The 72,089-nt window shown below is 44.6% G+C and overlaps 1 non-coding gene across 1 annotated transcript; it reads right to left on the bottom strand.

Annotated features, from left to right (window-relative positions):
* Window positions 1–49,120: 49,120 nt before the first annotated feature.
* LOC128058111 (U6 spliceosomal RNA) lies at window positions 49,121–49,227 on the bottom strand. The gene has a single exon (XR_008200402.1). It is a non-coding gene; the product is annotated as a U6 spliceosomal RNA (small nuclear RNA).
* Window positions 49,228–72,089: the final 22,862 nt, after the last annotated feature.

Genomic DNA, 72,089 nt, shown 5'->3' with positions numbered 1-72,089 from the left:
TTGCTGTGTTTCACTGAAGAGCAGTATTCCATTGTACGAATACACCACTACCTGTTTATCCCATCTCTTGTTGATGGACGCTTGGGTTGTTTCTAGTTTAGGGCTGTTTTGAATAAAAGAAGCCATGAGCATCCCTGTGCAAGTCTTTCTGGGGACATGAGCGCTCATTTTCAAGTGAATAAAACATAGGACGATAAAGAGAGTCAACAGATTTTCAGTTATTTAATGTGCTGAAACCCTTTATAACAGAAAGAGACATCCAAGGCTGATTGAATTTCAAGACAGGCTAAATATGTCATCTCAGAGATACACGTACTTACTTGATTGTGTTCCTTCAGCTTGTGTGAGGAAATGGCCTAATCAGGGTACCTTCATCTTAGTGACAGAGTTCCCTCTAACAATGGGGGCCTCCAGTGGACCCCACCTTCAACTTATTGGGGAATCAGAGACCCTTGGGAGTAAGGCTAAGAAATCTCATATTGTGTTCTGAAGAGGGGACCACCTCCCCTCTCACTGGGTCCTGAATCTTCCTGTTGGTTCAGATTCCTGTTTCCCAGTAATCGTTAGCTTTGAGGAGGAGATGGTGGGTCCTTCTCACGGCTATTGTGGCTCCAAGTCAGCAGATCCACCAGGGGTCAGGGGCTGGCATCTCCCCGGCTGTTTGTCTGCAGCAACACGGGAAGGCCGGCAGCCCGTGACAGACAGTTTAATCTCACCTGCCTGCTGTGAGATATACTCACCATCCCAGAGAACTGCAAAGTATAAATTGTCTCTTAACACTGATAAACAGTCAGGAGGAGGACAAGCCTTGACAAAATATTACAACTTAATTGTATTTCTCAGCTGGGCTCAGGAAATCTGCTTCTTCCTTAGGCTAATGCTATTTACCAAGCCTCCTGGCCCTGCAATGATTTTTTTTTTTTAACCATTGGTGGGAAGCACCGTAGTGTGGGAAGGGTCCACACTGCTGAGGCTTTCTGCCCGGGTGCTCAGGTGTGTGTGGGGTGCTGCCTTCATTAAGTGTGTGAATCACTGAGCCTTCCGGCTTCTGGCTGGCCTCCAAGGTGGGTGCAGGAGGACAGGTCGCCCCTGAGAATAGAGGCTGCTGGGGCCGGGGGGGGCACCGAAGAGGCTAGGCTTTCTGCTGGCCTGGTTTTCTAGTGCACAGGTGTTTGCAATTCTAAATAAATGTGCAATGTCAGGGCTCAGCAGTTTCTCAGCTGAGACTTGTAATGAGGGCTGAGCAGGGAAATAAGATGGGCCCTCTCTGGGCACCTGTCATTGTGTTGGATGAACCCCAATTCAGGCCTAATTAAGAAAAATGATAATCTGGGAGAACTGAGTTTGGGGGTGTGTGACAGACCAGGAGGGTGGGCCACCTGTCAGAAACGTTGTGGCTCCTGAGATCCCCCTCCACGGAGCCTGGAGGCTCCTTACTGAGAGCACCGTTGCCTTTTCATTTTGAGAGGCATGTTCATGCTTTCTGGAAAGTTTTGATAAACACTGTATTTTGAACGTTCATCCCCAAAGAGAGGCCAGGGGCTCAAGGTATTGACAGCAAAGCCTTTCCCCTTCATAGAGCGGTGCCCACAGGGACTTGTAAAGGCCGCTCTGGTGGTTTTGGCACACGGTGGTGGCTGGTTTCACCTGGCTGACCATCCACTCTCACATTTGCCTGCTTGTTTGCTCATTTCTTCGTTAGCTGCCGCCTCGTGCTTAGCGCTCATTGTACTGTCGGGTTGAACAGTGTCTTCCCCAAAGTGATGTCCTTTCCTGAAGGGGACCTGGTAATGGACTGTTAGGATGTGAGGAGGCGGAGGTGATGTTAAGGCAGGATCTGACATGCACAAACGAATGGATCGTGGTACCATTGACAGAACCAAGGAACCCTGGGGGCGTGTATGTGTGTGTGGTGGTTTAGTCGCTAAGTCATGCCTAACTCTGTGACCCCATGGACTGTAGCCCGTCAGGCTTCTCTGTCCATGGGATTTCTCAGGCAAGAATACTGGAGTGGGTTACCATTTCCTTCTCCAGGGGAATCTTCCTGACCCAGGGATTGAACCGGCGTCTCCTGTCCTGCACCGCAGGTGGGTGCTTTACCACTGAGCCACAGGAGAAGCCACGCGTGTGTGAGCAAACCTCAAACCCAGGGCAGTTCCTGCAACCCTGCTGCGCTACCTGCATTCCAGCAGCCTCAGTGGAACAGAGGTGAAGTCTCAGAAAGGGCTTGGATTCCGAGGTGGCCTGTGCCCTTGTGGGAGACTGGTATTCTCCAGTGAACCGTGGGTCTTGGAACGCAGACTCTTGGGTGGCCCCTCCCACAATAACACAGGACTTGGTCATGTGAGTTACTCTGGCCAATGGGGCAGCAGAAAGCAGACAGAGGCTAGATGAGCGCTAGTTTTCCCAGGGCTGGTTCTCTTGGGAGCCTCTCTTGGCTGTCGGCCACCAGGCTCCAGTTGATTACCCAACAATGCGATGCCACATGTACCGACAGCCTTTGTGCTCAGAGACCATCTTGCGGGGACTTCCCTGGTGGTCCAGTGGCTAAGACTCTGTGCTCCCAATGCAGGGGGCCTGAGTTCAATCCCTGGTTAGAGAGAACTAGATCCCACAGGCTGAAACTAAACATCTTCCATGCTGCAGCTAAAGACCCCGCAAGCCTCAATGAAGATCAACGATCCTGAGTGCTGTGATTAAGGCCCAGCACAGCCAAATAAAAAAATAAAGATTTTAAAAAGAGAGAGACCATCTTGGAAGTCCCAACCCAGCCGAGCACCTGCACAAACGCAGCCAGAGGAGTGACCACAGCTACATCCCCTGGAGCTAAACTCAAAACATCCAGAGAACCATGAAGAATAGATGGTTGGGGTGGTTTGTGATACAGCCATGGGTAATGGAAGAGAGCTCTTCAGCCAGATGATGTGTGGAGCTGGGCTGGGCTCTTCCAGGTGGAGAGCCTTGGAAACAGCCGTCTCTGGGCCTCTTCCTTGACTTTGACTTCAGTCGTAACCATGGAGGGCAGTCTGTCTCGAGGATGCTGGTGGCCTTGGGGGGCAATGATGGGCGGGATGACCTCTCTCTCCCTGTCTCTCTACTCTTCGGTTTTCTCCTTTCCCTTCCCTTCCCTGGTCCCTGTCTGTGCCTAGTTTTCCTCACTTCCTTCCAGCCTCCTCCTTTCCTACAGCTGTGGAGAGCCCCCAAGCTCCAGAACATTCTGAACCTGGTCAGGGTATGCCTCAGTGCCCACCTCTCTGTTCTTTTTGTCCCCTGTCCCAGCACTGGAGCAAAATTAGATCTCGTTTGTCTTTTTTTTTTTTTTTAATGGACAGGTTTAACCACTGTAAGCTGGCTATTATATTGGACTGAAGATACTGTTTGTAAGCCATAGTCAACCGAGACCCGGGACCAACTCTGACACCTCCTTAATTTCATGCCATTAACGAGGAACACGCCGCAGTGAGGGGACCACTGCGGAGTCGCTCCTGCTTCAGTTCTGTGCCGTGTTATGTGAAACGCTAATGAGCCCAGAATTCTCAAAGGTCATAATCTGAATACATTTCCTTTTCTTCTTTTGAGGGGAATGGGAATAGGATTCTAAACAATTAAAATGAGATTTACTTCATCATTTAGCTAACAACGTCCTCGACTGTACTAATTACGCTGAGATCGGTATTCATTTGCTGGTCACTTGGATGGATCTGAGTATGTCTGATTTCTTGGAAGGCCCCATGTCTGAATTCTACACAGCATGGTTTTTTTTCGGTTTTGTTTTGTTTTTTAAGCTGCCCACCCTATTGATTATGAGACATAACTGGGAAAAAAAAATCCACCAAAACCCTTACAATACGGAAAGTGCAAATTTAGCAGAACCAGCATTGAATTTTCCAGGGAGTCATTTATCATCCTTACAAAGTTTTGGTTCTTTGCAAATAAAAAAGAGAAAGGAATGGTAATTGCTCTGCTCAGCTAATTGACAGAATTGTGTCAGAAAAGGGAGGTATTTCAACAGCACCTCGGATGATGACATTTGAAGGTTGTTCCCATTCTCTCTTTGCTGCTAAATTAGGGAATCATTATTTCCCTGTGAATCTTATTAATCTAATGCTGGCTTCTCACCACCCGCCCCTCCTCCCTGCCCCCCAGAGTTGCGATTCAGACAGAAATGTGAACACGGAATGCCTAAGGTCACGTGATAGTGTGGCCAGGTCAGGTTGTATTCCCCAGTTTTGGAGTTCAGGGCCTGAGTGGGAGAGGGCAGGGGGGATCCATCTGTTAGAAAAGACCCTCTTGTTCTGTGTGTGGGACCCAGGTCGAAGTCCCCACTGGTAGATTAGGAGAGCAGGTTAGTCCGCTGAGCAACGTGCTAGGATAGAGGCAGTTGGGACAGCGCTTCTGCAGCTTTTTAATCTGATTAGGGGGTGGCATCAGTGGGGGCAGAGGCTCCTCTATGTTCTTAGGGACAGTGGCAATCTCCAATTTTTCACTGAAAAAAGGGTGCTCATGAGATACAGGGCGAACAATATGGCTTTTGAGGAGACAGAGATAATATTAATAACTGGTTTGGAACATCAGTGCTTGGCTTTCACTAACTGTTATAACCAAAATGCCAGTGTCTGATGGAAACAGACAGAGGAGACATTCTGGTAGCAAAACCAGCAATTCCTCAGGAGGACAGATCGACAGCTGCCCTGGATGATGGTTGAAAATCCTCTGTGATGATAAAGGCAAAACATGAAGGTTATCTCAGTGATGGTGACATGTTGGTCGAAAATCCTACCCTCCGTAGAAGAGGGAAGAACAGAGTTCCTTTCTTTTTCTTTTCAAATTGGAGTATGATTACTGTACAATGTTGTATTAGTTTCTGCTGTGCAATGAAGTGAGTCAGCTCTGTACACATATTTCCCCTCCCTCTTGGACCTCCCTGCTCCATCCCACTCTTCTAGGCCATCACAGGGCACCAAGCAGAGCTCTCTGAGCTGTACAGCACTTCCCACTAGCTGTCTCTTTTATACATAACCATGTATATATGTCAGTACCGCTTTCCTGGTTTGTCCTACCATTCCCTGCCCCCTGTGTCATCTGTACCGTTTTTCTAGGTTTCATATATATGTATACGTTAATATATGATGCTTGTTTTTCTCCTTTCAATTTACTTCACTCTGTAATGATGGGCTCCTTCTGTAGTTTCTGACTAGTTTGGGGTTATACCTCCTCATCCTGCTTGGCTGATCTTCCTGTTCCTGGGAATATTCTTTTGCCATCCCCACCTCATGACCTGTTCTCCTTCCCTCCCTCTATAGTTGGGGCTCCTCAGGGCAGCCACTAGAAAGAGCAACACCCCACCTCCCTGGATGATAGAGCTGAATATATGTGACTCGTGGGACACGTTCTCACCTCCTCCTTCTAGCTTCCCAAAGAAGAACAGAGTTGATGGCCACTGGATCCCTGTAGAATCAAAACAAATCTGGAAGACTAATAAATTGACCTTTCCAATGTTTGAACCAACAGTTCTGAAAACTCTAAATCTTTATTTTAATAATCTTCTTAATTTGGTTGTTAATATTTACTATTTTATTTGTTTTCTGTTTTTTGGTTTTAAAATTAAAAATAAAATCATTTTATTGTCTTTGGCTGTGATGGGTCTTATTTGTGGTTAGAAGGATCTTTAGCTGTAGTATGTGAGATCTAGTTCCCTGAGCAGGGATTGAACCTGGGCCTCCTGCCTTGGGAGGGTGGGGTCTTAGCCACTGGATCACTAGGGAAGTCTCAATACTTAATGTTTTATACAAAAGTCTTTATGAAAAGAGACCTAGTATTTTTCTTGTAGACCCAAGAGAGATAAAAATGTCATGTTTTCCTCTGGTAAGTCAGACAGCATCCGATCTTGCAACAGTGAGCAGATTTCAAAGCCTCTGATTCCCACTTCTAGAGGAAGTGGTTTCTGACCGTGTTCTTAGTCAGAAACAAGGTAAAAAAGCCTGTTTTTATGAAATGATGTAGTAAGTGTTAGGGATGCTTCTTTTGTTCGAGTTTATGATGGGAATAAGTCATTTTCTCCTCTTTGTAAGACATTTTCCTTTGTGACTTCAGTCTTCATAGTGAAGTTCAATAAGCGACATCAGAAATGATAGGAAAAAAAATCTTCATTTGAAAATGTTCACTAGTCAATCTGTTGTTCCAAGAAGGCACATGGAACTGTATTTTTTTTTTTCCTCTTCGTTTTCCCTACCCACCCTCCTTGCCTTTGTGTTTCTTGGTGTAGTTTCCAAATTTGGTGAAAGCCCATCAACCCTCTAAAGTTGTCAAGGATTAAAAAAAAACAAAACAAAAAAGAGTGATGTGCAAGGTTGAACAGTTAAATGGTGGCCTCCAATGCACTTTTCTTGGCCAAGCGTTATGCCATCTTTTACCATCCCTGTGTCCAGGGAAACCTCACTTGGGATGTTCATGGCTTAGCAGCGGGAAGGTAGAGAAAAAGTTCTCGATTTCTATTTTTATTCCCACAGGCTTTGTTTCAGTATAACTATCACATTTATGGACTTGCCCACCAGGGACCTTATGTACATTAATCACAGGGCAGGTCTCTCAGCGGATGCATCTGTACGTGTGGCTGCTGTAGAAGGAGTGAATCAAACTTCATGCCTGGTTTTGGTAGCATATGACTCATTTTCATGGCCCTAGAACTAAAACGTGGTAGTTAAAACAGCAAAGTGATATTTATAGGGTAATTTTGATCAAGCCTGTCATAATTTTCTTTCCTGGGTAAGTCTATATGTCCTTTGTTATAGCTCTAATTACACTGACAGCTTTCCAGGGGGAATCTTAGGGTAGAGGTTATTCAAATATGAAACCAAAGATTTGACATCAGTTAAGAGTGAATGGTTTTTATTTCCTAACATATGTTTTAAGGTAACGTAAGCTTATGGGCTGATTTTCCTCTCTGAATACTATTATTTTTATTTTATTTCATATTTCATTTTTAAAGGTTAAGCTTATGGAGCAGGCTGTCATTTCTGTTGTTGGTTATTTGCCTGCACCATGCAGCATGTGGGGTCTTGGTTCCTGACCAGGCATGGAACTTCAACCCTGGCAGTGCAATTGCTGAATCCTAACCATTGGACTGCCAGGGAACTCCCTTATTTTATTTTTAAAAAACTTATACATATGTATACGTCCCTTTTTATATTCTTTTCCATTATGGTTCATCACAGGATATTGAATTTAGTTCCTTGTGCTGTAGAGTAGACCTTGTTTATCCATTCCATTTATATATACTAGTTTGGGCTTCCCAAGTGGCGCTAGTGGTAAAGAATCTGCCTGTCAGCGTAGAAGATGTTAAGAGACGGGTTTGATTCCTCGTTTGGGAAGAGCCCTCAGAGAAGGAAATGGCAACCCACCCCAGTATTCTTGCTTGGAGAATTGCATGGACGGAGGAACCTGGCGGGCTATAGTCCTTGGGGTTGTAAACAGCTGACATGACTGAAGCAACTTATATAGCACACACACTAGTTTGCATCTGCTAATCCCAAACTCCCAATCTACCCCTTCCCACAACATTTATTTTATTTACTTTATCCCTGAGGTGGAAGGAGGATTGTGCTGGTCTCTCCTCCCCCTGCCCCTCCTGGGGGGCAGCCTGAAACAGAATCCCTTGGTTAAGACCTACACTGATCAATGGTGGGCTGTTCACCTCGTCCCTGTATCATCTCCCTCCTGAAACTCCAGCTGAGAGCTCTGTTGGGTTACAAATTTAGCAGCACTTCTCCAATGCCTTTCCCCTTTCCACATCACCCCAGGGATCTCTATTAACTTCACACTAAAAATAGCACTGCAGAACTGCTGAATGGATGAGGGCAGCCAGCAGGGCCCTGGGAAGGCTAAATATTGCTCACATTGATCAGGAGCCTGGGCCCTGCTCCCATGATGCCTGTGGTTTGACACCAAGCTCATTAAAAACGTTTGTGCATCTGTGGGCTTGAGAGCCAAGCGCACAGAGTGCATCAGGCCCAGGGGGCTAAGAAAGTGAAGATGCTCAGGCTGAGGTCTTTTCTTCCCAACCTGGGGTTCCCTTTCCTTCTGAATTAGTGCAGCACTTATGTGAGCCTGTACAGGACCTGTCTTTCCTCTTGGCAAGGGTTCTTGATTAAGAATGAAGCCAACTCTTACCTTGACTTTGATCCCGGCAAGGTGTAAAGTTTTTCTACTGCAGAGTGTAAAGGTCCCATCAAACAGTAGATGGCCATGTGTTGCGCTTGCTTCAGGCTGAGAAGCTGGTGAGAAAAACTTAGGAGTTCTCTGTTTGTGTCTTAGTTCTACAGCATCTTAACTGTGCTCTCTTGGACTAGTTATTGAACCTCTCCAGCCTCAGTTTCCTTATTTATAAAATGAGAATGTTAATTAAAATGAACACTTCTCTCACAGGTGGTTGCAAATTCAGATGGGATAGAATTGAGTGTTTGGAGAACTATAAATAGCCAAGTACTTCCTATTAATTAAATACCTGTAGTATTAGTGTGATGGTTAATTTTACATGTCAACTAGACTGAGCTACAGTGGAAGTGAGAAATAGATTTGAGGGACTAGATCTGATAGACAGAGTGCCTGATGAACTATGGATGGAGGTTTGTGACATTGTACAGGAAACAGAAATCAAGACCATCCCCAAGAAAAAGAAATGCAAAAAAGCAAAATGGCTGTCTGAGGAGGCCTTACAAATAGCTGTGAAAAGAAGAGAAGCAAAAAGCAAAGGAGAAAAGTAAAGGTACATCCATTTGAATTTCAGAATTCCACAGAATAGCAAGGAGAGATAAGAAAAGTTTCCTCAGAGATCAATGCAAAGAAATGGAGGAAAACAATAGAATGGGAAAGACTAGAGATCTCTTCAAGAAAATTAGATACCAAGGGGACATTTCATGCAAAGATGGCCTCAGTAAAGGACAGAAATGGTATGAACCTAACAGAAGCAGAAGATATTAAGAAGAGGTGGCAGGAATACACAGAAGAACTGTACAAAAAAGATCTTCACGACCCAGATAATCACGATGGTGTGATCACTCACCTGGAGCCAGACATCCTGGAATGTGAAGTCAAGTGGGCCTTAGAAAGCATCACTACGAACAAAGCTAGTGGAGGTGATGGAATTCCAGTTGAACTATTGCAAATCCTGAAAGATGATGCTGTGAAAGTGCTGCACTCCATATGCTAGCAAATGTGGAAAACTCAGCAGTGGCCACAGGACTGGAAAAGGTCAGTTTTCATTCCAGTCCCAAAGAAAGACAATGCCAAAGAATGCTGAAACTACCGCACAATTGCACTCATCTCACATGCTAGTAAAGTGATGCTCAAAATTCTCCAAGCCAGGCTTCAGCAATACGTGAACCGTGAACTTCCAGATGTTCAAGCTGGTTTTAGAAAAGGCAGAAGAACCAGAGATCAAATTGCCAACATCTGCTGGATCATGGAAAAAGCAAGAGAGTTCCAGAAAAGCATCTACTTCTACTTTATTGACTATGCCAAAGCCTTTGACTGTGTGGATCACAATAAGCTGTGGAAAATTCTGAAAGAGATGGGAATACCAGACCACCTGACCTGACTCTTGAGAAACCTGTATGCAGGTCAGGAGGCAACAGTTAGAACTGGACATGGAACAACAGACTGGTTCCAAATAGGAAAAGGAGTACTTCAAGGCTGTATATTGTCATCCTGCTTATTTAACTTATATGCAGAGTACATCATGAGAAACGCTGGGCTGGAAGAAGCACAAGCTGGAATCAAGATTGCTGGGGGAAATATCAAAAACCTCAGATATGCAGATGACACCACCCTTATGGCAGAAAGTGAAGAAGAACTAAAGAGCCCCTTGATGAAAGTGAAAGAGGAGAGTGAAAAAGTTGGCTTAAAGCTCAACATTCAGAAAACTAAGATCATGGCATCAGGTCCCATCACTTCATGGGAAATAAATGGGAAAACAGTGTCAGACTTTATTTTGGGGGGGGCTCCAAAATCACTGCAGATGGTGATTGCAGCCATGAAATTAAGACACTTACTCCTTGGAAGAAAAGTTATGACCAACCTAGACAGCATATTGAAAAGCAGAGACATTACTTTGCCAACAAAGGTCCATCTAGTCAAGGCTATGGTTTTTCCAGTGGTCATGTATGGATGTGAGAGTTGGACTATAAAGAAAGCTGAGCACTGAAGAATTGATGCTTTTGAACTGTGGTGTTGGAGAAGACTCTTGAGAGTCCCTTGGACTGCAAGGAGATCCAACCAGTCCATCCTAAAGGAGATCAGTCCTGGGTGTTCATTGAAAGGACTGATGTTGAAGCTGGAACTCCAATACTTTGGCCTCCTGATGCAAAGAGCTGACATACTGGAAAAGATCCTGTTGCTGGGAAAGATTGAGGGCAGGAGGAGAAGGGGACGACAGAGGATGAGATGGTTGGATGGCATCACCGACTCAATGGACATGGTTTTGGGTGAACTCCAGGAGTTGGTGACGGAGAGGGAGGCCTGGAGTGCTGTGGTTCATGGGGTCGCAAAGAGTCGGATACGACTGAGCGACTGAACTGAACTGAAGAGTGAGCTAAGGTATGACCAGATAGCTGGTAAAACATCATTTCTGGGTGTGTCTGTGAGGGGCATCTCTAGAACAGATTAGTATGTGAATTAGTGAGCAGAGTAGAGAAGATCACCTTCTCCAGTGTGAGTGGGCATCAGTCAACCTTTTAGAGGCTCGAGGAGAGCAGAATAGTGGAGGAAGGACAGATTCTCTCTTTCTGCTGGAACTTGGACATTCATCTTCTCCTGCCCTTCAACACTAATGCTCCAGGTCGTTGCGTCTCCAGACCAGGACTGGGACTTACACCATTGGCTTCTCTGGTTCTCAGGGCTTTGGACGTGGACTGGAACTACACACCCAGCTCTCTTGGGCCTTTAACTTTCAGATGGCAGATTGTGGAACTTCTTGGCTTCCATAACTGCACAAGCCAGTTCCTCATAATAAATCTCTTTCTCTGTATCTTGATGCATCCTATTGGATCAGTTTCTCCTGAGAACCCTCATTAACCTAATGAAGTTGGACCAAAAGTAAATGCTAATAGTCAACCAGTTTTGTGCTATGAAGATGGCCATTTCATACGGTTCAGCCTTCTACATTAATAAGTGGTTTTGGAAAGTCTTTCCTCACTTCTCTGAATAGTCCCCATGAGACAGAAAGATTATAAGCAGCCTTATTTTAGTGCCTGGGGAAATCTAGGTTTCAAAGCTTACTTGTACCAAGTTGAATAAAAGTCCATGCATGGAACCTGTCCTCCCAAGACTCAGTCTGTGGCTTCTTGACCTCCTCCTGCTCTTTAAGGTCTTGAGCTGAGAAGAGAAACTGGAGAAAGAATGTGATAAAAAGCCATTTTCCCCAGGAGTTGAGCAGAGTGTAATATGAAAGGTCATGACCTTTATAACAAATACTGTCATAAGGAGTGATCCTCATGTAAGGGCCTCGTTCTTAAGCTGATGCCAGCTCTCCAAAAATGATGACTCTTTTCCAACCTCTGCTGGGCTCCTGCATACTGTTACTTGTGTTTCTTCTTTCTCAGAATCACCAAGATGCGTGGCTCATGGCTGACCTGGGGATCTGAGGATCCGGCTCCTCAGTGAAAGGGCTTTGCTGGTCTGGGTCAGAGGATGGTCCTTTTTGAGTTTGCCTTTGGCTCAGCATTGGAGCTGCTGACGTTTTGCATCAGAGAACCTGACCCAAATGAGGTGCGAGCTGTCCTATGCGTTATAGGAACATTCAGCAGCATTCTTGGTCTCTACCAACTGGATACTAGCAGCAACCTCCCCAGTAGTAACAACCCAAACTATCTCTGGGTGCTGTCAGGTGTCCCCCAGTGGGATAGGATGAGCCCCAGCTGAGAAGCACTGCGCCCAGGGGGCTTGAAAGTGTGAGTGAGGAGCTCAGTCCACGGTTCCCTTTTGGTACTTCACTTTGTCTGATGAGCTTCAGCACCTTTGAAAGAATGGCCTTTTTTTCCCCTCCACCTCCCCATGAAAGGTAGTTATGATTAGATAAGAGATGAGTCACGCTGAGGATACTCACTTGCGTAAGAATAGGAAGAGAGGGGTACAGAGCCAGGATCCTCAGGTGGGAAGAAAACCAATCTGATAGAAGACCAGACTCTCAATTTCCTGGCAGAAACATCTGTCTTCTTGTTTTTCTAGTTAATTATGGATTTTCATGCGCTCACTCAGCTAATCAAGTTTAATGGCACTAGACCTAAATCACATTATTGTTATTTTTCGAGGCACTGTTGGCACCTCGCCACATTAACCTGCCAGCAGCCTGGAGACAAGCACAGTCACTCAAACCCCGAGCGACGAGGCTTTTATTAGCCGCGCACCCAGCCCTTTCATAACATGTCACCACTGAGATTATGAAGACAAAAGAAAAGCAACGGAAAAAGGACAGTTTCCATAAAGAACACTTTAGGAACTTTATTACAAAGCAGAAATTTTATTGCAAGATGGGCCATGAGACGTGGGTCCTACATTTGTGATATTTATGACTGTTTTCAATATAACTTTGGGTTTGGAGAGATACAGAAAAGGAGAGGTCGGAAGTGGATATTCCCCTTTATTTCCAGGTCCCCGATGACAGCTGGATGCAAGGATTTCCTGGCTGGTGGATAGTGGCCTACCTTTGATCTGGATGCTGTTTGTGCCTCTGTCAATCTCCTTTCCTTGTCCTCAGGAATTCCTGGTGGAGAATGGATCCGACTGCTAGTCTTGCATTGCCTCCTGACCCCACACTAGCCTGACCTCAGATGGATAAAAAGTATTGTGTATTCAGCAAAAAAGTAGGGTTCTTTCGCTTTCGGACTTAACATTGTCTGGAGAAAAATTCATAATACTTGTCATTTAGCATATCATTTGGTCTGGGTTACAAACCAACTGGTTTTTTTTTTTTTTTGAGATGGGGAGGGAGAAGGGGTATTTAAAATGAAATGAAAAGAATTTTCTGGATTCTTCAGCCAGAATATCCTCTGTCAGGTCTTTGCATTACTTTTTGTTTTATTATAGTTTTGGGCAGAAAGATACTTTTATTTTCACTAATCTCTAAAATTTAGCATTTCCTTATATTTCAGATGTTGGAAACAAACCATAGTAGTGTTCATAGAACCTGTGTGACATCACCAATAGAAATCATTGATATGTTCCTGTTTGATTACAGGCAGATCTTTGCATTACTTTAAGAAAATGTATTTCATCGAAGTCAATTTATAATGTTATGTTAAGTTCTGCCATACAACAAAGTGATTCATTTACATACATACACACACGTATTCTTTTCCATTATGGTTCATCACAGGATGTTGAATGTCGCTCACTGTGCTATACAGTAGGACTTTGTTGTTCATCCATTTGAACATACTAGTTTGCATCCACTAATCCCAAATTCCCAGTTCATCCCTCGTCTCCTTGGCAACCACAAGTCTGTTCTGTGTCTGTGAGTCTGTTTCTGTTTTGAAGATAGGTTCATTTCTGTCATATTTTAGATTCCATATCTAAGTGATGTCATATGGTGTTTGTCTTTCTCTTTCTGACTTACTTCACCCAGTATGATAATCTGTGGGTCCGTCCTATGGACAGAGGAACCTGGCAGGCTACAGTCCATGGGGTCACAAAGAGTCAGACATGACTTAGAGACTAAACAGAACCATCCGTGTTGCTACTAGTAGCATAACTTCATTCTTTGTATGGCTGAATAGTATTCCACTGTACATATATGGTTCGTGACATTGTACAGGAGACCAGGAGCAAGACCATCCCCATGGAAAAGTAATGCAAAAAAACAAAACGGCTGTCTGAGGAGGCCTTACAAATAGCTGTGAAAAGAAGAGAAGTGAAAAGCAAAGGAGAAAAGGAAAGATATAAGCATCTGAATGCAGAGTTCCAAAGAATAGCAAGGAGAGATAAGAAAGTCTCCCTCAGCGGTCAGTACAAAGAAATAGAGGAAAACAACAGAATGGGAAAGACTAGAGATCTCTTCAAGAAAATTAGATACCAAGGGAACATTTCATGCAAAGATGGCCTCAGTAAAGGACAGAAATGTTCTGGACCTAACAGAAGCAGAAGATATTAAGAAGAGGTGGCAGGAATACACAGAAGAACTGTACAAAAAAGATCTTCACGACCCAGATAATCACAATGGTGTGATCACTCACCTGGAGCCAGACATCCTGGAATGTGAAGTCAAGTGGGCCTTATGAAGCATCACTACGAACAAAGCTAGTGGAGGTGATGGAATTCCAGTTGAGCTATTGCAAATCCTGAAAGATGATGCTGTGAAAGTGTTGCGCTCAATATGCCAGCAAATGTGGAAAACTCAGCAGTGGCCACAGGACTGGAAAAGGTCAGTTTTCATTCCAATCCCAAAGAAAGACAATGCCAAAGAATACTCAAACTACCACACAATTGCACTCATCTCACACACTAGTAAAGTGATGCTCAAAATTCTCCAAGCCAGGCTTCAGCAATACGTGAACCGTGAACTTCCAGATGTTCAAGCTGGTTTTAGAAAAGGCAGAAGAACCAGAGATCAAATTGCCAACATCTGCTGGATCATGGAAAAAGCAAGAGAGTTCCAGAAAAGCATCTACTTCTACTTTATTGACTATGCCAAAGCCTTTGACTGTGTGGATCACAATAAACTGTGGAAAATTCTGAAAGAGATGGGAATACCAGACCACCTGACCTGCCTCTTGAGACACTTGTTTGCAGGTCAGGAAGCAACAGTTAGAACTGGACATGGAACAACAGACTTTCCAAATAGGAAAAGGAGTACTTCAAGGCTGTATACTGTCATCCTGCTTATTTAACTTCTGTGCAGAGTACATCATGAGAAACGCTGGGCTGAAAGAAGCACAAGCTGGAATCAAGATTGCTGGGGGAAATATCAATAACCTCAGATATGCAGATGACACCACCCTTAAGGTAGAAAGTGAAGAGTAACTAAAGAGCCTCTTGATGAAAGTGAAAGAAGAGAGTGAAAAAGTTGGCTGAAAGCTCAACATTCAGAAAACTAAGATCATGGCATCAGGACCCATCACTTCATGGGAAATAGATGGGGAAATAGTGGAAACAGTGTCAGACTTTATTTTTTTGGACTCCAAAATCACTGCAGATGGTGATTGCAGCCATGAAATTAAAAGACGCTTACTTCTTGGAAGAAAAGTTATGACCAACCTAGATAGCTTGTTGAAAAGCAGAGACATTACTTTGCCAACAAAGGTCCATCTAGTCAAGGCTATGGTTTTTCCAGTGATCATGTATGGATGTGAGAGTTGGACTGTGAAGAAAGCTGAGTGCCAGAGAATTGATGGTTTTGAACTGTGGTGTTGCAGAAGACTCTTGAGAGTCCCTTGGACTGCAGGGAGATCCGGCCAGTCCATTCTGAAGGAGCTCCAGTACTTTGGCCACCTCATGTGAAGAGTTGACTCATTGGAAAAGACTCTGATGCTGGGAGGAATTGGGGGCAGGAGGAGAAGGGGACGACAGAGGATGAGATGGGTGGATGGCATCACGGACTCTATGGACGTGAGTCTGAGTGAACTCTGGGAGTTGGTGATGGACAGGGAGGCCTGGCGTGCTGCGATTCATGGGGTTGCAAAGAGTCTGACACGACTGAGCGACTGAACTGAACTGAACTGTACACATATATCTTTATCTATCTTCTTTATCTATTCATCTGTAGATGGACGTTTAAGTTGTTCCCATGTCTTGGCTGTTTTACATGGTGATACTGTGAACATAGGGGTGCATGTATCTTTTGAATTATGGTTTTCTCTGTATATATGCCCAGGGGTGGGATTGCTGGATCATACGTTAATTCTGTTTTTCATTTTCTGAGGAACCTCCATACTGTTCTCCATAGCGGGTCCACTAACTTGCATTGTAGGAGGATTCCCTCTTCTTCACAGCCTCTGGCGTTTGTTATTTGTAGACTTTTTGATGATAGCCATTCTGAGAAGTGTGAGAAAGCAACTCATTGTAGTTTTGATGCTTCATGTGCCTATTTGCCACCTGTCTATCTTCTTTGGTGCAATGTCTGTTTAGGTCTTCTGACGATTTTTTTGTCTGGGTCATTTGATTTTGTGGAGTGCTCACTTTTCATAATGCAATCTCTCTCTTCTGAGGGCAGTCTATAATTCATTTCTGAGCTCCTGGAGTTGTATCATAGACTCTTGCATCTAATAAACTAAAGAGAAATTACTCTTTTTCTCTATAGGTCAGTTATTGGTATACAATGTCAGATAGATTTCCATGAGATTCCTGAATATCGTTATGAAGAGATCTGGATTTTTTTTCAGATATGGTAGAGCATTGGGCTTGAAGGCTTGAGTTTTAGAGTCAGATCTGGATTTGAATCCTGAATGCTGCTAGCTGTGTGATACTGGGCAAGTTGCTGATATTTTACCCTTTTTTTGGGGGGGGGGTGCTGTACCAGATCTTAGTTATGACCTGTGGAATCTCTCCCTGATCAGGGATTGAATCCAGGCCACCTGCATTGAGAGTGCAGTGTTAACCACTAGATCACTGGGGAAGTCCCGATATTTTGCCTTTTAAAGCTTTAGTTTCCTTATCTGTAAACATCTTCTAGTAGTAATCATTAGATCATAAAGCTTCTCTAAGGCCAGAATGAGATGGTACATGTAAAATACAAAGCAGGCTGCCCAGACATAGTGAATAGTCATTTGACAGAGGATGGTGATATATTTCTTTCTAAGCTTGGATGAGTCCAGTAACATCTGCCTAACTTAGTAAACTTAGCTGCCCTCCTCAATTAATTCCTCACTGTAGCTATCATGATCTCACCTCCAAATCATAGTTCTCAGGGCCCTGTGAGTATATTTTAAGATGTTTCTTGGCCAGAGATCTTCCATAGTGATTTTGTTACTCATCAACTAGGGAAGCAGATGAGGATTATAAATAATAAGCGCTAAAGACAGCAAGTATATGTTCCAGAGTGAGAAGAATCAGTCCTTAGGGAAATCATCTGAACTTTACAGCGAAAAGATGAAGAATTAATTGGAAGTGTGGGAATAATCATGAAGCTTAAAAAACCCCACTGTCTCTGCAGAACTATGGGCATTGATTATGGTAAAAATGGGTTCCTGGTTGTATTTGTTCAAAGATGGAGAATGGGGTCAAAAAAGAAGCAGGAACTTTTTTTTCAACAAGGAATCAAGACTCTGAATTTTCTTGAAAAAACAGGATAGAACAAAGACAAATAGGATTCTGTCATGCAAGGCAATTTGACAATGATGACTCAAGGCCCAAACAGATTGATTAGGGCACTAAAGAATTTAGAGGACAGAACAAGGGCCTTTTTAAATACAGTTTTTTAATTTTATTTTTTTTCTATTGATGTTATTTTATTTTAACTTTTTATTTTGTACTGGGGTATAGCCACCTGACACGAAGAGCCAACTTATTGGAAAAGACCCTGATGCTGGGAAAGACTGAAGGCAGGAGGAGAAGGGGGTGGCAGAGGAGGAGATGGTTGGATGGCATCACCAACTCAGTGGACATGAGTCTGAACAAACTCAGGGAGATAGTGAAGGACAGGGAAGCCTGGCGTGCTGCAGGCCATGGGGCTGCACAGTCAGACGTGACTTGGTGACTGAATGACAAGAACATAGGTGATTAACAATGTTCTGATAGTTTCCGGTGAACAGTGAAGGGGCTCAGCTGCCCGTATACATGTATCCATTCTCCCCCAAACTCCCTCCCTGCCAGGCTGCCACATAACGTTGAGCAGAGTTCCATGACCTATACAGTAGGTCAGAACCAGGGTCTTTTAGGAAAATCCCTGTCCCATCTCTTTTCACAGTCCTGGGTTGCGGCCATGTTCTTCAGCTGATGAGATCACTGAGAAATTTCTGGTGTTTGGTGGGCTTCAGATCTCACTGAGATGCTGTTTGGGTGGCAGACAGGTTGGAGAGGTGGTGGCTAGGTAAAGGTTTTCTGGAGGTTTCTAGAAGGATTCTTCGCTGACTTGGAGTAAGGATTTGGGGATGAGACGGAGTTGTGTGCAACTGAGGGAACAGAAAATTAAATAAAATTAAGATAGAATTAGGGTTAGGTTTCCAAGGGCTTCCATGTGGGCTAACTCATGTAATCTCAAATGATCCTGGGTGGGGGAAGTGATGGTGCCCTTTCTGTGCTCCAGGTGACAGCAGTGCTTTTAGAGGTCAGTAACCTATCAGGGGTTATTCAGCTGGTGGGTGGTAAAGCTGAGATCTGAACCCAGGTCTGTAATTCCAAAACCCATGAAAATCAGAATTCTAATCCTCTTCCTCCTCAAGGAAAATTAAGAAAAGAAAGAAATAGATGAAAAAGGGGCAAATGAAATAAATGAATGTATTAGAATGTCCAAACACTGAGGATTCATACTGTGTGAAAAAAGACAGAGAGGGAATTTGAACCATCCATGGAAAACTCCTCCCCCTAAGAACAACAATGAAAACCAGTAAAACAAAAGAACAGCAACAAAAACCCTAACAAAGCAAAGTTCTGTGGGTATGTCCAAGAAGGTATGAACTAGGGCACTGAGTTTTTCTAGGTCTTGCTCATCATCTATACCTACAATCATCGTGAAGCGGTTGTGAAATGAAGACGCTGAAAAGTATGACAGATTTTGAAAAATGGCAAAGATACTGCAAACTGAAAGTGAATACCTCTTGAATAGATTTAAATTTCTTTTAAAAGAATGGAGCAAATACCAGGAGAAAAGAAATCTGGAGTCATATGGAGGATAATGAAATCATCAGCAACAGGCAAGCTGAGAGCTGTAAACAAAGAATCTTGCCCCCAAAACCTGATAGCCTCTCACGATGGAATTATAAAATCAGTGGGCAAAGGGAAAATAAATTTAATATATTGAATATTTGGTAGCACATAGAGCGAGGTGGAGAAAAGCCAGGTTCAGTGAGCAGAACATTTCAGCAAAGTATTTGACACTAGGTTGGGATAGAGTTTTCTTTTAAAGAGTTACTTGAGTTAGACTAAATTTGTTAGAATTGCTCTCAGCATGCCTGCAGGTGGCTATTCCAACATATTTTGGATATCATAAAGGATCATGACATTATAAAAGGACAGGCAAAACCTGCCCCCTCTTTGAGATTATTGCAAACTCGAAAGAAATTATTCCCGTTTTGGTTTGACCCCAGATGGATTGTTTCCTGCTTGAAAGAAATCTTATGTAAGACATCTTTATCTCTTAACTTTACTCCTATGATGATATGATAATGTATCCCTAGTTGCTCTTTCCTGGAACACTCAGAGTTCCTACTAGTCTTGCTAGGAAAACCACAGAAAGAGATCCATAGAGGTCTTGGATGGCATGTTTAGAGCTTAGTGTAGTTTTGTTTCAGTTTGTGACTGATGAGTTTTCAAAAGCAGCTTTTACAGAATATCACTGAACTTTGATGTAAGTGGAGGTGACAGTTATAAATGACTTAAATGAAAAACAAGCTGTCCTGTTCTCTATTATATTATAAATCAGAATAGAAAGTGCTGATCTTTGTGACAGTTTTCCCTGGTGGCTCAGTGTTAAAGAATCTGCCTGCCAATGCAGGAGATGCAGGTTCAATCCCTGGGATGGGAAGATCTCCTGGAGAAGGAAATGGCAACTCACTCCAGTATTCTTGCCTGGCAAATTCCATGGACAGAGGAGCCTGGCGGGCTACAGTCCACAGGGTCGCAAGAGTCAAACATGACAGTGATTAAACAAACAAAAAACCCCCCACTTATTAGAGGGACAGAAGTCCCTTCCAAATGTCAATATCTTTAACTTTGCATATATTAATAACTTTGGGGGAAAATCCTCAGGTCTGGGAAGGCTGGATTTGGGTGATCAGACTTAGACATTTGGAAAAAAGGGCCACTAAACCATTCCCTCAATAATCATCAGTGAGTGGTCAATGTGGGCAAAGCACTGTGGTAGGCGTGTGAATTATACAGGATTTGATAACATGCAACCCAAAGAACTCTTTCACATGATGGACAAAGATGGGCTTGGTGCATTCCTTGTATCTTACAAGGCTTCACACTTGCAGTGATCCAACTTTTCTGTACTCGGGGAGAGTAACTCTAAGTTGTTTTCTTGGGTGATGCAGGTGGAAGATGCAAAGGCAGAAACAGATGCTTTTGCACAGTCCAACCCTTCATCTCTCTGTGTTTCTCCTTGTGCTGATCTAGAGCCAGCTGATTCTGGTTGGTAAGAACTGATTGTGTGCATTTCTTTCCAATTTCTTGTCTGGAGATATCACACTAGTAGCTTCTAACTGGCCACAGTCAGAGTATTTATACCACATTAGTCAGCAAACACCACACATCAGAGCTTTCCCCCCTTCTCCTGACCAACACCCCACTGGATGAGAATCTCCCTGAGGATGGAATGAAATTGAGGACCCTATAGCTGGTTTCCCTCAATGAAAGGGGATTATAGTTCTTGTTTTCTCAAGGCTGATGCCATGGTTTCTAGAACCCCTTAGGTAACCTTCTAGATTTCTCAGTGGAAGTTGTCTCACTTCTCCTGGAAATGTTTTCACTGTCCCTGATCCTATTTATTTCTTCTCTAACCTTCCAGTGACCCCAGTGGTCAGGGACTGAGGCCCTAATAGCAATGATAAACCTTCCCCTTACTTGATTTTTAACAAATCTTGGACGCTGGGATCTTTTTCATTGCATGGACATGAAAGCTGGTGTCAAGATCGTGTGGGAATCTAACAGAGCTATTTAAAATATGGAGAATGACCCTTATCATGAAATTTCTAGTAGACAAGAGCATGTTTTTATGGGAAGAATTTGGTGGGCAATTATGTCTACAGTAACAGTGAAAACTGCTTAGTAAGCCAAACATTTCCTTCATCAGTATCATCAATTTGCATGCATATGTAGTTTGGTTAATAGTATTTTTTTCTCTGTAGAGCTATGCAGTAGAGGGCAGCCTTGTTAGGTAACTGCTATGTGGCCACTTTTACATATGAGTGCACAAGCACGTGCACACATGCACGCACACACACACACACACACACACATGCACACACACACGCACAGGATGGGTAGTGGCAGGGATGCTGCAGTGGGTCCCACAAGCCACATTACCTTAGTAATTTTCTGGAGACACTCAGCTCACAGACACAGAACTGCAGTTTACAAGAAGCCATCCATCTGCTTCAAAGCCGTTCAGGAAAAGAATCCATTTTCTTGAATACAAATCCTCTTTGTCTTGTGATGTATAAATCATCCCTTCAGAAGAAGTCTTGTGAGGTATCAATTCCAGGCATCCTCCCAAAATACCATCCCTCAGTGCAGCCTCACAATGGAGGCTAATCCTCTGTGGCCACCCAAAGGCAGATTCATCCCATTTTTCACTGAATACCCCATCAAAAGCCCTCTGCTGTCATCTTAGCAATCAGGATGGACTATCAGGATCAGAATGACCTTAGCTGGCTGTGGTTGTCTGAAGAGGAAGAGAGCAGAGTGGTGAGTCTGTCTGACTCAGTGATATCAAATTAGTGCCTCTCTCTTTTTTTAAAAAAAATATTTATTTTTGACTGTTTTGGGTCTTAGTTGCCACATGTGGGATCTTTCCTTGTTGTGCATGGGTTTCTCTCTAGTTTTGGTGACACATGGGCTTAGTTGCCCCATGGCATGTGGGATCTTAGTTCCCTGACCAGGGATCAAACCCTCGCCCCCTGCATTGTAAGGCGGATTCTTAAGCACTGGACCACCAGGAAAGTCCCCAGTGATACCCTTAATGAACAAACATACTGAGGATCTTTCTACAGGAGAGAGCGATGAAGCTGCATACACTCAGCTGACAGCTGGGTCCCTACTCATCCTTGGAGGAGTCTCTACTCATCATCTGGAGGTGAAGGGTAATGGTCAAGCCTCTCTATGTGTAGTCTGGCTTTTAGGACACAGAATATGGTAATGGTCTCTCTCCAGATTCGCTGGGTTACATCTTTATCAGTTCTGTTTGCCCATCTTCGGCTGCTAACCGGAGGACTGCTCCCAGATGGGTAGAGCAGCCTCACCCGGAGATGCCATGAAATCATATCTTCCCCCCTTACTTTGGAGCAGCAGATAGTGAAGGCTGGCTATTGGGGTTGGGTGGGTAGGAGTTTCCAAAATCCCTTTCTCTTGCCTCAAGGTAGGGCAGCCTCCAGCGTCCAATTTGTGTTCCAGAGCCCCCTGTGGGATGGAGTTAAGGATAGATTTCATGTGAAACTCTCAGTTTTACTTAGTTTCTGCCTCATCTTTCTCCTCTTGCTCCCTTGTAGGTTTCTTCTGGGAGTTCCTTGTAGACGTCCACCGTAAGTCACTTGCACACAAATCCCAGTCTTGGTCTTTGCTTTTAGGAAACCCAGCTTCACCAGGTCCATCTCAAGCTGATTCAGCGATCTTGCAGGGAGTGGTCTGTTCTCAGAGTGAAGGGGTTGTGGTTAATTCCATGTGGTCCTGAAGTTCAGTTTACATGTGTGATTGAGGGTAATTACAGCCTCTCTGGTCTTGACAGCTGTTAATCTTGTGCGTAATGTACTTGATTGAAACTTTGGTATAATACCTATGGTTGCCTGTGTTACATGTGAATTGGGTGCTTCCAAGGAGTCTCCCACAGATATCCCTCTGTGACTTACTGTCTCTGTTCACTGGATGGCTTGCTTTGGCATAAGAAGGCATCTTGCCCTCAAGGAGGCTTCAGTTTAATTGGGCAATGGACATACATACCCAAATGAGATCTTTTGCAGAAGCAACCTGGTGAATGTATCCATAGCATATACTCTGGGTAGGAGTTTAGAGGCTTCCGAAACCACTTTGGGTTGAATATAACAAGGAAGACGTTTTGATGAGTGGATTTAAATTGGGCTTCGGAGAAGGAGTGGAGGATAAGGAGGGATCATTGGCCCAAGGCTGGAGAAGTCTTTGCGCCCTCTGCCAGCAGTACTTACTCCCACACTTGAGAGTGATAAGGTGAAATTCAGCATCTCTTTCATTGCAGAGGACCTTCCAAGAAGGGCACATGGTACTATTGGACTTTCCCACTCCCTTTGAAGTTGACATGGCCATGTGACTTGTTTTGGCCAATGAAATGTGAGGAGACATGCATCACTTCTGGGCACACATTTTCAGAGCCAGTGTATGGCTCTCCATCTTCTTTTCGCTTACTGCTGTCATCATGGAGACATATGAGGAGATGAAGTCTCTGTTTGAAGCATGCCTTCTTTTCAGAAAATACTTTGGAAGCCAATATGTCATGTCCCTGGATAAGTCACCTGCCCTGTGACTTATGAAATGATGTGATAATGTGATTTCAAAATGATGGGAGCCGAGCTGCTGGGTTCTTTCTAGCTTTTTTTGACTCTTTGATGGAGGACCAGCATAAACATTTAGCTAGACAGTTGTCTCTTCTTGGAAACACAAAGAAATGGGGGACCAGAAGCATCTTCTACAGAAAAGAAATACCAATAGTTCACTGTAATTTCAATTGATAAAAATCTACCAAAATAGGAAAAATACAGTTAAATGTCCTTTGCTTCTGTTATACAACTTTAAGTGTAGACCCTGACTCCATAGAAATTTGTCCTCTCAAAAAGCCAAAATGGTGGTACTTAGGAACTGTGAAAAATTTAATTAATGAACATATTTGCAGCTCAGATGGATATTTCAGGGAAGTCAGAGGTCTCATTTATCCCTTTGGGTGTAGTTGTGTGTTTGATATTGTGTAAACTTCAGTTTCTTTATTATTTTGTGCAGAGGAACATCTGTTGTTCAGACTCGTTTCTCTAGGACTGCTATGAACATGCTTCTCCAGGCCTGCTTTGCTTTCTGTCTTCCCAGATTGAGCCATCAATCTCTTTCTCCACTGTTTTGTGCATCATTAGCAGCCACTCTCTGTGTAGAAGTGCTGCTCATGTGTTGAGTTCTTGTTGCTTCTGTGCCATACTTCTTGCCTCCTTCTCAGCCCAGCAGGAACTTACCTTCTACTCAAATGATCTCCTTTCCTTCCCTTATACCGCCATCATGTTAGTAGATTTTTCTCTTTCCAGATGATCTGAAGGGATCCTTATGCTGACAGTTTGTGGCAGGGTCACATGGCCACATAGAGACATAATTTTCATCTTGAGTTAAAGAAAGGGATCTTAAGCCTTCTGAAATCATCGTCTGTTTAATTATAGAGACCAGCCTTCTGTTACTCCATTTATACCCAGATTTTGTAGAATTTACACTTCTGTTAACAGGGTGTTAAAATAGGACTCTTTCTTTCTTAGTTTCCATAGAGGCAGCAAAAATCTAGGCACAGAAATAATAGATGCTACACCTCCTTTCTAAAGTGAGGTGCTAGACCACCTTGGTAGGGTTGTGAAGAGGTAATTGGGAACCACTGTTGTGATCTGCAATCAACCTCCAACTCAAGGATAAAATGCAGTTGAGTTTGAAAAGGCTAAATGAGAGAATGTCTTTGACGAAAGGTGATGGAGTGCTCTGGCGTCTCCCCACTATGTCTCCATCGGGGGACGGGAAACAATGCTTATGTGTACTGAGAGGTAATTGAAGGAGACCCCTTGGAGCCTTGCCATGTATTCTTTGGACCTTAGGGTCCCCAGTGGACTGGTGGCTGACTCATGCCTGAAAGGGCAATGCAAGAGGTAGGTGGAGCAGCCTGGCTGGCGTTGGAGGGAAGAAGGATTGTGGTGTTGGGAAATAGCACTTCTCCACCAATGTCAGTGGTCATTAAAGTTGCCTTGATGGGGTAGTGGAATTTTGGAGTTCTCTCAAGAGGATGAACGGGTTCATAGAAGGGCTGAGGAGCCTTGGGCAGGGTGTGGACCGACTGCTTGGTGCCCAGAGGTGGAGGAAGGAGGAAAAGCAGTGCTGCCTCCAGTAAGAGGAGCAATCTAGTGTCCTAGAGTGGAAACTCCCTTGAAACCTATGGAAGAAGTCCATGAGAGAGTAGTTTTTGAGCATTAGTCAGCCGCTTGGCACCCTTCTCTCCTTGTTAGAGGAACAACTCATCTCTGGGTGACTTTAAAGGGAGGCAGGGGCTCCCCTCCTAGCTCAGTCAGTAAAGAATCCATCTGCAGTGCAGGAGACCTGGGTTTGATTTCTGGGTTGGAAAGATCCCCTGGAGAAGGAAATGGCAACCCACTCCAGTATTCTTGCCTGGGAAATCCCATGGACAGAGGAGACTGGTGGGCTACAGTCCATGGGGTCTCAAGAGTTGGATACGGCCTAGTGATTAAACCACCAAAGGGAGGCAAGGAGGAAAGTTGCTTTCTGCATGTGCATGTTGAATCTGGTTATATCAGTGTGGTTTTCCTACATGTTGATAATACACTTATTACCATGATTTATTTGTTAGAGTCTGTGGTCTTTTGAAGTTTCTGTTTGTCCTTATGGAAACCACTTACTAAGCACAACCCAGTGGACTGTATGCACAGATCTTCACCCAGCAGAAGCACAGAAAGATGTAGGTGGGGTTTTGAAATGTTAATCTTTCCAGTTTTGTTCAAGCCTTAGTTTCTGTAAATGAGATGGAGCAGAACAAATGTCTAATTCCTTACTTTACCAAAAAAGCAGCTCCCTTTCCCACTGGAAGGCAAAGGTGGCTCCGGTCAGTTTAAGTTTACAGAAAAAAATATTTATTTACTTGTCTGCACAGGGTCTTAGTAGAGGCATGTGTGATCCAGTTCCCTGAGCAGGGATTGAACCAGGGCCCCCAGAATTGGAAGTACTGAGTCTTAGCCACTGGACCACCAGGGAAGTCCCACCAGTCAGTTTAAACATCACATGACGGTTTCCTAACTTCTGTTCACTGGAAGCAGTGAGGAGGATGTTGGATAGCAAAACTGGGACCAGACCATGAAGGCCATGTGCAAGGGTTTAGACCTATGTTTTTCACCTGAATAATTTATGATACCCCTAAATTGCCAACATCCACTGGATCATCGGAAAAGCAAGAGAGTTCCAGAAAAACATCTATTTCTGCTTTATTGACTATGCCAAAGCCTTTGACTGTGTGGATCACAATGAACTGTGGAAAATTCAAAAAGAGATGGGAATACCAGACCACCTGACCTGCCTCTTGAGAAACCTGTATGCCGGTCAGGAAGCAACAGTTAGAACTGGACATGGAACAACAGACTGGTTCCAAATAGGAAAAGGAGTACTTCAAGGCTGTATATTGTCAGCCTGCTTCTTTAACTTATATGCAGAGTACATCATGAGAAATGCTGGGCTGAAAGAAGCACAAGCTGGAATCAAGATTGCTGGGAGAAATATCAAAAACCTCAGATATGCAGATGACACTACCCTTTATGGCAGAAAGTGAGGAGGAACTAAAGAGCCTCTCGATGAAAGTGAAAGAGGAGAGTGAAAAAGTTGGCTTAAAGCTCAACATTCAGAAAACTAAGATCATGGCATCTGGTCCCATCACTTCATGGGAAATAGATGGGGAAACAGTGGGAACAGTGTCAGACTTTATTTTTTGGGGCTCCAAAATCACTGGAGATGGTGATTGCAGCCATGAAATTAAAACATGCTTACTCCTTGGAAGAAAAGTTATGACCAATCTAGATAGCATATTGAAAAGCAGAGACATTACTTTGCCAACAAAGGTCCATCTAGTCAAGGCTATGGTTTTTTGAGTGGTCATGTATGGATGTGAGAGTTGGACTGTGAAGAAAGCCGAGTGCCAAAGAATTGATGCTTTTGAACTGTGGTGTTGCAGAAGACTCTTGAGAGTCCCTTGGACTGAAAGGAGAGCCAAACAATCCATCCTAAAGGAGATCAGTCCTGGGTGTTCTTTGGAAAGAATGATGCTAAAGCTGAAACTCCAGTACTGTGGCCACCTCATGCGAAGAGTTGATTCATTGGAAAAGACTCTGATACTGGGAGGGATTGGGGGCAGGAGGAGAAGGGGACGACAGAGGATGAGATGGGTGGATGGCATCACCGACTCAATGGACGTGAGTTTAAGTGAACTCCGGGAGATGGTGATGGACAGGGAGGCCTGGCGTGCTGCGATTCATGGGGTCGCAAAGAGTCGGACACGACTGAGTGACTGAACTGAACTAACTTTATCTTTTGGATAAAAAATTCTCACAATCTCTCAGTGTTGACAAATGATTTCACTGTAATTTAGCCTAAATGTATACAACCCTGAAACCAGGCTTAGAGTCACACAACTAAGTCTTACACAACTATGAAACTAAAGAAAATTTGTAAATCGTATTCATATAAAACTGCAATCTAAACAGAAAATAAAATAAAAAATGAGTTCCGTGTGTCAGATCGAGTTGTTTTGGGGAAGCAAAATTGCCACTCTCAATGTGACAGTGATTCTTGCATCAGTAGAGTGCTTTGAACTTGACCTACTTGTACTGTATGTTAGAAATGACTCCGGAGCTCACCATTCTTCTTGACTTAAACACTGTGGAAGCTTAACTTGGAAGGTATGTGAAGTAATTCAACCTTCATTTGGCCCTGGGGCATCATTTATTCCCTGTTTGTCTCTGAACTGTCCCTCAGTAGCCTGGGGAAATTAAACTCCTACCACCTGGAGCCCGCGTATTGTTAACAAGTGCAAATGTGGGCACTAAAATTTCAAGGTAGCGCTTGGGTTTAAAGTGGAAATCCAGATGATCCAGAATGTAATGACATTAAAAATTGTAGGTATTATTAAAATGAAAAGAGGAAAAATCCTCTTACCGAGATTTTGAAGTCCTTCCTTATTATGTCTGAAGACCTCCACGGTCTCCAGCCGGGAACTCAGATGTCATTCCAGAGATGATTTAGGTATTTAGGATGCTTTAAGGGACAAGACTGGAAGGTCACCAGATGGAACGCAGAGAAGAGCAAAGAGTTTGAGACAAGACATCCTAAAGGCCAACAGGGACTGGGCTCAGTTTGGCAGTAGACAGATGGGTGGGAGCTACCGAGGGGGCTTCACCCCTGGCCACTTTTTACGCTGCCACAGCTGTTGGGAATATCCGGTGTCTATGGCTACCACTGTGTCCTCCAGGAATTACCCTCAGTGACCTTGGGAACTGTTGTCCCCAGCTGACACCCCGCCCTAGGCATCCACTGATGGATTGGCTGATGGGGGATACAAAGACTTCAATTCAGGACAGCACTGAAGGGCTATTAGAGCTCTAGCCCTGTAGGGTCAGCTGGGGCCTCATTTCAACTTGCTTGGATGTCACGCCCAATCCTGTCATCTTCCCTCCTTTTAGATGTATCTCCCAACAGTTCTTCCCAATGAAACGTCTGCTTGCAATTCCTTATCTGAGAATCTGATTCTAGAGCACCCCAGCTAAGGCGGATATCACCAGAACCCATGGGCAGAACCAGTGGGCATGTTCGCTGATGCACCTCCAGGGCTCAGCCCAGTGCCTGGAGAGTGATGGGTGATCTGGAAACGCTAGAATGAATGAACGAAAGATGACTTTGGCAAAATCAAGAATGATTTCCAAATGCACTAGTGGTAAAGAATGTGCCTGCCAGTGCAGGAGATATGAGATGTGGGTTCGATCCCTGGGTCAGGAAGATACCCTGAAAGAGGGCATGACAACCCACTCCAGTATTCTTGCCTGGAAAACCCCATGGACAGAGGAGCCTGGTGGTCTACAGTCCATGGGGTTGCAAAGAGTTGGACATAACTGAAGCAACTTAGCTTGCAAGGATGACGATCGAGATTCTGACTTTGAATACTGATCAGATGATGGGTCACTGTGGGGGAATATGATGACTTTAGATACTACAGGTTCTCTTGTGTATGTTCACTGACTCATCCTATGTTTTCTTTTTGGGCCTGATTTCATGCCCTGTCTCCTTCCCCCTAAATACACATAGTACGGTTTCCTGGAGGTAGCTAGTGTTTCAGGACATTTCAAATGAAGTGCGGGGTGTCAGTGAGGATGAGGTCTGTTGACAATGCCCTGACATCCCCATCTAGTCATCTGAGCTGAGATTCCAGGGCTTTTGTTGGCCTGCAGGTGTCTGTGAAGCATGGCCTGCACTCCGCAGTGCTGAGTCCAAATTTAATGGCCTCGTTGCACAGCAATACATAAAATGACAATAGTTAGACTGGATGAGGGGAGGAAATGCTCGGTTCTTTGAGCGTTCCAAATGTCATTTCTGGAGGTGTCCGGGGAGTGCTTTCATGGTAGAGACAGGAGCATTACCATTTTAACGAGCCCAGTCTCCCTGTAGCTTATGGCTTCCTTCCACCCTCGGCAAATCTGATGGGCAATTGCTTTCCCTCTTCAGGTGGCCTTTCTGGGCTCTGAGATTAGGTCAGACACTCCTCCCCACTGTCAGGCAGTCTCATAAAGCTCCTTGATTTAATTGGAATTCCAGGCCATTAAGTAGTGGCCTAATTTGTTGCCTTGGGCTGCTTCTCCTATTAACTTTGCCAAAGGTAAGAAGTAAACTGGATGTGAGTATGGGTCCTCGCCTGTGTTATGTTTCTTAAAGGGTCAGATTTGTATTTCTAGAAGAGAGAAGCCTTGAGTCTATTTCAAGGGGGAGGAGCGCAGGGAATTGGGGTGGAGCTACTTCAGTAAAACAGAATTATGGAAATGGGAGGTGGCTGGGTACTTGTGGAGAATCGGGCAGCCCCTCTCTGCACATTATAATCTGGGTGTGGGGGGTGTTACAAGTCTTAAATTATAGGGCTGACTTAGGGCACAGAGTTGACTGCAATCTGGGCCAACTGAGGTTACCAAATTGGAAGGTTTTGTAGGAGTTGTGAGGTTTCCCTTTTTAGAACAGACTCCATTTCCCTCGGCAGTAGAACACCTGGGCAAGGGGTCGAGGGAGAAAGTTAAGCTGTGGGTCCAGGTTCCTTACTTATTTTTTCCTTTTTAAAAATTAGAGGTGATTGTTTTACAATGTTGTGTTAGTTTCTGCTGTACGACAGTGTGAATCAGCCGTAAATATACATAGATGCCCTCCCTCTGGAACCTCCCGCCCTCTCCACATCCCACTCCTCTGGGTCATCGCAGAGCACCGAGCTGAGCTCCCTGTGCTAGACAGCAGCTTCCCATGAGCTGTCTATTTCACAAACGGTAGTCTGTATATGTCAATGCTATTCCGTCCAGATTCCCTCTCTTTGATGTATGGGGCACTCGACAAGGCCTGTCACCTTTCCCATCCTAAGAGATGTCAGTGAATTACAACTGCCAAACAAAATCTTAATGACAGTATAAACTTCCAAGGTTATTAGGACTAGTTTGAGAAGGGTCTTCAGCCAGTGGAATTGGAGTTTCTGATCACATTCTGGCTGAATGCTAAGCTTTCCAAACACGAGGGACTCACAGAGGACCCAGCTCACTATAACCTATGATTGTGGTCGTTACTGATGTTCAGGCTGCCCGCTGCAGGTCATTCCCTGGAGTCTGCTTTCAAGATAGCGAGAGCTCTAGATGGCATTTGGTACTGGCCACAGTCCGTGGCCTGTCACTCTGGGTAAATCCCTTAGTCTTCTTGGATCCCTCAAACAAAGCTAATCTGCCATCTGACATCTGGGCTTGTCACCTTTAATTCCAGGCTTCTGTGCTGCTGTCTCCAAGGAAATAAAGGGATGGATTTCTCTTCTTCGCTCACCGTTATTCCACTCGTGGGTTTCTGCCCCAGGGGGCGTGAAGCTGCCGTCTACTTTTCTATTTAACAGTGCAAAGTCATTCCTGAGTTTCTGACCTGCCCATTTTGCAGTTTTTAATTTTGGGGTGAAAGAATCCTGTGGCAACAAAGCAGCTTCTTCTTCTTCTTCTTTTTTTTAGCTATTTATTTATTTCACTGCACCAGGATCTTTAGTTGTAGAATGTGAACTCTTAGTTGAAGCATATGGGATCTAGTTGTGTGATCTCGGATTGAGTCCAGCTCCCTGCATTGGAAGTGCTGCGTCTTAGCCACTGGACCACCAGGAAAGTCCCCCAAACAGCTCCTTTTTAGAAGCTGTTACTGTTAGAAAGTTTATGAAAGTTCAGAAAGACTGAAAAAGCAACTATTTCCTCATGCTAGAATTTCAGATATTGGAGACTGTTGTAGGGGAAGTATTCTGAGGCAGAGGAGCTATTTCTAGGGTTCCCCCAACTTCTCCCTTCACCCCCACATCCTCAGGCTGGAGAGGGTGGGTTTGTTCTGTCTTGTCCTCCGTCTTTCGGTGATGGGGCTGATGGCCTGGCTGGGCGATTGACCCATTTTGTCCAGGGGACGCAGTCATGTGATGGGTCAGGAAGAGTGTCTGTAAACGTGAGGCTCCTCTGGGGCCTTGGGATACTGTGGTCCAGAGGTTAATCAATACACTGAAATGTGTATGCAATAGAGAAAGGGGAAATGTATGAATCTATCGTCATTGTTCGGTTGCTAAGCTGTGTCTGGCTCTTTGTGACCCTATGGACTAAATCTACCTATCTACATATATAAATTTATACACACACACACTATTCTGTGTATATGCATGATGTGTGTCTATATATACACATGTGTATGTGTGTGTGTTTGTGTGTGCTCAGTTACTCAGTCCTGTCAGACTTTTTGTGACCCCTTGGACTGTAGCTCACCAGGCTCCTCTGTCCATGGGATTTCCCAGACAAGAATACTGGAGTGGGTTGCCATTTCCTTCTCCAGGGGATCTTCCCCACCCAGGGACTGAAACCCATCTCCTGCATTGGCAGGTGGATTATTTACCACTGAGCCACCTGGGAAGCCTGTGTGTGTGTGTGTGTGTGTGTGTGTGTGTGTGAAAGTCCCTCAGTGGTGTCCAACTCTTTGTGACCCCATGGACTATAGCCTGCCAGGCTCCTCTGTCCATGGAATTCTCTACACCAGAATACTGGAGTGGGTAGCCGTTCCCTCCTCCAGGGAATTGTCCTAACCCAGGGGTTGAACCCATGTCTCCTGCATTGCAGGTGGATTCTTTACTATCTGAGTGATATATCTGCAATATATATATATACTGCAGTAGAGCAATCTCACCAGCTAAAGCAGCTGAGCTAGAGAAGAGTTACAGTAATATGGAATAGTTGGTGTAGGAGAGTTAAAAGTCCATCCCTGGCCTCGTGACCAGTGACAGACACAAGATTATAGCAGCTCCTCCTATTTTCTTGCTTGCTCTGTTTTGCACGTATTTTTTGTAGGTATTTACTTTTTAGCCATTTTCTTTCCTTTACTATTCTAAGATGTCTTGCTGGTGGTGAACCACACAGTTTAATCCTCAGGTTACAATTTAAGCCAAGGCGGGAACCTGGCAGAATTGAAGGATAGTTGAAGACGGTTCAGTGATGGACAGGGCTTGGGCTCTTCCCTTTTGGGGTGAGGTGAGATGCATCTGTTTGTATGAGAGACAGCTGCTTGTATTGGACATTGTTGCTGTTGGAAGCTTACATATGTGTCAGATGTATTTGGAGTGCTGAAGGGGTGGAACCTGTAGTCGGTAGCGGGGATTGGTTCTCTCAACTGCCATTTTAGATGTTGGAAGGTTCCCACCCCCATTCCCAAGACTCTTGGAGCCAATTGGTTCTGCAGACCAATTAGCTGCTGATTAGATGCACTTGTGGAAAACTAGAAGGTGGAAGTGATTCAGAGTTTGTTTTCCTCCTGGCAAATGAGGTCATAAAACTGCGCATGCCTGGAGGCACCAGTGGCCACTGGCCTCAGCAGTTCCACATGTGATCCTTAGCTTCTGGGTCTCTCAGACCATTGTGGCAGGAGCCATGAGGGAAACAGCTTCCTGGCCTCCGGGTCACTCCACCGTGGTGAACTCAGCAGTCTTGTGGTAGGCCTGCCTCTTCTGTTTCACCAGCACTTCTGGGATTTGGTAAGGTAAGCACCTAATACTTAAAATAGTGCTTACGGGCCCAGGTGCTTCAGTTGCGTCCAGCCCTTTGCAACCCACGAGGCTCCTCTGTCCATGGGATTCTCCAGGCAAGAATACTGGAGTGGGTTGCCATGCCCTCTGCCAGGGGACCTTCCCAACTCAGAGATCCAGCCCGCATCTCCTGCACTGCAGGTGGGTTCTTTATCCACTGAGCCACCTGGGAAGCCCACTTAATATAGTAAATATCTTTTATTTTCTATTTATTTGTATTTCAATATTGTTGATTTACAATGTTGTGTTAGTTCCAGGTATACAACAAAGTGATATATATATATATATGTATATATATATGTGTGTGTGCGTGTGTGTATATATATATGGGGAAGGGAATGGCAACCCACTCCAGTATTCTTGCCTGGAGAATTCCACGAACAGAGAAGCATAGTGGGCTACAGACCATGGGATCACAAAGAGTCAGAGATGACTGAGCAACTAACACAGACGTATATCTATATGTATCCTTTTCCATAAGTTTGCTTCCTGTGTCTGTGGGTCTATTTCTGGTTTGTATGTCTTAGTATGATCATCTCTAGGCCCACGCATGTCACTATGTATGGCATATTTTCACTCTTTTTCTGCCTGAGTGGTATTCCATTGTCTGTGTGCACCACATCTTCTTTATCCATTCCTCCGTTGATGGACCTTGAGATTGTTCCCATGTCTTGCCTATTGCGAATAGCGCTGCTCTGAACACAGGGGTGCATGACCTTTTTGAATTATAGTTTTGTCTGGATATATGCCCAGGAGCAGGACTGGTGGGTCATATGATAGTTCTGTTTTTAGTTTTCTGAGGAACACCCACCCTGTTTTCCATAGTGATTGCACTGACTTACATTCCCACCAACAGTGTAGAAGAGGTCCTGAGCCTGGCCATTTAAAGGAGTGGAGTGAGTCCATTGCGACTGAAGATGAGATGGCAGAGGGAAGCAGATCATGCCAAGCCCTGCAGGCAGGGGAGGGTCTTGGGTTTAAGCCAAAGCACACGGGGAAATCTTTGAAATCTTCAAGCCTGGAAGTGACATGAAGTCTCTAGTTGCCGCAGGAAGAATCGTCTAGAGGGGTGAGCATGGCAGAAGGTACTGCTACTTAGGAGGCTGCTGCGAAAGTCCGGGAGAGAGATGCTGCTTGTAATAGAGGTGGAGGCAAGTAGACCGATTCAAGATACAATTTGCAGGTAGAATGATTTTTTATTGAACGACCAAATATTGTTTATCGTTTTATCTTAATTAAAAGACTTCTCGGCATACAGCAAAATGGACTTTTTTGGGTGTCTGGGTCAAAATATGGGTCTAAATATTGTAACACCTCTAGATTCATGTGACTAGCACCACACTTGGGATTCAGAACAGCTTCATTACCCCTCACAAAGTCCTCCTTGTGCTATTCTTTTGTAGTCACACCCAACCCCTTCATGCCTGACAGAGCTAGAAGGGTGGGAAACTGAACCCAGACAGAACAGTTATCCATCTGGATCCCAACTGTCTGACCAGTAGTCCTTCTTTACTCAGGAGCATCTAACCAGGCCTAGCCTTTCTCTCAGTTTATTTCAACCTCTTGGCCCACCGTAGGAGTCCTACAGTAAGCCCAGTCCCTCTCTTAGGCAAAGAAGATGCAAGAAAAGCCTTAAGAGCCACATGAGCTGACCAAAAATTTCCACCTCCTGAGACATATCCACAAAGTTAGTAATGGGGGATGGCAATTTATTTTTAGGCACATAAATAATTTAGGTCAGAATACTCCAGGTAGGATTGCACTATAGCTGAAAACAAACCTCAGTTTGCATGGTGATAAAGTGATTTCAATAAGCATCATTGCTAAAAGCATAAGCATTTTAATTAGCTCATCTATAACTCTGCAGGGCCTGCTGAGATATAAATATACATATATATTCATAATACAGATTGTTGTGAATATGCCTGTCATTAGTTGCATCTCTCTCTCCTCCTTTCCTATTATTGTTATGTCACAAAATACCTTCTATCTCTTGAGTGAGAGGAGAGTTCTGTTTACTTATATTCTGGGGTCTTAGAAGATGGACACAATTGTTTTTTCTGGAAAGGGAGAGGGTCCGGGATGGCCTGAAAATGAAAGTCTCTCAGTCGTGTCTGACTTTTTGCAGCCCCATGGACTATACAGTCCATGGAATTCTCCAGGTCAGAACACTGTAGTGAGGGTAGCCTTTCCCTTCTCCAGGGGATCTTCCCAACCCAAGAATTGAACCAGGGTCTCCCGCATTGCGGGCAGATTCCTTACCAGCTGAGCCACAAGGGAAGCTCAAGAATACTGGAGTGGGTAGCCTATCCCTTCTCCAGGGGATCTTCCTGACTGAGGAATTGAATCAGGGTCTCCTGCATTGCAGGCAGATTCTTTACCAGCTGAGCTATCAGGGAATGGCTTACATTTTCTCAGTTCACAAACAAACTTCAAATATCACTTGATCTGGAGTTGCGACTTCCTTGTAAGGAAGTGCTGAGTTGATGGGGTCTTGTCCTGGGTGGAGGCACTAGAGTGCAGGGAAACGTGGGCACGTCCCTATCAGATCGTCATGTGCATCACGCTTGCCCCATTGGACAAAGGTAATCATGCGGCCAAATTCAGAGGCAGTGTGGGAGAGGGCTGCCCAGAGACATTAATGTGGTTCTTTGGGGGCCATCAAAGTGGTGGCAACAGTAATAGTTTGCTGGCGCCTCTAAGAACCTGACCTTCAACCACTGTCCACAGAACAGGGTCCACAGCTGAGTCCCTGTCTAAAGCCTCATGTCCTGTCGCAACTTCTTTGCCAAACTCTCTTAGAATGTTCCTTCTGATACTGACTCACCTTTGGCCGGCCAGTCTTACCCATTAGTCTTGGTTCCCTTTCTGGAGGACACTGCCAGGCTTTGCGAGCCACAGAGAAGAAAGAGGAGCCCTGCCCTGTCTTCAGAAGCCAGCTGTCCAAATGGGGAGATAAAGAGAGGGATGGAAAGTCAGAAAAGGAAGAGCTAAGTAGGAACCAGAGGAGGAGGAGAGAGCTGCTTGACTCCCTCTCACCCTCCATCCCTGCCTCCTTTCTCTTCTCTGCCCTCCTTTTCGTTCTCATAATCTCCACCCAACCTCTCTTCTCATTCTCTGCTCCTCTCAGGCATGGCATCTTCCCAAGGTGAGAGTGAGTCTGGGTCAGCTATGGTATTTGTTAGCTAGTGCTATGTAACGCATTCTCCTCAAACATTGTGGCTTGACACAACGATAAATCTTTCTTGTCTTTCATGATTTCTTTGGGTTAGGAATGGAGGAGTGGCCAAACTGGGTAGTTGTGGATCAGGGGTCTTATGAAGCTGTCAGGATGTCGCCTGGAGTCCCCGAAAGCCTTGACCTTGGCTGGAGGAGCCCCTATCCAAGATGACGCATCACAGGGCTGGCAAGTTGATGCCAGCTGTTGTGGGGAGGCCACTTTCTCCCTGGGAGGGCCTTACACAGGGTCTTTGTGGCATGGTGGCTCCATTCTCCCAGAGCAAGCACGCCAAGACAGCAAGAGCCAGGTGAAAGTTATCCTTTTTACTGCCTCCCCTCAGAAATCCGGGGCTTCCCTGGTGGTCCAGAGGTGAAGAATCCGCCTGCAATGCAGGAGACATGGGTTCAATCCCTGGGTCAGGAAGATCCCCTGGAGGAAGGCATGGCAGCCCACTCCAGTATTCTTGCTGGGAGAATCCCTTGGACAGAGGAGCCTGGTGGGCTACAGTCCATGGACATGCAAAAGAGTTGGATTCTGCTGAGTGACTAAACAACAACAACTCAGATGTCACGTAGCACCACTTTATCCCCATGCCGTTCCTTAGACAGGAACCCCCAGGTATGACCCGCTTTCAAGTGGAGGAGAATCACCTTTTTTTTTTTTTTCTTAAGGGAGTGGTGTCAAGGGATTGGCAGACACATTAGAGCCACTGTGCCTGTAGTTCAAGGGTTCCTCCTGAGGTCAGTCAGCATTCTTTCCCTCTTCAGTAATTTCTGAGGCAGAAACAGTCCCCACCAGGGGGAAACAACTCCAGGAAATGCTGGGAAAAATGACTTCTCAGTAACCGAGTCCTTGCTCCCCAGTGTAAGAAAGCTCTCTTCTCACACAGCCTGAAGCTGATGCTCACCCTTGCGAGGCAAAAGCCAAAATGTGTTTGAAAGGGCAAAGAAGATTTGAGTAGGGAAGGTGGCCAGGAGAGACTGCTGTCAGCCAGGTAAACTGTGAAGAGCAGGCCCTTTCTAAGGATGAACTTCCTGGGACAGTCCCCTGGCTCCCCTTGAAATGAAGTGTATTTAGACTATGTGCTCATGTTTTCCTTCCCCTTGTGTGCTCTCTATGGAATTCATTATCTCTGATTTAGTAAAGTGCCTTACACACCCAAGGAGTCAGTTTAACTAATTCCAGCTCATCAGCTAACATCACTCTCCGCCCGTTGGTGGAATCTGCAAAGATGAGGTTTGACCTGCTGCTGTGAAAGATACGGAAAGGAGAAAGATGGAAACTGGAGCGAGGGGTACTCAGCTCTTGGAAGGAATTGTCTGGGATGTTTAAGGAATAGGTTTTACTTTTTTTGGTCCGTCATCATTTTCTCTGTTCCCATTTTCCACTGGGACTTGTCTCAGAGCCAGCCCTGCTCAGGTTCGGTTCTGCCTGACCGCAGCTGTTCAGAATGACAGGCTTCAGCTCGGGGTCTTTTTTTGAATCTGGTCACAGCACCAGGCATGCAGGGGACACTCCATAGGTGACTATGGAGTGAGCAGGTGCAGAAGGAGGCTGCAGCTAAATGCCGACCTGAGTTCTAGCTCTCGATCTGTTGCCCAGCATCCCAGCACTTGAATCCTGTGGCCTCGATGTTTGTTTCTGTGAAATGAGAGGGGCAGAATTTGATTGAGGAGCCTTGGCATACCCTGGTTCTGGGACATTTCTGTCTATCCCCCCTTTGGAGGGATAAGAACCAGAATCACCAGATGTGACAATATCTAGAGAGATGCTTTAGCTTGAGACCAGCTCTCTTGCTGAGGTGATGGTCCAGTCAGAAGGTAGATGCCCTTTGTGAGCTGGTGCAGGTCAGAGAGCCTCTCTGGACCACAATTGACTCACCTCTAGAATAAAAGGATGTGGCTGCTTTTCTGGCTCTATGTCTTCCACTGCCAAATGTTCCCCCCATCAGCAGCTATCTTGAGTAAGAATCCTGTGGGATTACTTGGGCAGTGCCAAACTTCGGTGGTAGAACACACTTAGCGTGGTCCTGAGTCTCATTTCCTGAAGTGGGGCTGTCAGGATGGTGAGATACAGGCTCCTTTTCCATCAGGGAATCTGTAGTTTGAGAATGAGCCAAATTTGAACATTCAAGGGGCTGTTGATACTGAATCTTTTAGAATTGGAGGCAGTTTTACATATATATATATATTTATTATATATATATATACACACATATATAATAGGTATATGCCTAGAGAATCCCATGGACAGAGGAGCCTGGTTGGCTATGGTCCATAGGGTCGCAAAGAGTCAGACAGGACTGAAGTGACTTAGCGTGCACACACACACGAATATATATATATAAAACAACTTCATTTTTTCCATGAGCCCCAGAGAGACAAAATGAGCAACAGTTTAGCAAATTAATGGTTAAGCTCAGATTGGTCACTTTTAATTGAGTTTCTTCTCCTGCTACTGCTACTGCTGCTAAGTCGCTTCAGTCGTGTCCGACTCTGTGCGACCCCATAGACGGCAGCCCACCAGGCTCCGCCATCCCTGGGATTCTCCAGGCAAGAACACTGCAGTGGGTTGCCATTTCCTTCTCCAATGCATGAAAGTGAAAAGTGAAAGTGAAGTCGCTCAGTCGTGTCCGACTCTTAACGACCCCATGGACTGCAGCCCACCAGGCTCCTCCATCCATGGGATTTTCCAGGCAAGAGTATTGGGGTGGGGTGCCATTGCCGTCTCTGACTACTAGATCTAATTATACTTTCAAGGAGACAAAGGAAAACCAAATCACAGTTCCAGAGCTTTCCCGTGCCAGCATTGAGTGGGAGTTGTCTGAGGTGAGGTGCAGCGTAGTGCCTGTCACATAGTAGGTGCTCAATAAAAACGAGTCAAGACAATGACTGTGTGAATTTCTAGGAGATAAGTGTTACCAAGTCTGTCTTTACCTTTTTTTGGTCACTCTGTGCACCTTGTGGGGTATCAGTTCCCCAGCTAGGGATGGAACCTGGACACTCAGCAGTGAAAGCACCAAGTCTTAATCACTGGACAGCCAGAGAATTCCCTGTTACCAACTCTATCAATAGTAAGGTCTACTGTTTGTTTTGTGGATACAAACTTAGCAATAATTCTTCCAAATCAAATTCCTCATCCCTTAAGCTCTTTCAAACCTCTTTCTGTAAATACCTCAGAGGTATTTTCCTTTTGTTTATTATTATTATTTACCATATTCTTACATCAGTCCCTTTGTCTTATAACAACAAGACCTAGATACATGCGTACTATGGCTCATGTGAAAAAACTGGGTCACTTTCAAACTGATTTATGGGACTGGCCCAAGGGCAACTGTTTACCAAGTTGATTCAGGATTTAAGAAGAAGACGTGCAAGTGAAAAATTATGTATCTTTATTGATTTAGGAAACTTCAGTGTCAAAAGTTATTTGCAAAAGTCTTGCTCCCTTTGTATTCCTAAAAAACTCATTTTCACTGTTATTAATTCACTACTTGTGTCCTAAATAAGGGTATCACAGATTTAATTGATTCTGAACTCACTGATTTTCAAGTTAATGAAGTTGTTTATTTCAGTAACTTCACTTTCGTTTCTTTTCTTCACCATTAAACTTGGTGATATAAATCCCAAACTGATTTGCCTAGCAGCAGAAGGGGCTAAAAATAAGAGATCTCAGTTCTCTGGAAAATTTCCAAATATATATCCTGGGTAATATACCAGTTCAAGACATTATTCTGGCTCTTTCTCTTGAAAGATATTTTCTTTATGATTCCAATCTGTCTTATTATTTAAAGAGAAAGTTGAGTCCTTGGTTTTCATAAAGAACATTTGATGCCTTCTCATTGTCCCCATGAGAATCCCTAAACAGCATGGGATTCTCAGCTCCTGATGATCTAGCGGCAAATCTACCTGCTTGCCACATCCCTTCTTCTGCTCCTTGCTATACACTGCTTATTCCATGTCCCTCCTTCTTCTGCTCCTTGCTATGCACTGCTTATTCCATGTCCCTCCTTCTTCTGCTCCTTGCTATGCACTGCTTATTCCATGTCCCTCCTTCTTCTGCTCCTTGCTATGCACTGCTTATTCCATGTCCCTCAAGTACACGACAAGCTTGAGGAACAGTACTGTATTAGTTATCTCTTGCTGAGTAATAAGTCACCCCAAAGCTTTAAGTGTTGGTCCATGACTTCTGTGGGTCTGGAATCCGGGCGTGGCTCAGCTGGGTTTCTCCTCTCACAAGGCTGCAGTCAAGGTATGGCTGGGACTAGAATCCTCTCAAGGTTCAGCTGGATCAGGATCTGCATCCAAGCTCATTCACTTGGTTGTTGGCAGGATTCCCTTCCTCTTGGACTTGGCTGTTTGTTGGCTGTTGGCCTGAGATCACCTTCCATTCATTGCCAAGGGCGCCTCTCATCCAAGAGAGCATAAGAGCAAGAGAGAGAGAATACCAACAGCCTGGAGGTCACAGTCTTGTGTTAGCTAATCCTGTCACCTTTTGCTGTTTCCTTTGGCTTAGAAGCAAGTTGCTAGGGTCAGCATATCCCAATAGAGAGAGGGTTACACAAAGTCATGAACACTATGAGATGGAGATCGCTGGGGGCCCCGTCAGAAGCAGCAGACCACACATGGTATTTATGGTTCACGTTTATGAAATATGTACTGTGCAGCAGGCATTCTGCTAAGACCTTTCTCATAGGATCCTCACAAAAGATTCTTTTGAATTGACAGTGTTTTCATCTTCATTCTGAGGCTCAGAAACTCTAAGTCATTAGAGGCACGGAAGGGTTAGGTAACTAGCAAGTGGCAGAGGCAGGATTTGATCCTGGTTGCCAGGCTGCTAAGCCTTGAGACAGGTTTCAAATTCCTCATTTCTCTGTTCTTAGAGGTCAGTGAAGGCTCTGTGACATAGGAGCCTGGGAGGTTCTGAGTAACAGCTGAATGAATGAATGGGTGAAGCTAGATCTGGGTCACACTGCAGTTGCTTTTGTCTAAACTCTGGTCCTAGTCCTGATCCAGTCTAAATAATAAATAAATCACCAGGTGGTTAGATAAAGCTGACTTACATTTAATTATTCAGGAGAGCTCTGAATTTTAGGTTCTGGGTCCAAGAGAGGAGATGGGGTTTTGTAAATTGTTCTCATGTGGCAAGCAGATTTCATTACTACAGAGAACTTCCAAAGGATATTCAGGAAATTAGAACACCAGAACCCAGGATCAGAGATTATGGAGTTATAGGGGAGACTGCCATGAGTTCAAGAGGAATATTAGTGCAGAAATTGGAAGGTGGAATCGGCAGCTAATTGTTGGCAGGGTTTTTAATCAGACTTCCTCTTTTTAGAGAAGAATTAGATTGAAGCTAGCAGGCATGTGCTTAGCTGAACTGGAGATAGACTGGTGGTGTGTTCGTGGCAGAATGGGTTAAGGAGGCATGGGCAAGCAGGGTCCTGGCACAGAAAGATGGCTCTTCCTGCGCCCAGCAGACCTTGACTCCCCAGTCCTTTTTATAGTTTTCCACGGTCGGGATTCATTGAGGTGTTTGGGCTCCTGTAGGAACAAGGCAGTAGGACCCAGATGCCCTGGCTGCTGGATAAGCCTGCTGTTATATGGGCCCTGTGACACTTGGCATTTGAGGATGTCCATGCAGTACCCAGCACTGAGGGGTAGATCAAGTGCTTCCTCTTAGGGTCTTTTTTTTTTTTAGTTTATGTGTTTATTTGATTATACTGGGTCTTAGTTGCAGCATGTGGGATCTTTAGTTGTGGCATGCAGGCGCTTTGTTGTAGTATGTGGGATCCGATTCCCCAGCTAGGAATTGAATCTGGGCCCCCTTCATTGGGAGCATGGAGTCTTAGTCCCTGGACCACCAGGGAAGTCCCTCTCTTGGGGTCTTATCCATGCCTTATAATGAACCTCCAGAGTGAAACTGAGGAAGACTGAACACCCAACTAGCCCCTTCTCCAAGAGGAAATGATGTGGTAATCAATTCATCACGTTTCCCTGCTGACAATGGACCACGATGGATCCCAGTGTTTAACGGCATCAGACTAATAGCTGAGTAGCCACTGGGTTGGTGGGCTGTTAGGGCCAGGGTCTCCTGGTCTTGGGATCTGGGCTGTCAGCTGTCACCTCTCTGAACCTCTCTTCTGGATCCCAAGTGGAGTGCCTGCAGCCCCCACCTTCAGATACTTCTTTTTGTTGATGTGATTGTTTGTGTTCTGAATTAAGACCATGGGTACAAATGAAGCTAATTTGTTTCTCTCTTTGCAGCTGGCGCAGGAAACATTCTGTCTCCGAGGTGCCATTTGCAACTGACCTCATACATTATTTATTGGTTTTATAATTTAGCCCAGCCTTTCAGATGCATGCAGGATGTCATCTGCTCATGGGTATTATTATCTCCAGTTTATAAATAAGGGAACGAGACCTAAGAAGTGGGGACAGGGGTTTTCCAGGGTCATGCAGTCAGTCAAGGGGAGACTCGGAGGCAGGTTTTCTGACTCTGGACTCCAGGTTCTTTGGGCTCCCACGCCTGCCGCATGCACGGCTGCCCACAGAGTCACACCCGGGGCTCTCACTGTCCTTCTGTTATCATGCAGTGACACCTGGGCGGTGCTCTGTTGTTTGGTGAGGTTGGGCTGTGAGCAAAGGGCAAGCTTAGGAGCCAAGTGAAGAGGTAAACTTAAAAACTAATCATTTATTTGGTTGCACTGGGTCTTAGTTGCTGCATGTGGGATCTAGTTCCCTGACCAGGCCCCTTGCATTCAGAACACAGAGTCCTAGCCACAGGACCACCAGGTAAGTCCAAAGAAGAGGTAACCTTAGAAAAGAAGGAAGCCAATGAAACAGCAGGGTAGAGGGGTTGTGTACCCATCTCCCATCTCGAGGAAATGAACGATTTAGTGACACAGGGGACTTACCACCCAGGTGCAAAAACAGGGGAGGCGGTGCCCGGTCCCACTTCCTGGCTCCGCCCCCAGGGTAGGTCGGGGCCACATCTTTGTCCATCATCTTTTCTTCGCTGGAGCATCTCATCTTGGCTGAGTGACAGAGGCTGCTGTTCCCCCATCAACACCACTTAGAGGCCGGGGGCTTGGCGAGAGGCAGTTACTGCCCCTAGAGGTCTGGAAGGCAGGCAGGAGCGGCCCCAACAGTGGCATGCCCCCTGATCCTATTCAACCTGAAGGTAAAGGCTGATCAACGGAACAAGAATGTGATAAGGAATGGTGTGTGTGCCATTCGGACAGAACCTCCTCTGGCGTGCTCGCTCTTGTCTTTTTGCCTCCTTGAAGTCCCCAACCTCCTCAGGATGGCCTCTTTGGTCCCCAGCAGCCTTCCCCTACTGGAGTGTTCATCATTTCCTGCTTGGTCTTGGCAAGTCTCCACCTCTCCCATGAGTTGGAGAGCAAGTGAGCTGGTGTGTCAGACCGTGTCATCTCCAGGGAGCAGGGGGAGAGAGGAGTTGTCTCTTACCTGCACTGGGTCTGGCCAGCTCATTCCCATTGTGCCATGGATTTGAACAATCCCCAAACTGAGATTAACTCTGCAAGGCCAAGACCCAGATTTGTACCAGACATCGAGCAAATCTTCCCTGAACCCATCCCATGGTCAGGCTCCGGGGCTGGGCAGATGTTACAGGGGAAGAAAAGGGTGACGTCAACACTCAAGCCCTGGGCCTGGACCTGAGCAGCCCCCAAAGGGGCCAGTTCCTGTTCTCCCTCCCTGGTTCAGAGGACAAGCCAGAGATGCATGGCCTCGTGGCGGTGATGTGATGTTGAACTGTCAGTATCCTCGGCAGAGGTGTGGGAAAGGAGTGGGGAGAGTTCCCCAGGGCAGTGTAGGCAAATGGAGCAAGGACCACACTGCTGGCTGGGCTGCACAACAGCTTTCAGAATCCAGATGATGCTCTTCAGCTTTTCTCTAGAGGGAGCGCCTCACCGTTTTCCCAGAGAACTACCCGTCCTCTGCGCCTCACTGGCAGCGCCCCTTCATGGCCCTCAAGCACTTGTCCACAAAGAGGAAGCTCTTCCGGCCTTTGTCTCCAGGATCTAAGTACCTTCTGCTGGCCCATCGATTAGAAAAGTGGGGAGGCTTCTGACTTACAGCTTGATGGGAGAGAAAGTGGACAGTATTACCAGAGGGGGGCTGACTTGATGCCCGGAGGTCAGGAGGACCACGAAGACAGCTTGTACCAACTTTGCTTCTTTCATAATTCCCTGTACTCACCCAAAGGTAGACCCCCTTGAAGGACCCCGGCAAGTCAAAATCTCTCTGAAGAGATTCTGAATAATATCTTTTTACAGATGAAGCTGCAGAAAAACATCCAGAGAGAAATGACTCATTATTTCCTATTCCATTTACAGGACTCATTCTGGGCTTATAAGTAAATTCCTCATCACTCGCTTGAAGGTAATAAAGCTTGTTTAGTTTCTGCTCTGAAGTTTTGTGTCCCCACTTGCCTTTTTTCTGCCATCCAGCTGTGTCTCACTTTACCTTACTCACCACCGGTTGGTGTGTGTTTAAGGAATGAAAAATAATTTTAATATTTGCCAAGGTAAAATATAATTAGGTTGGTAGATCTGCTGTTTGAAAGGGCATGAACAGAGTCCTCAGACTAAAGAGAAATTATTTTGGGATTGTCTTCTGTTTTCGATTATTTCTATTATCTATCTCTTCTATTACCACGGGTAATCAAGAAATGGATCATGTTCAAAAAAAAAAAAAAAAAAAAAAGCCAAAACAGAACAAAGTAAACAAAAAACCACTACTAGGAAACGAGGTAGGAGGGAAAAAAGTGAATGAACCATATAGGTGCTTTGCCCATTATCAATCTCTTGATCCACCCATCCATCCACCCGGTGTTTCTAACGTGCCTGCATATGCAAGGCATGATTCTCCTGGGAACTGCGTATCAGAGTAGAAATCCCACAAGCTTTAAAGCCACACTGGCCTGAGTTAGAATCCTAGCTACAAATTTGTGCTGGTTGTGTAAACTACAAAACTCAGGCTTGGCTTCATGTTGCTCAGCTATTAAGGTTTCCAAATCCTTTTCTTATAGGACTGTTAAATACCTGAACAAACACCTGATATCTGAAGGGTTTCCTACACATTGTTTCACTCTTCCTTATCTAGGTCCTGATTTAACTGATATGCACCTTTAAGAAAAGTCACTTTAAACTGGAGCTTGCTATGACCTTCCCATCTTGCCATTTTGTGAAAAGAAGTAACCGAAGAAAATTCCAGTAGGTGATATGGCAAATAAGAGGGCCCAAGGCATCTTGCGTGTTAACGTTTTCCAGGGATTTCCGAGTTCCTCAGAAGACAACACAAACTTTCAGAGCTTGAGCATCCTGGGCACTGGGTCAAGGCGAATGTCCTTGAGACGTCACCTGTGCATTCGGTTACACTGAGCTGGTCTTGGGAATCTGCTGCCCGTAATCTCCATCATGCTACGTGCAGATTCCTTGGGGAGCTGCCATCGCATTAGATAAGCAGATTCAACTTCAGCAACAGATGTGGTTTTGCATTCCCATGCCAGAAGCTATCAGGACGCATCATGCCACCCACCTGGTTTGCTTCAGTGACCACTAAATGCCTGAGTGTCCTGGCATTCTCTCAACTGGACATTCATCCCCTCTGGTTCTGTTCATCCTCTGTGCCTGGGTTTCTCAGCCCAGGGTTTCTGACACTGTTGACCTTTTGGGTTGGGTAACTCTTTGTTATGAAGGACAGTTCTGTCCATGTTTGGCAGCAGCCCTGGCCTCTACTCACTAGATGCTGGTAATACCCCCTCAGTTATGACAACCAAAAATGTCTCTAGACGTTTCCAAATGCACCCTTGGAAATGCACCTTTCCAAATGCGTCTGCCACTGCTCTAGCATAACCTGCGTTTCCTGTTGTCACCGGGAACCTCATCCTTGTCTTCTCCGGCTTTTCCTGCTTGACTTTTCTCTGTTTGAAACTTGGTTCTGCCTGGGTTGTCTCAGATGGGGACTGTCCCTTCTCCTGCATCTTACCAACCCAGAGGTCAGGAGGTGGAGTAATTGTCCTCCTTCCTTCTCATCACTGCGCTGGAACAAGCCTTTCTACTCTGCCCACAAAAATCTGCTCCTCTGAAACTCATGCCATCTGATAGTGCTCTTCTTTCTTCCTGATGCATCATCCACTGACAGCTGCACCTTTCTCCCTCATCATGGGAGAATTCGGTACCTGACTGGCCCTGTTATTCCTCCTCTGAACACCGTCCTCATTCTTAGTGTCTTTAGTGTCTGTATTGATGACTCATCCAACATCATGGCCTCTCAGTTCCTGATCTCATCTTTATTGACCTTTTAATTTTCCCAATAAATGATGGAGCACTGATGACTTGCCAGGCACTATTCTAGCTCCAAGGGTTATAGATGTAATTGGGTAGACAAGATCTCTGCCCTCATGAAATTTACATTATAAATATGCTCAGAGAAGTGCAAGCAATAAGCAGACAAGAAAACTTCATTTTGCTAGTTGATATTAAAGGAATAAGGAGGCTGTTTTGGATAGGGAATAATAGGGTTGAGGGGGTGGGTTTGCATTGAAGGGCAAAGGATGTCCTCTCTGAGATGTGAAATGCTGAATTGAGACTTGAAAGGTAAAAAAGGGTTGACCATACAAAGAGCCAGGGGCGGAAAATACAGGAAGATGAAACCAGAAGTCTAAAAAGGCTTTGGAGTGGTAATGAGCATGGGGTGTTCAAGGAATAGAAAATCGGCGTAAGTGGCTGGAGCAGTGAGTAGAGAGGATGGCACTGGATGAGATATATTTGTGAAGTAGATGTATGCACCTTTGCTGATGTGATTGTATCTTGGGTGCACAAAGTTGAATTGATCATTCTCCTCCATTTATTATACCGTTGCTGGTCTGTGGCTGCTGTCTTTTACATTTTAAAATATGTTATTTTCCCACCTTATCTCTCATTTCCAATCCAATTCCCCTACCTTCCATATATTCCCATTTTTGTGTATTTATCTTCTGATTATATTATTCCATTCCACTTTCCATATGTCTATTTATATGCACATATCCATGTTTGTTGTATTTCAAAGTATTTTTGTTAGTGGTATTGTGCAGTTGATCTTGTTTCTCTTTAAATTTTTCATTCAGCTTCGGTTTTTGAGGTTTCTTCATATTGCTGTATGTTATCTATTCAGTTTCATTAACTAGAAATTAACATAGTGTTAATAATATTGGCCGCATAATATTCTATCATATATACCTGCACCTTTCAATGATCTGGTCTTCCCTTGTGGCTCAGCTGGTTAAGAATCTTCCTGCAATGCAGGAGACCTGGGTTCGATCCCTGGGTTGGGAAGATCCCCTGGAGAAGGGAAAGGATACCCACTCCAGTTTTCTGGCCTGGAGAATTCCATGGGCTGTATAATCCATGGGGTCGCAAAGAGTCAGTCACGACTGAGCAACTTTCACTTTTCAATGATCTATTTCTCAGTTGGTGGCTACCCAATTTGTTTCAGATTATTTACAATAAGCAACACTGTACCTATGCTCCCCAGTGAGACCTACTCTGGGATATGTCCCCCAAAGTGGAAATGTTGGGTCATAAAATATGAGCATTGTTTAATTTCACTAGTTTGATCTAAATTCTATAGCTGTGTACCCTTCTCATTAGAAAAACTCTGATGGCTCAGAGGTGAAGAATCCACCTGCAGTGGAGGAGACATGCGAGCCGTGGACTCGATCCCTGGGTGGGGAAGATCCCCTGGAGGAGGAAATGGCAGCCCCCTCCAGGATTCTTGCCTGGAGAATGCCATGGACAGAGGAGCCTGGTGGGCCACAGTCAAGCGGTTGCAAAGCGTCAGACGTGGCTGAGCGCGCATGCATGTGGCACTCATTAGCCAGGCATGGTTTTCTCCGTGTTTATCACCAGTTCAGCTTAAAGCCCTCCCGTGGTGTGTGACACTATTCTCTGAATGCTCAGTCACATTAGCCATTCTGTTAATTTTTCTTTTAAAGAAATATCTTCCAGTTTTTGTCCTGCTCCAAACTGAGATGGTTGCTGTCCAGGGCAGCTGTCGTCCAAGGTCTCCCTTCACCATCACTCTGGGGCTTTTCTTCTCTTCTTTCCTGCATTTGTGGGTTTTTACCTCTTCCTCTTTCTTGGGATACTCTTTCTCTCTTTTTTTTTTTTTTAAATTTTTTTGAAGATTGTTGCTTTACTATATTGTTCTGGTTTCTGCCATACATCAACAGGATGTATGATGTATGATGTGCCATACATCAGCCACATACATATATGCCCTCCCTCTTGAATCTCCCTCCTACCTCCCACCCTTCCCCACCCTCTAGGTTGTCACAGAGCCCTGGGTTGAACTCCCTCTGTCACAGAGTAGACCCCGCTGGCTATCTGTTTTACACATAGGAATGTATATGTGTCTGTCCTACTCTGAATTCGGCCCGTCCTCTCCCTCCCACACTGTGTCCACAAGCCTGTTCTCTTATGCCTGCATCTCCATTGCTGCAAATAGGTTCATCAGTACCATCGTTCTAGATTCCACACACCTGTGTTAATTAATATACTATATTTGTCTTTCTGACTTCCTTTGCTCTAGGTTCATCCACCTCATTAAGACTCACTCAAATGCATTCTTTTTGTTTTTTTTTTAAAGCCAAGTAACATTCCATTCGGAGAAGGCAATGGCACCCCACTCCAGTACTCTTGCCTGGAAAATCCATGGATGGAGGAGCCTGGTAGGCTGCAGTCCATGGGGTCGCTAAGAGTCAGACACGACTGAGTGACTTCACTTTCACATTTTATTTTCATGCATTGGCGAAGGAAATGGCAACCCACTCCAGTGTTCTTGCCTGGAGAATCCCAGGGACGGGGAAGCCTGGTGGGCTGCCGTCTATGGGGTCGCAGAGTCGGACACGACTGAGGCAACTTAGCAGCAGCAACATTCCATTGCATAAAATATATGTAATGCATCATAAATTGGCATGTCATCCTGGCACAGGGACCAGGCTACTCTTCTCTGTATTGCTCCAGTTTTGGTGTATGTGCTGTTGAAGCAAGCACACCCTCTTGTGTTTGTGACACACATCCTCCTGTAGCTTTCTGAGAAATGACAGAAATTTCACTGTGAGTGTTCTATATCTGAAAATGTCTTTATAGGACTTTCACATTTAATGAAAAGTTTGGATATGAAATTCTTGGTTGGAAATAATTTCCCTACAATCCAACAGCATTGCTTATTGAATTCTACCTTCTAGTGATGCTGTTGAGAAGTTCAGGACTATTCTGATTTTTGGTACTGTGTGTATGTATGTGTGTGTGTGTATTTTTTTTTTTTCTGCTCAGGAACTTTAGCATCCTCTCTTTGTCCTCAGTTCTGAAATATAAAAATGATGGGTTTCAATGTGGGTCTATTTTTATCTCTTGCACTGAGAACTTTGTGAGTCTTTCAATATGGAAAAACAGTGTGGAAACAGGTTTTCTCTCTAGAGTGCCTGCTGTTTGGAGTTGAACTTCTTGAAAGTGTTAGACACTCAGTTGTGTCCAACTCTTTGTGACCCCATAGACTGCAGCCCACCAGGCTCCTCTGTCCATGGAATTCTCCAGGTAGGAATACTGGAGTGGGTTGCCATTTCCTTCTCCAGGGGATCTTCCCTTTTCTATATGTTTGCTCTGCTTACTAACACTTCTAGTGGTTTTTAAAAGACATTTATTTATTTGGCTGTCAGTTCAGTCAGTCAGATCAGTCGCTCAGTCGTGTCCGACTCTTTGCGACCCCATGAATCGCAGCACACCAGGCCTCCCTGTCCATCACCAACTCTCGGAGTTCACCCAAACTCATGTCCATCGAGTCAGTGATGCCATCTAGCCATCTCATCCTCTGTCATCCCTTTCTCCTCCTGCCCCCAATCCCTCCCAGCATCAGAGTCTTTTCCAATGAGTCAACTCTTCGCATGAGGTGGCCTAAGTATTGGAGTTTCAGCTTTAGCATCATTCCTTCCCAAGAACAGCCAGGACTGATCTTCTTTAGGATGGACTGGTCGGATCTCCTTGCAGTCCAAGGGACTCTCAAGAGTCTTCTCTAACACCACAATTCAAAAGCATCAATTCTTCAGTGCTCAGCTTTCTTCACAGTCCAGTTCTCACATCCATATATGACCACTGGAAAAACCATAGCCTTGACTAGACGGACCTTTGTTGGCAAAGTAATGTCTCTGCTTTTGAATATGCTATCTAGGTTGGTCTTAACTTTCCTTCCAAGGAGTAAGCATCTTTTAATTTCATGGCTGCAGTCATCATCTGCAGTGATTTTGGCCCCCCCCCCCCAAAACAAAGTCTGACACTGTTTCCAGTGTTTCCCCATCTATTTCCCATGAAGTGATGGGACTGGATGCCATGATCTTCGTTTTCTGAATGTTGAGCTTTAAGCCAACTTTTTCACTCTCCTCTTTCACTTTCATCAAGAGGCTCTTTAGTTCCTCTTCACTTTCTGCCATAAGGGTGGTGTCATCTGCATATCTGAGGTTATTGATATTTCTCCCGGCAATCTTGGTTCCAGCTTGTGCTTCTTCCAGCCCAGCGTTTCTCATGATGTACACTGCATATAAGTTAAATAAGCAGAGTGACAATATACAGCCTTGAAGTACTCCTTTTCCTATTTGGAACCAGTCTGTTGTTCCATGTCCAGTTCGAACTGTTGCTTCCTGACCTGCATATAGGTTTCTCAAGAGGCAGGTCAGGTGGTCTGGTATGCCCTTCTCTTTCAGAATTTTCCACAGCTTATTGTGATCCACACAGTCAAAGGCTTTGGCATAGTCAATAAAGCAGAAGTAGATGTTTTTCTGGAACTCTCTTCCTTTTTCCATGATTTGGCTGTATCAGGTCTTAATTCCAGCATGTGAGATTTGCATTGCATCATTCAGGATCTTTCGTTGCACTGCACAGACTCTCTAGTTGGGGTGCATGGGCTCAGTAGCTGTGGGTTGCACGGGCTTAGTTGCTCCGTGGCTTGTGGGGTCTTAGACATGGGATCCCTTTGACCAGGGATTGAACCCAAATCCCCTGAATTGCAAGGTGGGTTCTTAACCACTGGACAGCCAGGAAACTCCCTCTAGTGGGTTTTAAGTTTCTACTGTCGTATTTTTATTCTTTAAATGGCTCCTTTTTGGAGTCTCTGAATATTTTAAAAGGTATCTTGGTCTTGTTTGGTAAATACATTTTCTTTGAGACATTAATGATAGTTTAAAGAAAAGTTTTATCTTCTGCATGCTCCCTGCTTCTCTAATCTCCCCCAACCCAATATGTTTGTTTTAATTTTTATTACTCATTTTAGGTTTCCTCAAATTTCTTGTTATCTTTGGTTGTCTGTTAGTCATTGAAAGGAACATGAGAAAGCTCATCTGACTTCTGTGTTGCTCTTCATGGCTTTCACTGTAGGGTGAAGCCTGGGTACTTCACCGGGTACTGTTTCACTGGGTAACTGCTGATCTCAGTATCTTTATATTTGATTTTTTTAATAAAAATTTTTTAAAATTGGGTAATAATTGCTTTACAAAGTCATGTTGATTTCTGCCATACAACAACTCAAACCAGTCATACCTGTATGTATATCCCTTCCTTCTTGAGCCTCCCTCCCACTCCACCCCCAACTCTCCCTTCTAGGATGTTACAGAGCACCAAACTGGGTTCCCTGTGTTATATGGCAGCTTTCCACTAGCTATTAGCATCTGCTTTAGATATGGTAGTTTATATACATCAATGCTGCTTTCAGTTCACCCCAGCCTCTCCTTCGCCTGCTGTGTCCCTGAGTCTGTTCTCTATGCCTCTGTCTCTATTCCTACCCTGCAAATATGTTCAGCAGTCTCATTTTTCTACATTCCATGTGTGTGCATGCTGAGTTGCTTCAGTCATGTCCAACTCTTTGAGACTCTATGGACTGTAGCCCACCAGGCTCCTCTGTCCATGGGATTCTCCAGGCAAGAATACAGGCGTGGGTTGCCATGCCCTCCTCCAAGGGATCTTCCGGACCCAGGGATTGAACCCACATCTCTTATGTCTTCTGCATCGGCAGGTGGGTTCTTTACCACTACCACCACCTAGGAAGTCCTAGATTACACATATATGCACTAATATATGGTATTTGTTCTTCTCTTTCTGACTTACCTCACTGTATAATAGGCTCTAGGTTCATCCACCCCTCTAGAACTGACTCAAATCCGTTCCTTTTTACGGCTGAGTAGTATCCCATTGTATCCGTGTGCTGCAGCTTCTTTACTGAGCATCTTTGAGTGCCTGCTCAGTCTCCTCAGTCATGTCCGACTCTTTGCAACCTCATGGACTGTAGCCCACCAGGCTCCTCTGTCCATGGGATTTCCCAGGCAAGAATACTGGAGTGGGTAGCCATTCCTTTCTCCAGGGTAAGTATTTTTACACCTTTTCTATTAGGCTGGCTAGATTTCTCAGGCATGTGTTAGTCTCCTGGTTGAAGGATTTATCCTGACAGAGTTCTGGAAGCTGAGGTAGGCGGATAAGTCTAGGGAAGAAAAGTGGAATTTTAACAATCAGTGTGGTTCTCTTAGTTAATGCTCATATTTTTGGTACAGTTTAAGTTGTCCCTCAATTTTCCTTGATGTACCCCAATCCAGGGAGACCACTTTTACCTTCTTTAAAGCACTGGTTCTCAAAGTATAGTCTGTGAGCCTTTAGGAGTCACTCAGACCCTTTTAGGGGGTCAGCAAGATTAAAACTGTTTTCTTCAATATAGTGAAAATGAGTGTACTACCCAAAGCAATCTATAGAGTCAATGCAATCCCTATCAAGCTACCAATGGTATTTTTCACAGAACTAGATCAAATAATTTCACAATTTGTATGGAAATACAAAAAACCTCAAATAGCCAAAGCAATCTTGAGAAAGAAGAATGGAACTGGAGGAATCACCCTGCCTGACTTCAGGCTCTACAGAGCCACAGTCATCAAGACAGTATGGTACTGTCACAAAGACAGAAATATAGATCAATGGAATAAAATAGAAAGCCCAGAGATAAATCCACGCACCTATGGTCACCTTATCCTCAAAAAAGGAGGCAAGAATATACAATGGAGAAAAGACAATCTCTTTAACAAGTGATGCTGGGAAAACTGGTCAACGATTTGTAAAAAAATGAAACTAGAACACTTTCTAACACCATATACAAAAATAAACTCAAAATGGATTAAATATCTAAACGTAAGACCAGAAACTATAAAACTGCTAGAGGAGAACATAGGCAAAACACTGTCTGATGAGAGTACATCACAGCAAAATCCTCTATGACTCACCTCCCAGAATACTGAAGATAAAAGCAAAAATAAACAAATGGGACCTAATTAAAATTAAAAGCTTCTGCACAACAAAGGAAACTATAAGCAAGGTGAAAAGACAGGCTTCAGAATGGGAGAAAATAATAGCAAATGAAGCAACTGACAAACAACTAATCTCAAAAATATACAAGCAACTCGTGCAGCTCAATTCCAGAAAAATAAATGACCCAATCAAAAAATGGGCCAAAGAACTAAATAGACATTTCTCCAAAGAAGACATGCAGATGGCTAACAAACACATGAAAAGATGCTCAACATCACTCATTATCAGAGAAATGCAAATCTAAACCACAAGGAGGTACCATCTCATGCTGGTCAGAATGGCCGTGATCCAAAAGTCTACAAGCAATAAATTCTGGAGAGGGAGGGGAGAAAAGGGAACCCTCTTACACTGTTGGTGGGAATGCAAACCAGTACAGCCACTATGGAGAACAGTGTGGAGATTCCTTAAAAAACTGGAAATAGAACAGCCTTATGACCCAGCAATCCCGCTGCTGGGCATACACACTGAGGAAACCAGAATTGAAAGAGACACGTGTACCCCAGTGTTCATTGCAACACTGTTTATAATAGCCAGGGCATGGAAGCTACCTAGATGCCCACCAGCAGATGAGTGGATAAGAAAGCTGTGGTACATATACACCATGGAGTATTACTCAGCCATTAAAAATAATACATTTGAGTCCGTTCTAATGAGTGGATGAAACTGGAGCCGATTATACAGAGTGAAGTAAGCCAGAAAGAAAAACACCAATACAGTATACTAACGCATACATATGGAATTTAGAAAGATGGTAACGATAACCCTGTATGTGAGACAGCAAAAGAGACACAGATGTATAGAACAGTCCTTTGGACTCTGTGGGAGAAGGCAAGGGGGGGATGATTTGAGAGGGTAACGTTGAAACATGTAAATTATATGTGAAACGGATCGCCAGTCCAGGTTTGATGTGTGAGAGAGGGCGCTCAGGGCTGGTGCACTGGGATGACCCAGGGGGATGGGATGGGGAGGGAGGTGGGAGGGGGGTTCAGGATTGGAACACATGTACACCCGTGGTGGATTCATGTCAATGTATGGCAAAAAACCACTACAAAATTGTAAAGTAATTAGCCTCCAAAAAAAAAAAGCTTTCTTAATAATACCAACACTTCATTTGCCTTTTGCACTCTCGCTTTTTAATGAGTATACAGTGAAGTTTTCCAGAGGCTATGTGACATGTGATATCGCAGTAGGTTGAATGGAAGAGTACATAGAAGACCAACTATCTTATATTAAGCCAACTATTAAACAGATTTGAAAAATGTAAAGCAATGCTGCATTTAGGATTTTTTTTGATTTAGAAAATATAGTTATATTTACATAAAATATATTATTTGGGTTAATGTATATTTACTGTTTGTTACCACTACTACTATTTAAGATAAATAAATATTTTTAAATGATTTGGTTTTAATTTCTCACATGATAAATATCAGTATATGCAATTCTCATGAAATCTTTTTGGGGTCCTCAATAATTTTGAAGACTAGTTGTCCTGAGACTAAGCATTTTAGAATCGTTGTTCTCGAGAACAGTCAAATGAAACTGGGGAGAAATCTGAGGATTCTAACTTGTTTTTGAACAGAAAACCCATTTGCTTTTCTTCTCTCTTTTCCCCTTCCTTTCAGAGGCTGGTGTTCTGTAAGCAGCAAAGCGGAGAAACAGAGGAGCCTGTGTCCCTGAAGACTTCATCAGGTGATGAATCAACCAGCCCTGAAGGCTGGCTCACCTCTGGAGATGCTTCCTGTTTTGTGAGATGAGAGCTTTGTTTGGTTTGATGTGGTTGTTAATTGCGGCTGAAAACCTACTGGAGGCCAAGAGAGGAGAGGGTTTCCAGAAGCCAGCAGTGATGGCGTCTGTAGATGGTGGGCAGTGAAGGTGGTCCTAGGCTTTGGCTGCAGAGAGGCCCTAGGTGGCCTTGGCACGTCATTTTCAGTGGGGTGGGTGGTGGCACAGACCAGGTCAGGTCCTGGCAGACCCTTCTCTGTTAGTTACTCTTTTTCTCTGTCTGCTTTAATCCTCCAGACCACAGGATGCTGGGGGTTCTTCTCAGCGTAGTCTGGGCTGTCTTCTCCCCTCTCTGTGTTTTTTGCCTGATGTCACCCTTTTCTATAGGAAATGCCATTTTGTGCTGGCATTGCTGCGCCAGGTCTTCGCTGCTTCCCACGGGTTTTCTCTAGCTGTGAGCAGGGTCTGCTCTTCAGCTGCAGAGTGCGGGCTTCTCTAGTTGTGGAGCACGGGCTCTAGGCATGTGGGCTGCAGTAACTGCGGTCCACTGGCTCAGTTGCCCCATGGCATATGGAATCTTCCTGGACCACCAGATATCAAACCCGTGTCTTCTGCATTGGCAGGTGGATTCTTTTCCACTGGCCCCCCAGGGAAGTCCAGTACTGTCTTTTTTTTTTTTTTTTTAAAATTGCAGTATAGTTCATTCACAATGTTGTGTTAGTTTCTGGTATACAGCAAACTGATTCAGCTATACATATTCTTTCTCAGATTCTTTCCATTATGTGTGTGTGTGCTTAGTTGCTCAGTTGTGTCTGACTCTTGAGACCCCATAGACTGTAGCCCGCCAGGCTCCTCTGTCCATGGGATTTTCCAGGCAAGAATACTGGAGTGGGTTGCCATTTCCTTCTCCAGGGGATCTTCCCAACCCAGGAATCGAACCTGGGTCTCCTGCATTGCAAACAGACTCTTTACCAGCTGAGCATTATAGGTTATTATAGAGTATTGAGCATAGTTCCCTTGCTCTATAGTAGCAGCACAGTAGGTCCTTGTTGATTATCTATTTTATATACAGTAATGGCTCTATATTAATCCCAAGCTCTTAACTTATCCATCCCCCTGCCTTGCCCCTTTGGTAACCAAAAGTTTGTTTTCCATGTCTGTGAGTCTGTTTGTGTTTCTAAATAAGTTCATTTGTATTATTTTTTAATATTCCACATATAAGTGATATCACATGACGTTTGTTTTTCTTTCTCTTTCTGACTTACTTAGTGTGATTATCTTTAAGTTCATCAATATTGCTGCAAATAATAATTGCATTCTTTTTTTATGGCTGAGTAATTATCCATTGTATGTATATATACATACCACACCTTCTTTAAAAATACATGCACCTCAGTGTTCATAGCAGCAGTATTTACAATTAGCCAAGACATGGAAACAACCTTAATGTCCATCAAATAGATGAATACCATCTTCTCGACCCACATTGTGAACGTTTCTTGTCTGCATGATTGCAGAAACCTCGTAGCTGGCCCTTCCTTTCTTGCTGTCCTTTACCCAACAATCAGACTGCGCTTATAAAAAAAATACAAGAAAGATCCTGTTCATCCTGCTTTAAATCCTTCCACTGCTTCTGTCCCTATGATAAAATCCAGACCCCTTCCAATGACTCACGAGGCCCTGCCTGCCCTGGCCTCTGTTGTCTTCACGCGCCTTATTGCACATGGCCCTCGTCATTGCTCATCTCTGTCTAGCTGTACTGATCTTTTTTTTTTTTTTTAATTAATTCGTTTATTTGGCTGCACTGGGTCTTAGTTGAGGCACTCAGGATCTTCAGTCTTAGTTGTGGCATGTGGGATCTAGTTCCCTATCAGGAATCAAACCTGGGTCCTCTGCATTGAGAGCACAGAGTCTTAGCCACTGGACCACCAGGAAAGTTCTTGTACTGGTCTTTTAGTCTCTTGAACAAACTGCTCATTCTATCTAGGAAGGTTTTCCTCATCCCTCATTGTTTGGTTAGCTCCTTATATTCCTTTAAATCTCAGCTAAATGTCATTTCTTCAGCAAGCTGTTTCCACTGATTTTATCTAAAGTCCATGTTCCATGTATTTTCTCCTACTAAGCTCTTTGTTTTGTTTGATTACTTATTTCTTTTGTTTCATGGCATATATAGTAGTTCAGATTTATTATGTAAAACTGTTTTCTAAATAATTTGGGTTTGAATGCACAGTAAGAAGGGTCTTATATTTATTTGCTAACTGCTCTCAGATGAACAATGATTCCCATCATGGCCTTAGCTAAGAATCTCTTAGAAGAGTTCAGTAATTCTTAGTAACTCAGAGAAAAAAATTACAGGAAACACCAGAGACCATATTGACTCTTAGAACTCCAGAATAATTATTTTTGAACTTTCCCAAGTGAACCCATTGGAGTTTAATTTAATAACATTAGATCTCTTCAAAGATCCAGACTTTTGTCTCAGATTTACTGAGTATGCTACTGAATCAAATGTCTTGTGACTCCTCATTCTGATTTTTAGTAACAATGAATTAATAACCTTGTCCTCGTCCTTGGAAGTCTGCAGATAAAGTGTATCTGAAAGGGTCCCAGAGTCTGGGAAGAGAAACAAGGACCCAGTCCTGCGATTTCTGGCTCAAGCTACAGCTTTTGCTGGAAATGAGGTCAGTGGTTGCAAGGGAGCTGAGTTGGTCCCTTGACAGTTGCACGATGACAGACTCAGGGTGTATTTGCAGCCAGGCATCCACCTCCTTTTCTGGTGCCTCAGCAGGTGATGTACATGCTTGGTCCCTGACAGGATTCTGGAGGATGTAGCTCTCGGGTCATCTCTGTGTGAATGTCTTGGAACCAGCACCAGAGGCAGACAGAGGATTCCTACATTTTCTTCTCTTCTTCCTCTCTGAACTGAATTTTGATAATCTTTATAGGCAAGAATAGGAAAGTGTGCTTGGAGGTGCCAACCTGGGAGGAGGTCACAGGAAGGAACGTGGCTTCATCTTCTGAACACATCCTTTTTTAAAATTTTGCTTCAGATATTATTATTATTATTTTAATGTCTTTTGGCCACATCACACGGCATGTGGGATCTCAGTTCCCTGATGACGGATCAGATCCATGCCCATTGCATTAGCAATGCAGGGTCTTAACCACTGGGATGCCAGGGAAGTCCCTGTTTCAGATATTATTTTTAATTTCAATATTTTGAATCTATTATTGAAACACAAGCTACACCCTCTCTCATTACTGTCCCTTGGAAATATAGCCACTGCCTTGAGGTTTGTGTGTTTAATTTTACCACAGACACATGTGAATGTGACAGTTGATCAGTTGTATCTGACTCTTTGCGACCTCATGGACCGTAGCCCGCCAGGCTCCTCTGTCCATGGGATTCTCCAGGCAAGCATACTGGAGTAGGTGGCCGTGCTCTTCTCCAGGGGATCTTCCTGACCCAGGAATCGAACCCAGGTCTCCTGCACCGTGGGCAGATTCTTTATCGTCCAAGCCACCAGGGAAGCATGTATATCCATGACCAAAAAATATAGGGTTCTGGATTTGCATGTTTTTACATTTTCCATGAATATATATGTTTTTGCATCTTTTTTCACTGAACATTGTTTCTTATATTCATCTGCATAATCAGGTGATGCAGTTAATTAATTTGAACTGTTTTAAAGTATTGCACTCTGTAAATATTACTCACTTAACCATTCTCCTACTGATGAGTACTTAGGTTGCTGAGCTTTTTATTTTTTAGAAGATATTTACTTACTTAGCTGTGCCTGGCCTTACTGTGGCATGTGGGATCTAGTCCCCTGACCAGGGATCAAACCTGGGCCACTGGACGACCAGGAAAGTCCTCACTCTTGAGGCAGCGTTTCATACCCCTTGGTCAGTCAGTCATTGGCTGCAGGTTGTCCCTGTGGGGACCCGAGGCTGTAAACTCCTGGACAGGGCAGATGCTTCGGCCCAGAGCAAGTCTCTGGAGAAGGCAGCTGTGAGCACTTTGCAGTCAGTATTCAGAGCAGCAGGGGTGTGGCTGCACCCATATGACAGAAAGGATCTGGTTGAGATACCAGCACATCATGAGGGCTTCTGTCCCTGGAGGGGACGTTTCCTTCTTGTTTGAAGGCTGGGCCATCCAGCCAGAGTTAGCTGCGCCTTCCCCTTAGTCTCTCGGCCATCTCACTGTCATCTTATTGTCACTGACTCTTCTTTCTCTTTCTTTAATAATTTTTTAAACTCGAATTATAGTTGATTTACAATGTTGGGCCAATCGGTTGTACAAAATAGTGACTCAGCTGTACAAATATACACATTTTTGTTTCCTTTTCCATTATGGTTTATCACAGGATATCAAATACAGCTCCCTGTCCTACACGTTAAGACTTTAGTGTTTATCCATTCTACATGGAGTAGCTTGGATCTACCAACCCCAGACTCCCAGTCCACTCCTCTTCATCCCTTCCTCAGCAACCACAAGTCTGTTTTAATTGATATTATAATTTAAGATATTTATGTTTATTATTTTATTTTATTGGCCACACTGTGTGGCACGTGGAGTCTTAGTTCCCCAGCCGGGGATGGAACCCGTGCCTTCTGCAGTGGAAGCATGGAGTCTTAACCACTGGACCACTAGGGATGTCCCTGTCCTCGACTCTTCACTTGCTTATCTCCTCCACCTACTCCTTGAGGCGGGAACCTGGGCTTGTCCACCTGTTGTCCTTCTCAGCCCCACAGGGTGGCACCATCCTTGGCGTGGAGGAGGTAAGCACATTCCCTGAGTGCCCTGGGCTCCCCGCCTCAGTGACCCTCGTTGTCTGTGCTCACTCCATGGCCTCGAGTCAAGTTCATTGACTAAAGAACAGCCTTTGAGACTTTGATGAGACAAAGTGAGAATCAGGCAATCATGGAAGGGCAAGTTTGCAGTGTTCTTGTGTTTTGGTTCTATATGCCTTTAAAAAGTTTATTTAAAACAGATTATATGGTAGGTTTCTTCTCCCTACCCCCCAAACGTCTCATGGAAGACAGTTTTGCTGTGTCCTTCTTGGAGGGAGAGAAACGAGGAAATCTTAAAGCCGAGTAATTACTTCCATCAGCAGGAAATTGGTACTCTTTGTGTGAACTGAACAGGTACTGAGAGAGCCTGACTGTTTAATTTCCTTGAATTCCATTTGCATGTATTCAGGGCTGGGAGGATCACTTTGGGAGTTAGGGACTGGAAGAGAGGTCAGTGGAGAGAAAGGAGGGACAGGGTAGCATCTCAGAAGACTGGGGAGTGGGTGATACTTAGGAGAGAGATTTCAGAGTTTATTGAGAACTGCTCACCGTCCCCATTAGGCTTCTGAGCCATGGAGAAGCCAGCAAGACCCAGGAGGCGTCAGCTTTGGGGGACACACTGGGATCACTTCCTGCACTGAGTGATGGTTGAACATCTCTTGTCTGTAAGAGAGGCAGCTCGGGGACCTGCATAAACTTCTCCTTGCCATCTTTTAGGGGTCTGTGGCTGCAAGGTGGTATTAATAAAGGAAAGAGCCTGCCCAGAAAACACCCAGACGAGGGTCTGGGGGATCTCAGGGATACTCAGGGTGAAGACGGAGGAGGTACAGTGAGTCCTGCAGGGACTCTGGGCTCCCCTGTATTCTTCCTTCTTTGTTAACACCTATAGGGGGCTTTTCTCTACACTCAATCCTTTCATCTTTTTAAAAAGTTGAAGTATAGTAGATTTATAATGCTTCAGGTGTATAGCAAATGATTCAGATTTATTGAGTTGGTCAAAAACTTCATTTGAGGTTTCCCATATGGACACACTGTTTGGCCAATGCTATGTGTGTGTGTGTGTGCATGCATGTGTGTGTATACATATATATATACACACACACAAATATATATACATTATATATACACTCTTTTTCAGATCTTTTCCATTATAGGTTATTACAAGCTATTGACTATACTTGCCCATGCTTCAGCCTCTCCATCTTAAAGATTGTTTTAACACTAGGATTCAATTTTCTTTTATTTATTTTTTAGCTTTCTGTTTATTATTTCTGGTTGTGCTGGGTCTTCGTTACTGTGTGCAGGTTTTCTCTAGTTGCGGTGCCCGGGCTCCTGATTGCGGTGGCTAATCTCGCTGTGGCTCACAGGCTGAGGAGCACAGGCTCAGCAGTTGTGGCCTGTGGACTTTCGTTACTCCTTGGCATGTGGGATCTTCCCGGACCTGGGATCTAACCCCTGTTCCCTGCCTTGGCAGGTGGATTCTTAGCCACTGTACCACCAGGGAAGTCCAGGATTCAATTTTAAAATGAAGTTCAGACGTGTGAAACACTGCTATGTGCAGAGCCCTTGGCTCGCTGCTGGGGGCTCAGCGATCACAGTTGTATGAAGGAGGCAGGCCTGATATGAGCAGGTGTGGGCACGCGACACCAGATGTCAGAAGGAAGATGCTCTTTGCTGTGCTGGGGCCAGGGTTGGAGCCAGGAGTGTCTGGAGGCAGGGGGGTTCGACAGGCAAACAAGTTGGGTGAAGGCTTTCTAGGCAGACGGAACAGTCTGTGCAGAGGCTGGGGGTCTGAACAATGTCAGGTCCAGGGTTGTCCGAGCAGTTTAATACTCTGGAGAGTGAAGTCAGTGTGTAGGGAGTTGACTTGAGGTCAGAGAGATGGCTGAGGAGCTTGACCAAGGCCCTGCCATAGAGGCCTTAAGAAGATCAGCCTTATGAAGGGGTGAAGGTGCAGTGAGACTGAGGTGTGATGTTTCCCCATCGTCATAGCAACAGTAACTGCTGGGAGTAGGGGTGATGGTGGGTTAAAATACCCAGTGATGAGATTGTGGGAGTCAAAGCAACGGTGGGTGAGCTTTCTCCTGGGCTAGAAAGCTTTCCTGGCTCCTGCTGTCGGCTCTTCTGAGGTAGCCTGGAATATACGCACTGTGAACAGTCACTGTATATTAACTGAGCACCTACTATGTGCTCAGAACAATATATATGGCTGAGAAATGCTGTGGTGCCCCAGCTTGTGGGCTCCTGTGGCTTCAGTGGGACAGAGTTTCCCTGAGTTCTGCTTATCACCAGCACCAACTGCCCATCACACCCAGCTTCAAACAAGCTGAATTCATTTTTGAATCCCTCGTGCTCAGGAATCCCAGGATGCATGCTCCATATCAGTTTGCTGAGTGAATGACTCGCACACATCACAGCATTTTTGAACACAGGTTGGGCGAAAGTCATTTGTGAATCTGGCATTAATAACTGTTATCTTCTGGAAGTTAGGGATGAGGAGAGTTGACCTACCTTGAGAAAAATAGGTCTGATTTTGCTTCTCTGAATTGTTTTGTGACCTTAGATAGTCCTTGGCTGAAATAAGCCTCTTTTCAGCATGTGTAAGATAAGGGATTTGGATCAGCGCTTCCCTAATGTTGGTTCTGGTTCAAATTTCCTAGTATTTTAAGTCTATAAATAGGAATCCAAAACTCCGGATCGAAAGACGTACAAAACTGCGAGCCCGGAGGGTGGTGGAAAGATGTGGAGATGCAAGAAGAACGCCTGGGGCTGCACTGGCGTCCTCCAAGTGCTGGCTTTCCCCCCTTGTAAGATATAGGCAGAAACTTACCATCTAGTCTGGGGTGCTCTGACAACTAGTTAGTTCATGTTTGTGAGGCACAAAAGGAAAAAGGGTACCTGTAAGAAATCATATCAATGCTAAGTTTTGTTTTCCATCTGATTCTCCTCCAATCAATTGTACCTTCCTATCAGAGTGTTGAAACAGCATCAGTTGGGGCTCCTCTGGCTAACTGTGCTGCCAAGAAAAGGGGGACGATTCTCTTAAAATTTTTCATTTTAATTTCTCTCTGTCTATGACTCCCCTCCCCTCTTTTTCTCCAGTGAATTGTTCAGAGCTGCTCCTTGATCAGGGGTCAGTACAAGTTAGTGCTTCTGTTTTCTCTCTGTTCCAGTCTAGTCTCCATGGAAAAGCTCTGGAGGATACACAAATAAACACCCCAAGTGGGTCTCCATCCTTCAGAGGCTCCTATGTGTTCAGGAAGGGCAGAGACCAGTCCCCCCCAACCTGCCGCAGGCGACCACCATTCAAGGCAGGGTGTGAGAAGCTTGGTGAAGGCAGGGCTGTGGGGTTTCTGATGAGCTTCATAATAAATTGTGGGGTAATTGATCCAAATGCAGCTTCCTCAGTGCATCAGTTATCTACTGCTGTGATGATGCCATGTGATAAACCAAGCCAAAACTCAGGGGCTTAAAATAATGGTATTTATTTAAAGAAGCTGCAGATTGGTGATTCAGACCAAAACAAAGCTTGTAGCTCAAAACAAAGTTTAGTATCTAGAGTGACTAACCTGCTTGGTCCCCCCAAGTTTTGAGTAGTGTGCCAGAGTGGGTGGCTTCACAGGGGCCCCTCAACCCTGATCTTAACTCAGCACCCACGCAGTGACACCCACCATGTGCTGGCCGGTGGCTAGACCTCTATGCAGGGAGTCAGACGACTTCCTGCTCAGAGTTGCTCAGCTTCCTCGGTAGTGGGGCAGGATCTCGGGGGAGCAGTGACTCACTGAGAACAGGCTTCGTTGTTGCCCTGGATGCTCTTTCCTCACGCTCAGCATTGTGGGAAGCTTTAGCTGAATCATTGCATCTTGGCCCAGGAGGCTGTGAGCAAAGGTGGGAGGTGAGTGATGTGGACAGGCTGCAGTGATCCTACAGATATGGCCAGGAGAGGCAGCTCCAAGATAAAACACAAGAGAGAAAATTCCAGATTTCACTTGACTTGTTGGGGTTGGGGTAGAGGAGGGCAGAGGAGAGGAAGGAGCAAGAGGAGACCCCAGGGAGGGACCCGGAGGCAGAGATGCAGTCATTTTTTAAAAACAATGTTTATTTACGGCTGTGCTGAGTTTTGGCTGCTGTGGGTGGGCTTCCTCTAGTTGCAGTGAGTGGTGGCTGCTCTCCAGCTGCCGTGCACAGGCTTCTCACTGCTGTGGCTTCTCTCGTTGTGGAGCGTGGGCTCTAGGCGCTCAGGCTTCAGTGGTTGCAGCCGTGGGCTCTAGAGTGCTGGCTCAGTAGTTGTGGGGCACCGGCTTAGTTGCAGCTTGTGGGATCTTCCTGGACCAGGGATCGAACCAGTGCCCCCTGCATTGGCAAGGGGATTCTTAACCACTGGACCACCAGAGAAGTCCAGAGACATAATTATTAAGGTCAAAATAACATGCAGATCGTTTTGTGACTTTTTCTTAAAACCACAGTTTATTTGAAGCTTACAAATTTCTGATTCTCATTGGTTCCTTGGCTATTGGTCCTTGCTGAGAAATTTTGCTAACGAGATTTAATTCTCCGGTCCACTATTTCTCAGTGGCTGTGATCACCTTGGCACTAAAGGTATCAAATAGGCAGCTTGCTCAAGTGCTGGGGACAGTTGGGTTTCTCAAAATCGAGGACATTTCAGAGCATGAGTGAATGACTACGGCAAAACATTATTGATGTGGGTGCAATTCTTTCGTCTTAGTCCAAGGTCCTTAGTTTCACCCTCCCTGCCCTTCCTCATTTATTCCTCAAACATTTATTGAGCATCTCCTATGCAGCAGCTGGGATATGCAGATAAACAAGACAGGTATGGTCCGTATCTACTTAGTGTTGATGTGGTATGAGCTGAGACATCCCTCATTCATTTATTTGTTCAATAAACATTCCTGTGTTGCCTGGTATTTGACAGTCCTTGTGTTTGGTGTTGGGCCTATGGGGCTGAACAAGAGAGATGTGGGCTATGCCTTTGTGCACGTTAGAATCTGGGTGGGGAGAGATGTCAGGCAACAAAGTTCATAAAGTAAAAATATAATGAACCTTGTTTGGAGGATGCTTAGTGATCCACATACCAGTGTACACAGACGTCTTTCCTCGTGGGTTCTGGTTTGATGGGTATGTTCAACCTTGAACTGTTGAAGTGCATGCTTATGTATTAGAATAGCCTAACAAGGAGAGTGTATGTTTCCTTCTCCATTCATTTGCAAGAGGGGACAGCTTCCTTGCGAATCACAGATCTCAAGTTAGGGTCTTCCACCCTTTTGGCCGCTCTTCCTTATTACCAAGGAGACCCAGGGGCTCACTTATGAGGGGTGGGAAGCAGGTCCAAGGCACAATATAAGTGGGGCTCTTCAAAACAGTGTTATTGGGAAACCAAATGTCAGCAGGAGGTTGCTGTTCTGGAGCTGGCTTTCAGGCTGGGAAATGGAAATGCGTCAAATGCAGCTCATGATTCCTTAGTGCCCACTACATGCGTCAGACCTCTCTCTAACCTCTATGATATTCCCTTAACACGTATTTCCATTTTATAGATGGGGAAACTGAGGCTCAGAGAATTGACGTGGCTTACCCAAGGAGCCAGGGTAAGAAATCAGGTTCCTGGACACCAAGTCTGATGTGACTGGAGGCAGTCACTTGGAATTTGTGACCTCAACACAAGATGGAGAAGGTACAAGGGCGTCTGAGAGTTGTGTCATTTTAATCTTAAAGCGCTGGCAAGCAGTGATTCTTTGAACTTGAAAAATAGTGAATTTTTTTAGAAGCTGGAAACACTGGAAATTTACTCTTTCCAAGTGATAGTTCTTGGCAAAATAGACTTAAGTAGCATCTTCTTCCTCCCATTTTCCTTCTGTTTGGAGCATGTGTGTTCCTCTGTTCCGAAAGTTTTTCTTGACAGAAGCAGAGCAGTTTTTGACAAACAACTTTAATATTCTTTGTGTCTGTTTGCCAGCTCTAATAATCCCACAAGCTTACAAGGTCACTGTGGAGATTAAATCTGAGTCATTGGAGGCAGATGTTGACACATCATTATTTCTGGAGCTGCTGGGGACTCTCATTCCCTGGAGCTATGATTTGCTCTCCAAACGAATACCCCAAATCCACCTGGCCTGCTGAGCCAGGGACTCAGGATGATAGGAGGGAAGCAAGCCCACCTCGCCACTGCCTTGCTCTGTGTGTCGAGAAAGCCCTGCTTGCTGCTGGTGTGGAGAGGACACGAGAGCTGGGCTCCTAGCGCACCTCTACCACTGGCTGTGGTCTATCATTTCATCTGTTCTTCACAGCCTTTCCGGTGATTGATGTGTGTGTGTGTCTGTGTGTGCGCACGCACGCACTTAGCCACTCAGTCATGTCTGACTCTGTGACCCCATGGACTGTAGCCTGCCAGGCTTCTCTGTCCATGGGATTCTGCTGGCAAGAATACTGGAGTGGGTTACATTTCTACTCCAAGGGATCTTCCTAACCCAGAGATTGAACCCATGTCTTCCGTGTCTCCTGCGTTGCAGGCAGATTATTTACCCACTGAACCATACAACATTTTTTTATTTATGCAGGAAAATGGATTATCTTGAGTGTCCAGCTTGAAGAAATTTTACAGATATATGCTCCAAGTGAGCACCATCCAGATCAACACACAGAACATTTTCCCCACCCCACAAATTCCCCTCCTGCCCCTTCCTAATCAATAACCCTTCAAAGTTACCCTGTTCTGACTTCTGACACCACGAATTAGTTATGTCTGTTCCAGAATTTCGCATAAAAGCGATCAAATGACATGTGAAAAGTCAAAGTGTTAGTTGCTCAGTCATGTCTGACTCTTTGTGACCTCTGAGACGGTAGCCTGCCAGGCTCTTCTGTCCATAGAATTCTCCAGGCAAGAATACTGAAGTGGAGAGCCATTCCCTTCTCCAGGGGATCTTCCCGACCCAGGAGTTGAACTCGGGTCTCCTGCATTGCAGTCAGATTAATTGCCATCTGAGCCATTAGGGAAGCCCCACAAAAAAGCAATCAAAGGACATGCACCCTTTTTAAAAAAACTGTATTTTATGTTGGAGTATAGCTGATTAACGGTGTTGTGATAGCAGGCGGACAGCAAAGGGATTCAGCCATACGTATACGTGTGTCCATTCTCTGTCAAGACACATATCCTTTTGTGTCAGCTCTCTTGCTCAGCAAAATGTGAAATTTCTCCAAGGTTCTGTGTTATCAGTAACATGTTCCTTTTAGTTGCTGAGTAGTATTCTATTGTATCAGTGTGCTACAATTTGTTTATCCATTCTCCTGTTCACAGACACCTGGGCTGTTTTGAAACTTTGGTTATTATGAGTACAGTTTCTATAGATATTTTTTAATTTAAAATTTTAATTGAAGCATAGATGATTTGCAATGTTGTATTAGTTTCAGGTCTATATCAAAGTGATTCAGTTCATATAGAAATTTCTGATTCTTTTCCATTATAGGCTGTTCCAGGATATTCAATATTTTCCCCTGTGCTACACAGTAAATCCTGGTTGCTTATCTGTTTTATACATAGCAGTGCGTATCTGTTAGTCCCATACTTCTGATTTACCCCTCTCTACCTCCCTCTTTCCTCTAGTAACCATAAGTTTGTTTTCTGTATCTGTGAGTCTGTTTATGTTTTGTACCTAGATTCATTTGTGTTACTTTTTAGATTCCACATGTAAGTAATATCATATAATACTTGTCTTTCTCTGTCTGACTTGCTTTGCTTAGAATGACAATCTGTAGATCTATCCATGTTGCTGCAAGTGGTACTGCTTCATTTTTTTTTTAAATGGCTGAGTCATAGCCCCTTGAGTGTTTGTACCATGTCTTCTTAAACCAGTCATCTGTTACTGAACATTTAGGTTGCTTTCATGTCTTGGCTGTTGTAAATAGTGGTATGGCTCTTCTGGTACACATCTTTTTGTAGACTTAAGTTTTCACCTTTCTTGAATCAAAACTTAGAAACGGGATGGTAGAGTCATGGGGTAGGCATACCTTCAACTTTATTAGAAACTGCTCAACAGTTCATACACATCTCCAAGGCAGTAAGTGCCCTTTGGTGTTACCAGGAAGGGGGAGAATGGGGAGCCTGGAATTGGGTCGGTAGTGACCTGTTCTGTTGAAAGAATTCAGTCCTGCTCACCTGGCTCTTTGCTGAGTCACAAGAAGAGAGGAGAAAATGAGTCTCAGGGCTGTTCAAATTTGCCCCTCTTCAGGAGAGTTCTTAAATCCCCCCAGATCTCTGTTTTCTGTCTGTAAGATGGGAATGACAATGCATATTTTGAAGAACGATTGGGAAGACAAGAGGTAATCACATAAAATACCAAGCACAGGGCCTGTGATCTAGTAAAACCCCTACAAACATCAGTTTTCTTTATCTCAAAGGAAGAAGATAAAATACTTAATGCTGTTGTGGATTCTTGGTGCTAATGGGCAATGTGGCTGGTTTGCTGGTGACAGCTCTGTGCCTGGGAGCCCTTTAACTTTCCCGCGACATTACGCTTCCTTATCTAAAACCTGGGAGAAGGGTCTTATGATGATGGCCTCTGGAGATTGTAATGAGCATATGGTGAGGGCAAGATGCATTCTACACATGCTGTTATTTGTGGTGTAGCATTCATGTGAGACTTTTGATGTGTAATTAAAAAAATTTATTTGGCTCCATCAGGTCTTAGTTGCAGTGTGTGGAATCTTGTTCTCTGACCAGGGATTGAACCTGTGCCCCCTGCATTGGGAGTATGGAGTTTTAGCCACTGGACCACCAGGGAAGTCCCTAATGGTCCGTTTTGATGTTGGTATAGGGTGAAATTGAGTTGAAGTTGAATACGCCAGCATCACAATACTGGACTCTTGGCTGCATGTAGAGCTCACACAGCCTAATACATGAAAGTGTACCTTATAAAATACCAGATTTTCATAATGGAAAAATAAGAGTGTTAGAGAAAAGCATCAAAAACTTTCCTTTCATAATTTTTGTAATAAAAGCTGATTGTTTATTAAATGAACTGTGGGTTGCTATGGCAACACAGGGTCTGAATTAGAAGAGGATTGAAGTGGATATTCTAATGTGGACAGGCATCACTTATACACACTTAGGAAAAAAAAATACTGAGATGTTGTGGAGAGTGTTTCATGGTGTCAGTAAAATTTCCTGAGTTTCTGTGTCAGACCAGCCTGTTTTCTAGGTTACCCATTTTAATCTCCATTATATTTTGTTTCTTAATCATAATTGAGATAGTTTATTCGTTCATTCATTCATCCATACATCAGTAAATAGCTTTTGGTAGCGTATGTGTCCACATTCCGAGGGCTATTCAAAGAAGTAAAACATCCAGTCTGTCTGGAGGATTTCACAAGTGCAGAAGCACGTCTTGGCCCCTGGCCGACTTTCCTCTCTGAATTCAACTCCATTCAATCACTGTATTCAGTGATTTCAACACTGGGGAAATTTAATGTAAAGAATTTTAAGGCTATGATAAGATAGTATGTGTAAAGATGGAAGAAAAGCAAGAACATGAAAAAGTACCCATGGGCGGATAGACCTGGAAGGGAGGAGTCCAGTCCTCATAGAACTGGAGGTCTGGCTGCAGCACCCTGGGTGATGGGAGAGTTTGCTAGGTTGTAGGAGCCAGAGCTGGCCCATGGTAACTGGACAAACAGCAACAATCCTATGGGGCATGGGTGAGCTGAGGCTGGGAGATCAGAGCGCAGACGGAGTGGGCGAGGTGCCACTGTGGGGTGGAGTCTGGCAGACTTGCAGGGTCTACAACCAGAGGGCTGCAGGAAGGTGGTCTCCGGGCCTTGGTGGGGGTGGGAGGTGGCAAGGTTGCTGGGGGATGGCCTACTTTGGACATGCAAATAGGGCAGAAGGTGCAAGTGGAGCTAGAAAAAGCAAAACTGAGCAAGATGAATCAGGAAGCGAAGTCCCCCGCCTCCTGCGATGTCCTGCCAGCGCCCTCTACTGACAAACTTTAGCATTGTGCTCACTGTAGAGGAGACCAGCTTCCGTTATCAGAGGGCAGGTATTCAAGGGTGAGTTTGGAGCTTAGAAACGATATTTCAACAATGGCCCACCATCTGGGTTGTGGTTTATCTTGTAAAATCTTTGAAAATATTTGTCTTTCACAACCTTCCTCAAAGAGGCTTCATGGGCTGTGAAGCTGGAAAGATGCACAAAGGGTTCCTTCGAAGAGAATGACAACCTTGTCAGTCCTTCCAGGAGGAAGCTCTGGGATGCAGGCTTGGCTTGGCAGCAATCATTTGTACTCAGTCCTTTCCTGCTGAAAAGGAGTTCATATCCATTTGGTTTGCAGACTTGAGATCACAAGGACATGGGCTGGAGCCCCTGTTCTGCCACTCACCAGCCGTATGATTGTGACACTCTGCAGTGATGTCCTTGGTAGTTCAGACACCAGTGTGTACCTAATGGTACCCCAAAGTTACAGGTCTCCCATCATATCAGAAGCTTAGCTACCATGCTGTAAGGCAGAGGCCAGCACACTTTTCCTGGAAGGGGTCGTGTAGTAAATATTTCAGGCTTTGCAGGCCACAGTGTCTCTGCCGCAGATATCCAATTCTGTCTTTGTAGAGTAGAAGCATCCACAGTTCATTTCAGTTGCTTAGCTGTGTCTGACTCTTTGTGACCCCATGAATTACAGCATGCCAGGCCTCCCTGTCCATCACCAACTCCCAGAGTTCACTCAAACTCACGTCCATTGAGTCGGTGATGCCATCCAGCCATTTCATCCTCTGTCATCCCCTTCTCCTCCTGCCTTCAATCCCTCCTAGCATCAGAGTCTTTTCCAATGAGTCAACTCTTCGCATGAGGTGGCCAAAGTACTAGAGTTTCAGCTTTAGCATCATTCCTTCCAAAGAACACCCAAGACTGATCTCGTTTAGGATGAACTGGTTGGATCTCCTTGTGATGCCATCCAGCCATCTCATCCTCTGTCGTCCCCTTCTCCTCCTGCCCCCAATCCCTCCCAGCATCAGGGTCTTTTCCAATGAGTCAGCTCTTCGCATGAGGTGGCCAAAGTATTGGAGTTTCAGCCTCAACATCAGTCCTTCCAATGAACACCCAGGACTGATCTCTTTTAGGATGGACTGGTTGGATCTTCTTGCAGGGGACTCTCAAGAGTCTTCTCCAACACCACAGTTCAAAAGCATCAATTCTTCGGCTCTCAGCCTTCTTCACAGTCCAGCTCTTGCATCCATACATGCATCCATAAATAGCAAGCAAAAAGAATGGCCGTGTCTCTGTGTGGGGAAGAGTGTCCGGTACTGGATCTCACTGTGCTAGGACCAGTGTGTCCCCAGTCGCACGCTGGCCCTAATGTTACACTGTCATCTCCCATCCCAGACAAACTTTTCTTTAAATCTCAGGTTTTATTGATTTTCCCTGCTATGGGTCTTGTTTGGAGCCCCTGAAGTTATCCTAATGAGTTGTCCTGTCTTTGAATCTGGAGCATCATGGATTGGGGTCTTGGGACTGGGATTGAGAAATGCCCCAGTCTTCTTATTTAAACTTGTTCTTTAGTGTCCAGCTCTGCAAACCTCAGCTTTTGCTAAGCTACTCAAAAAACAAGATGTTATTAGCTTACAAACAGTAAATGCTGGAGACGGTGTGGAGAAAAGGGAACCTTCCTGTATTGTTGGTAGGAAAGTAAACTGGTAACAGCCACTGTGGATAACAGTATGGAGCTTCCTTAAAAAACTAAAAATAGAGCTACTGTATGATCCAGAAATCCCACTTCTGGGCACATATCTTGAGAAAACCATAATTTGAAAATGTACATACATGCCAATTTCATAGCAGCACTATTACAATAGCCAAAACATGGAAGCAACCGAAATGCCCCTCAACAGATGAATGGAAAAAGAAGAGTGATGTATATAGACAATGGAATACTACTCAGCCACAGAAAGAATGAAGTAATGCCATCTGCAGTAACATGGATGGACCTGGAGATGATCTTTCA

Source organism: Budorcas taxicolor, chromosome 1, assembly GCF_023091745.1.
Source record: "Budorcas taxicolor isolate Tak-1 chromosome 1, Takin1.1, whole genome shotgun sequence".
Classification (NCBI taxonomy): Eukaryota; Metazoa; Chordata; class Mammalia; order Artiodactyla; family Bovidae; genus Budorcas; species Budorcas taxicolor.
This window is presented reverse-complemented; position numbering and strand designations above follow the sequence as displayed.